Here is a 72089-nt window from a genome sequence, read left to right on the forward strand (position 1 = left end):
TTTTTGTGTTCTTATTTTAACGATGTTTTTGGAGTCATAAAAACAATAATTAAAAACAAAACCCAAAAATTAAAAAACAGGGAGCGATTCGATTTTTCGTTACTTTTTTGTTTTGGTTTTTGAATTATGATAGTTTTTTGTTATGTTTTTGTTTTCTCTCATACCAAATGCACTCATGCATGCGTTATTTAAAATTATAATTTGATCAATTATCAACATTTATTGTTGTCCTGTCAAATGTTGCAAAAATTAACTAATAAATTAAAAACGAAATATTTTTTTGGCGCGAGAGATGCCATGTCCCATGTGCTAACAATCTCTCGTTTAACTAATTTTTAATTTTTTTTAATTTTTACTTCAAAATTCTAAAATCAATCATTAAGAGAGAAAGTAATCACTAAATAAATTTATTAATCAATTTTCTTGAAAACCCCGCTATCGTTTATCAAGAATCTTTTTAATTTCATTTTTTGTTGGTTGTTTTTCGGAGTGAGATATAGTTTTTACCTCCCCCCTTCTCTCTCTCTCTCTCTCTCTCTCTCTCTCTAAATTATATTTTAAAAAATATTAAAATTTATTATTTTCTTTTTAAAACCAAATCTCCCTCAGTAATTTCTTTAATTTTCTATTTTTTAGCGATTATCAAGACCCCTAAGATGTGATATACCGGACATTATTTCTCATTCTCACGTAACACTCGACATGTTTTTGTTTGTTTTCTGTGTTTTTTTTTTCTTTACCGAATAAACGATTCCAAATAAATTAAACAACAAACAACATAGTCGGCGAGGTAGAAAAATCGATATTACCCTTTTATAAACAACAGTAAATTCGGGTTTGTATTACTGTACACATAGATTCGAAAAAGTTGTCAAAAAACAAATATATAATAAATAAATGATATCAAAGGCAAGATAAATTACTTTTCTACCAAACTGGATATAATTTTCGTGTTTTTATTCAATTTAACATGTTTATTCAGCTCAAAAAGCATACAGTGTTTACCGATGTATTCGAAAATTCAAAATGGCGGCCAACTCTCTCTTTAACACGGTAAGTTCGGGAAAAGGTGTTATAAATAATAAACTAGACAAAATACTATTAAAAAACCACCGAATATATGTCAAGTTATGTCACGGTAACATATATTGAGCAAATTTCTAACAGTATTTTGTCTACTTTATTATTTATTACACCTTTTTCCGAACTTACCGTGTTAAAGAGAGAGTCGGCCGCCATTTTAAATTTTCTAATACATCGGTAAACACTATGCTTTTCGAGCTGAATAAACATGTTAAATTGAATAAAAACACGAAAATTATATCCAGTTTGGTAGAAAAGTAACTTATCTTGCCTTTGATAACATTTATTTGTTATATATTTGTTTTTTGTACAACTTTTTCGAATCTATGTGTACAGTAATACAAACCCGTAAATTCTTTTTATATTAATATAAAAAAGCGGTCTCGTTTATGAACATAATAACCTCTTTAAAATAAGTGAAACCACTAAGAACTTAACCAGTAAGTAACGGACACTTAGAAAATCGATTTTATTTAAAAAAAAAAAAAAAACCCTAAAAAACATTAAACAAGTAAAAATATTTTTTTTTTTTTAATATTATGGGGGTTATAGTCTATTTTAAAAAACAATATCTCCTTCAAGAACGATCATAAAATGTGTTTTCAATCGACATTTATTCAATAAGGGACCAGTTTTCCCACCTAGCGAAAGGGGACGAGTTTTCCGGAGACGAGTTTTCCCGAGATGAGTTTTCCCGAGACGAGTTTTCCTAAATTCGATATTCACTTTAGGCAAGTACAATATAGTTCGTTTTCAATATCTTCATGTTTAATGCGTTTGGTAAACTGCACAAGTAACGGGTTAACATTAGGTTTTAATCTTTCAAACACTAAAAAAAAAAAAATAATAATAATCCGGAATCTAAAATAAATAAGTAAATAAAAATACGATAAGACGGCTTTAAAACTATGTTCAGTTCCGCCATTTGCACGTGCAACAAATGAGAGAATTAATAAAGATGACGCTTGTAATCTGTTCTCTCTCGTGTAAATAATAAAATGTTAAATAAAATAATACTAATTTTTATCCGTGATATTCACCAAATAGATCGGCTCTATTTCGAAATATTTTTTTTTACTCTTCAATTTTGTTTTCTGCGAACTTGCTCCTCCGTTCGTCATCTTGAATGTTAAGTTGAGCTTGTAAAGTCAATCACATTTGAAAAATCGTTTCCTTTATAAAAGCAGATAAAGTTAATCGAAAGCAGATTATAAAACAAAAACGTAAGTATTACTACATGGCGCACGTCGTATGTGTATTTTTTATTTACATATAAATAATAAAATGTTAAATAAAATAATATTAATTTTATCCGTGATATTCACCAAATAGATCGGCTCTATTTCGAAATGATTTCTTTTTTTTATTTTTCCTCTTCAATTTTGTTTTCTGCGAACTTGCTCTTCCGTTCGTCATCTTGAATGTTATCTTGAGCTTGTAAAGTCAATCACATTTGAAAAATCGTTTCCTTTATAAAAGCAGATAAAGTTAATCGAAAGCAGATTATAAAACAAAAACATAAGTATTACTACATGAATTTAGTATACATTTTTGCGCATTTGCAGAATACGTTAAACTACGAATAATCCTCATGAAAATGTTGATTTATTGTTGAAAAGTTTTCTCTGTCGATTGTTTTTGTTTTCAGTAAAAAAACAACCTGTTTATCGTTTACCAAACAAAAAAATAATTTTATAAATTTTAAATATTTTTAATTAATGTTTTTTTGTTTGTTGTTGTGTTTGGTTTTTTTTTTTTACCAAAGGAAAAAAAAAAACTATAAATGTTAAATATTTTTCATTGTTTAATGAATTTTGTTTTCATCTTTTTAAAAATTTTCTCGGTGAATTATTATCACTATTATCATAATAATATTAAAAATAAAAAAACAACGATCAATAACGTAAAGTCAAAAAAAAAAAATCCTTACAATGAAAACTTTTATAGTTTTTCGCATGCGCTGAAAACGAATATATACTTCAAAAGTGGTGCAGAGAATTAGATTTCATGATATGAAGAAATTACTTTTTTCAAACGTGGGGATCACTTTTTTTTATATAAATTTAATGTTAAATGAGCGGTATTAGTGCACTTATTGATCCATGCTGAAATAATAATGTTAGTTTTAGAAAGCCATTCTTAACATGGGGAGAGGAGGGTGTTTTGTACCTATTCTGTACTTTAACCTACAATTTCATAAAAAGATATAAAAAAATCAATATGCACTAACACCAAATCAGCACACATTTTCAGGCCACATGGTGATAATTGTTTTTTTTGGGGGGGGGGAGGGGACTGCCTGAAAGCCATTTTGATAAATTATTACTTTCGACCTTAACAATCACCTTTAACATGACGATTTGTATAGGTTTTTTGTATGCTGAAAACGAATATTCCATAAACTTTATTACAAACAAGTCGTTTTTCTGAATATTACGCAATGTAAAGAATTGGCCACCACTGATGACATAAGAGATTACCCTGTTTAATAATCAGAAAACTACTTTGCGGCAAAAATATGCATATGCTTGCATATACAGAAATGGTCACCACTGATAACATAAGGAATGACACGTATCTGTATGCAGATTTTTCTCTTTTTCTCTGTTCTTTAATGTCTTCAGGCTTTATTGAAAGATTAAATTAGAAAAAAGAATTTTTAGCTTCACTCACTAGGTGGCCATAAAGCGGGTGCTCATTTTACATTAAATTAATAATGAAAAGTGATACCCCACTTTTTAAAAGGGTACATTTTTCATATCATGAAAACTATTTCTTTGCACCACTGTTAAAACATATGTTCGTTTTCAGTACCCCCGAAAAATTATAAAATCGTAATCATGAAAGATTTGCACCACTGGTAAAGCACCCCCAAAAACTTTCCCGCAAAAAATTAGAAAACTTTCCCCCAAAAATTATAAAAGTGATAATCGTAAAGAGTTTTTTGGGAGTGTTTGGAAGATTCTAGACCTTGACCAGAACAGCTTCTTTGTAGTTTACAATGAAAAAAAAATGAATTTTAAATGATTTTCACTGGTTTAAAGTAAAAAAACAAAATGCTCGATGCATTAGGTGTATCAGAATTTTTGTAGGAATTTTTGACACCCCTAACACGAAACTGCGAATAAAATATAAAAAAAACTCGTAATTTCTCTTCTAAAAGTGGGTTCTTTATTTTCTTTATGCATCGAAAATAAACTATTAAAGTTGTATGAAAAATAATAGAAATATTTTTTTCAAACAGTAATGAAATTAATTGAATGTTACGAGCTCAGTATTTTTCAATTTTTAAACTTTAAAAATCTATCAAAATTTTTCTATTGATTCTATTTTTACGCTATTTTCAGGATCAATGTGAAATTGTATGCTCTTTCTAATAAACTGAATATAATATATCGAATATTTTAAAGTAAATATGAACAATTATTTTATTCCGACAGACAATAGTTTGTTGTATATTTTCATATTATTTTATTCTTTTTCCCCTGTGTTTCTGCTCAATATATACATATATATATATATATATATATATATATATATTGAGCCAAAACACAAGGGTAAAAAGAATCACATCTTGCTTACCTTATTGTTTTCTTTTTTCCTTTTCCTCAACTGAACATGACCTTTCTTTATCATGTATGCACAGTTCGTTCAAGCTTATTTATTCTTTGTTAGATTAACAAGTAAAAAACGGTACCAAATGAAGCTATTGTGCAGTGGATTTTTCGTCAGCCAGAAAAAACTGTACATTTCATTTTGTATAAAAATATCTTTTATTTTCTGCTGCTTTACTGCATAGCTAAAGACAAATAGTGTGGACCAGACGGTTGGTAGATGAGCCACGCTTGTGATATTTTGATAGATGTCTGATTGTAGACGTCTCTTGTCATTTGCCTTTTTCTCTGGGCTATATATGTTACCATCATTTTGTCAGGTTTGCTTACCTTTAGCAGCTGCGCATTTCAAAAAGTTGATCCTTAGCCAGTGACAATACCAATTCTGACAAGCTGACCCCATCGTTCAGTGCATTTGCTACCAGCTGTCCTGCGTGTGTGCACCTTTATATGTGACACAAAGAAATTTAACTATTGTTGATTTTACTTTCCAAGTCATGTGATGCCATATCAACAAACATCATTAAAAGACTCTCATAACACAACAATAATATATAATATCTTTAAATATGTAACCAGTATCGAAACTTCAATTCTCACAATGTATATTATGTAAAGAAAATAACAATATGTTTCCTACAACACTGAACAAAATCAATATGTACTAAGAACAATACATATCAAAAATCGCTCCTGAATGTTGCTGTCATGTTATGTGGATAACAGTTTGTACACCATACATGAAGGACTTGTCAGAAAAAATTGAAAGAATTTGTAATCTAATCATGACAAAGAGATTCCATGTAAATGTGGAAAATTATACAAATGTGAGCCATGTCATTCAATAACAGTAAAATTAAAAAAACATTGAAAAGAAGTAATATGTGGAAAGATTGAAAAATCAGTTATTGCAGAATATATATGGATGGAAAAGGGAAACCATCTATTTTGATAGGATTAAGTACAAATTATAGATGGAAGAGAGCAGTGAAGAGCAAGCTGACTTAAGAAAAACAGTGCATGCATACAACAATTGCCAAAACAATTGATTCCAGTAAAGTAACTAGCCCTGATAGTATTCTAATTATAGTACTCAAAAAACCTCAACCTGAAATAGCGCCCATACTTACAAAACTGTTTAAACATTGTCTTAAGGAGAATAGTTTCCCATCTCCCTGGAAAATTTCATTAGTATGCCCTGTATTTAAGAATTCAGGTGATCGCTCATCCCCCTCTCAGTACAGGCCAATAAGTCTCCTGTGCGTCATGAGTAAGTTGCTGGAATCTGTGTTAAATACAAAAGTAATCAACCATCTCAACAAAAATAACCTTCTTAGTGACACTCAATATGGTTTCCGTTCTGCTATATCTACAGCAGATGTGCTTACAGTTATATCTTATAGGATTAGCAAATCTCTCGACAGAGGCAACCTTTCTAGGGCAATTGCTCTTGACATATCTAAGGCCTTTGGTAGGGTATGGCATAAAGGTTTACTTCGTAAGATCTCTAGCTATAGTATAGCTGGAAATGTCTTCTCAATTGTTAAATCTTTTCTTTCTGATAGGTTCATAAGAGTAGTAGTTGAGGGGCAAAAATCAGAAGCTCACAGTGTTAATGCCGGAGTCCCTCAGGGGTCCATCCTGGGCCCAACTCTTTTCCTGATCTACATTAATGATCTTCCAAATCACATCCTTACATAATTTGTAGACATTTATGCTGACGACACTACCATTTATGGAAGCACATCTAAGACAGTAAACGACCAAGTTCTCTCTGATTCTCTCTCCTCTGATCTTGAGCACGTAGTACAATGGGGAAAGGAGTGGATGGTTACTTTTAATGCATCTAAAACCAAGCTTCTCTCTTTACATCATCAACATTCTAATTCACATTTGTCATCAATTGAAATGAATGGCTCTCGTCTTCAAGAGGCCTTAAGTTTTGACAAGCTTCTGGGCTTGACCATTACTCCTGATCTTAAATGGAACACGTACATCAAATCTTTTGCCAAGGCCACTGGAAAAATGGTGGGATCTTTCTATCGATCCAGTAGATATCTCACTGCTGATGCTATTCTCTATCTATTTAAGAGCCAGATACGTCCAATGATGGAATACTTTTGCCACATCTGGGCAGGAGCTGCTAGAAAGGACTTGTCCTGCCTTGATAGAGTTCAAAATAGACTTCGTAGCCTCGTAGGAGATGTCCTTTTCTCTTCCTTGCAACCTCTATCTCACAGAAGAGATGTTGCGAGTTTGTCTCTGATGTATCGTTATTTTCATGGAAAGTGTCTGACTGAGTTTCAATCTATGGTCCCCCCACGCCAAACTTTCACAAGAAACACTCGTCTAGCTGAAAACACTATCAATAATTCCTCCCACTCTTTATCTGTGCCTAAACCTAAACGTAGATACCATGAACAAAGCTTCTTTCTTATAACTGCACGCCTGTGGAATTGTCTTCCGTTTTCCTGCTTTCCGGCTGACTACAATATGGTTGTGTTCAAGTCTAACATAAATAAGTTCTTGATGAGCCGTTCCATATAAGTTATCAAATTTACCAAATTTTGATTACTAATGATTACTATATTGTCCAATTTCTACTGTACACTCTTTAACCCTTATCCTTGAGTGGCCTCTTGGCCTTGATAATGTGGTGATACCTATGTAAAAAGAAACAAAAAACCAACAAACTCTTTCAAATTATACCTATACTTAAAAAACTAATCATATCCCTGAAAAGAAGTAGTCTAATCACGTATCCAGACAGGACGCGCCTACAAAACTTATGACTTCATACTAAAAGTAAAGAACCTCATAAATGTATACAATGTCACAAACCTTATAGAGTGAAACACCTTTTACTTGACTACTATGATCTCACACAAATTCATCAACACTACTACAAGGCCACAAACTTTTAAGAACTCTTCAAAAAAGAAACACTAAAACTATTCTAAATTTTCTAAAAAGACCAAACTTTACCATAAAATATAAATGTCACCAAATAACAAAATATTCCAAAACATTACCCGAATATACCCAGCAAAATCGACGCCAAGAGTATAAAATAATTTAAAACCTTATATACAGCCATAAATGACCCAAAGAAAGTCGATATTAAGAGGTAATATAAAGACGTTGTGAAAATAACACCCAAGATGAAGAATCCAAATAATATGAATAATCAATCATCATCTCTAAAATAAACAAATTAGATGAAAATTATATAAAAATCAACAATAAATTAAATTTTACCAAATGAAATATATTTTTCAAATTCATTGTATATTTTCAGAATTTGCAACAAAAGACATCCATTAATGCATCAGGTGGACCATTCGTCTTTGATGATTTCAATAAGTGTATAATGATAAAATATCGTCATACAAATTTCTAAAGTCAAAATATCTTAGCATATCTCGTCATACTATTGATTGCATATAATTTTTGTGTAATTATATGCGAGAAAACATGGAAGACAAACCTCATTCTTGTGAAGTATGTGGTTCTTCTTTTGCACGGAAGTCACATTTGTTGAATCATATGAAAACACACATGGGAGAGAAACCACATTTTTGTGAAGTGTGTGGTTTTTCTTGTGCACAAAAGTCAAATTTGTTGCGTCATATGAAAACACATACGGGAGACAAACCACATTCTTGTGAAATATGTGGTTCTTATTTTGCACAAAAGTCACATTTGTTGAGTCATATGAACACACATACAGGAGACAAACCACATTCTTGTCACGTATGTTGTTCTTCTTTTGCACGGAAGTCAAATTTGTTGAGTCACATGAAAACACATATGGGAGACAAACCACATTCTTGTGAAATATGTGGTTCTTCTTTTACACGGATGTCAAATTTGTTGCGCCATATGAACACACATATAGGTGAAAAACCATGTTCTTGTGAAGTATGTGGTTGTTCTTTTGCACAGAAGTCAACTTTGTTGAATCACATGACAACACATACGGGAGACAAACCACATTCTTGTGAAATATGTGGTTCTTCTTTTGCACAGAAATCACATTTGTTGTGTCATATAAACACACATACGGGAGAAAAACCACATCCTTGTGAAGTGTGTGGTTCTTCTTTTGCACAAAAGTCAACTTTGTGGAATCATATGAAAACACATACGCAAGACAAACCACATTCTTGTGAAGTTTGTGGTTCTGCTTTTGCACGGAAGTCTCATTTGTTGCGTCATATGAAAACACATTCAGGAGTATCAATACAATAGCCTTGACGTAAAAACTCGGAAAATGCTGGCCCTTCATGAAGTCATTTACAAACATAAGTGCATGGACAGGCTGTACTTATCACAGAGAAGGTGGTTTAGCCCTCACTGAAATAAACCACTCATACCAAGCTTCAGTGCAAAGCATAGGCCAATATATCAAATGTTCTTCTGACCCCAAAATAAAAATGGTGAATGAACATCACACCAAATGTTTGCCCCAGCAGACGTCAACTACAAAGCTCGGTGAAAATTTCAGTGGTAACACACTGGACAATACAATAGAAGAATATGACAACCCAGCAACCCTAATCGCCCGAAAGAAGAGAAAGGAGTATACAAAAAAGGGAACTGAAGACAAGACTAGAAGGATGGCAACAACATAAGAGACAGAACTGAACCATAGCTATATTGAGAATGAGGCCTCACTACAATGGCTTAAAAGTGACAAGTATACTAAAAGGGAACTGAAGACACGACTAGAAGGATGGCAACAACATAAGAGAGCAGGCAGGTTCATGGAAGAACTGAACCAGACCTTCATTGACAAGGAGGCCTCACTACACTGGCTTAAAAGTGACAAGTTTCAGTTTGATGAAGAACGATTAGCTGCACAAGACCAAGGCTTACAAATGGATTTAAGAAAATGGCTGATCTACAAAAAACGCCCAATGCAGATTCTGTCACTCATCTGTTGAAAGCCAAAGCCACCTAATGTCTGGATTCTTCTAGCGGATGGTCATTACACTGCTCGCCACAACAAAGTATGTAGATACTTACATCGGAAGATCTGTGGAGAGATGCAACTAGATAGATCGTTTAACATCTGGGAACATGAACCACCACTGATAACATCAAATGGAAAAATGACAGTGTTCTACGACAAAGACATACAGGCAGGCAGATACATAAAAGACAAGGCCATCAAGCCAGATATAGTAATATGGTACAAGCCCGAAAGGACTGCACTCATTATGGACGTCACAGTTGCAAACGATTTTGGCTTTAATAGAGCAGAACGAGAAAAGATAACAAAATATCAGGACCTAAAAAATGATCTAAAAACAACATGGTCTCTGAAAGAAATAAACATTATACCAGTTGTGACAGGAGCAACTGGCCTAATAAAAAAGAACCTTCAAAATACTTAGAAGCAATCCCTGGAAAACCAAGCTGTAAGTAAATACAGATAGCAGCCATAAAGGGAATAGTGTATATTCTTAAAAGAGCCCTCGGATATAAATGTAAACTATAATAGAATCAAGTGTTAGCCCCAAGAAAGAGCCCCTTGATCTCTTCAAACTAACAAAAGTAAAATAAAAAAAAAGACAAACCACATTCTTGTAAATTATGTGCTTATTCATTTGTACAGAAGTCATATTTGTTGAGACATATGCAAACAAATAAAGGAGAAAATCCACCTTCTTGTTAAGTATGTGATTCTTGTTTTACCCGGAAGTCAACTTTACTGGATCATTATAGCACCACACACAGGAGAACTTGAATGCCTGCTAGACACTGTCCTCGAGTCTCTAAGGTCTCTCTGCACAGGAGTTTGTCGGAACAATCTGGCATGAGGATACTTTTTCCATAGAAGTAAACCCTGACCAAATATTCAAAATCACATAGTATTCGCTACCCAAAATAAGATCTCCTCACTACAGCTAACCCATGTTAGCTTTTACGAGGAATGGTGCACCTTCTCCAAGTGATGTTACCTCAAGTAATAGCACGAAGCTTGATATTCCACCAGACTAGATAAATTCTTGTCCTAGAATCCAGTAAGACCAAATGACCACAATGAAAGATATACTACAATGTATAAAAATGGTTAATTTGGGAAAAGAAAATTATGTTCTCAATTTCTTTACCAAATCAGCGTTTAAGAGATAAAGACCTTTAATGGAACATTCGACTATCTATGTATCTCATATAGAGTTCAAGGTTGTAGGCCTCTTGATTTCTGAGAACTTCGACTGAAGTAAAATAAAACAAAAAAAGAGACAAACCGCATTCTTGTGAAGTATTTTGTTCTTTTGCAGCGAAAAACACATACAGGAGACATGTGGTTTCTCTCCCATAATCTGCTGACACATACATGAGAGAACTTGAATGCCTACAAAACACTATCCCCGAGTGTCTATGGTCTCTGTTCAGGGGTTTGTCAGAACGACCTGGCATGAGGATTCTTTCTCCATAGAAGTAAACCCTGACCAAATATTCAAAATCACATATTATTTGCTGCCCAAATAAGATCCCCGCTATGGCTTACCCACATTAGCTTTTACAAGAATGGTGCACCTTCTCCAAGTCATGTTACCTCAAGTAATATCACAAAGTTAGATACTGCACCAGACTAGATAAATTCTTGTCCTGGAATCCAGTAAGACCAAAAAACCAAAATAAAAAAATACTACAACGTATGAAAATGGTTAATTGGGGAGAGGAAAACTATGTTCTCAATTACTTTAATAACTTAAATGGAATATTCGAATATCTATGTATCTCATAGACTTCAAGTGTTAGTCCAGGTTGTGGGCCCCTAGACTTCTGAGAACTTCGACTGAAGTAGAATAAAACAAAAAAGAGACAAACCACATTCTTGCGCAGTATGTGGTTATTCTTTTGCACAAAAGTCAACTTTGTGTTGTCATCTGATAATGCACACAGGACATTGTTGTGAAGTATGTGGTTCTTTTGCATGGAAGTCACATTTGTTGAGTAATATGAAAACACATACATGTGAAGTGTGTGTTCCTAATGATGGCGGTCTGAACAGAGCTGAAAGAAAGAAACGGACCAAATACGAAGGTCTCATGTATGATATGAAATGAAAAGAAACTGGAATCTTAAGGGGATATCAATCATACCAGTTATCATAGGTGCCACAGGACTTATGAAGAAGAACCTGAAGTCCTACCTAACTAATATTCCTGGAGAACCAAGTGCAAAAGAGATTCAGACAATTGCACTTAAGGGAACAGCGAGGATACTAAAAAGAGCTCTCGGTTGGTTTCAATAAAAAAGCAGGGCAATGTTGGCAGCTGGTTTGGCTGCCCCATACCCAGCATTACAATCTTCAAAGGAAGAAAAAAAAAGAGAAGCCATATTGTGAAATATGTGATTCTTTTGCACAGAAGTCAACTGTGTTGCGTAATTTGCTAACAGGAAACAATGTACGATGACCTTTCAGTATCAATACCTCAAAATGGTATACCAGCATCAAGAAACAAGAATTACAGGAAATTGGGAAAATTTACCAAACCACAGTGTAGTGAGTCTTTTCTGGATTTATTTACCCAGGAATATAAAAATTAGGAAGGCTTTATAGACTGGCTGAAAAGAGGATAGCTCCAACAATATCAGGACAGAATTATAGTGATTGCTCCCTTTCAAAGCTTGGTGACCAATTACAATTGCAGTTTGTGCCACAGTTGTCAGGTTCTGCTAGAGGATTGCTGTTATATAATGGAATATGATGAAATGTGTAAATATATTACGATTTGTCAAATGGTAAATATTGAATGCTGTTACAAGTCTTTGGAACACAACTACGCCTACTACTATGGCTCCAATAACAACAGATACGTTACTAGGCTAAACAGAGTGAGAGGAACAAATTAAATACAAAGGTCTTACATACGATATAAAAAAAAGGTAAATACCTGGCATCTGGTGGGATGCGCCATCACCAGTTTAAAAAACTAATTAAAAAAGAGAAAGCCACATTCCTGTGAAGTATGTTGTTCTTTGTATAGAAGGAACATTTGTTGTGTCATATGCAAAAACATACGAAAGACAAAAGGACTTTAAATTGGTAGGATGCACCATCACTAACTTCAACAAAATAATTAAATTAATAAAAGAACCAGATTCTGTAAATTATGCGGTTCTTTGCTTAGAAGGAACATTTGTTCCATCATATGCAAAAACATATGGAAGATAAAAGAACATCTATAAAACATTCAAATATCTATGTATTTAATATAGAGTTACAGTGTGAACCCCAGATAGAGAGCCCCTTGATTTCTGAGAAATTTGATTGAGGAAAATTGAAACAAAAGAAACGAAAATATATAAAATATACTCACTAAACACAATTCCTAAAATACAAAACCTTATCAATTATGCGATAACAGAGATAACAACTGTCTATAAATGTGCCCAGGGATATAATTTTATATTGTAGTAAAAACACTTCCAACTCCCAAACTTGACACTTAAAACTTGAAGTTTTAAAAATTTAATACATAAACAGAAGAAATTTAATCACTCTAAGAAACTGCTTGGTAATAATTTTGTGGTTGAATGTTATTCATCGTATATAGCTAATATATAATTAACACTTCTGCAGTGACAACATACAACAATTTAATTCTATTCAAAAATCTGCATTTGTCCATATGACTCAGAATGGCAAATTCATGTAATAATTGGAACCTTCAATTTCGAGGTCAATTCATGTTCAGAATTAAATTGTCTGAAAAATATCAAATTAATCTGTAAACAGCCTTCTTAGTAATATATGGTTCTTCTTTTGCAGTGAAGTCAAATTTGTTGCATCATATGAAAACACATACGGGAGACAAACCACATTCTTGTGATGTATGTGGTTCTTCTTTTGTGCAGAAGTCACATTTGTTGAATCATATGACAACACATACGGGAGACAAACCACATTCTTGTGATGTATGTGGTTCTTCTTTTGCACATAATTCAAATTTGTTGCATCATATGAAAACACATACATGAGACAAACAACATTCTTGTAAAGTATGTGGTTCTTTCGCATTGAAGTCAACTTTGTGGAGACATATGACAACACACACGGGTGACAAACCACATTATTAGGAAGTGTTTTTCTTTTGCATGGAATCACATTTGTAGTCATAGGAAAACACATGCGAGAGATAAAGAACTTTAATGGAACATTCGAATATCTATGTATCTCATATAGAGTTCAAGTGTTAGTCCCAGGTTGTGGGCCCCCTGATTTCTGAGAACTTAGACTGAAGTAAAATTAAAAAAAGGAGACAAATCACATTCTTGTGAGATATGTGGTTTTATTTTTGAATGGAAGTCAAATTTGTTGAGTCATATGAAAACACACATGGAGAAACCACATTCTTGTGAAGTATGTGATTCTTCTTTTGTACAGAAGGCAACTTTGTTGAGTCATATTAACACGCATACAGGATACAAATATGGGAGAGAAACCACATTCTTGTGAATTATGTGGTTCTTTTGCACAGAAGTCAACTTTGTTGGGTAATCTGCTGACACATATGGGAACATATGTCTGATGACCTTCCAATATCAATACGTAAAAATGATATACCAGCATCACGAAACAAGAATTACAGAAAATTGGATAAATGAGCCAAACCACGGGAGGTTTTTCTGGATTTATTCACTCAGGAAAATATAAATTAGGAAGGCTTTATAGCTTTAGCTCAAAATATTTCAGGACAGAATTATAGTGATTGCTCACGATCAGAGCTTGATGACCAATTAAAAGTGCAGTTTGTATCACTCAGATGTAGTTAGTGTGAACCATTTTTACATGGAGCTGTCAGGTTCTGCTAGAGGATTGCTACTGTATACTGGAATACAATGGAATGTGTAAATATATGACGTCTCAATAAAACATTTTATATCACGTATCCATGTCTTAATATTTACTTCAGGTTTTACCATTTTATCATTTTTGTTTCCATAAAAATGTTTATTGTGCAATATTTGTTTAAATACGAGGGACGTTCAATAAATCGTGGCCCTGACTCACTTCTGTTTGATTATCTAGTAGAAATGTTGCATATGCAATGATTTATATCTCTTAGGTTTTTGCTAGTCTTTCTATATATAGCACTTGGTATTCCAAAATTGTTACTAATCTGGTACTGCCAAGCTTAACGTTGCTCAACTTGGGTGAAATAACGAAAACTCTTGTGCAACGTGATTATGACATGTATATGTCGAGTGCTCTATGATGCATTTTGAGATATGCTAAGATTATGAGTCAACCGTTTTCAAAAAAGTTCATACACATTTTTTTTATAGATGCATTTTTCTCACTTGCATTTTCGCCTTCAATCGATCCAGTTCTTTATTTCATAGTCGATTTAATTATTGTCGTGATCTCATGGTTTTTGACCTCTAGCTATTACTTTAACTAAACTTAACGCACAAAAATTTCACATGTAGTAAAACACAATGAAGATTATCTGGTTTTCAAATGTTTTATTTAAAGAGAAATTGTTGCTGGGAGAAAAAACTAATGTCAAATTAACTAATTACTTTTATCAGTTCTTCAAAGTTAGTCTTAATGGAAATTGAGAGACGTAGACGACCAGACATCGAGGTTAAATTGTTTTGTTTACATTTTCAGACGCATTTTGCCTGTCCTGCTTCCAAATTAAGACTTCCTTCTTTGCCATATCATGTGACGCATTTCTCATGCATTTATCTAGGTAATAAAACTTTCAATAAATTACCTGTAGCATTTCTGTTTGCCGACAAGTAAGTCTCAGATGTACTACACTCTTGGGTTGGAAGCCATGTTTTGTTTCAGAACAGTTTCTGATAATTAGTTGTTCTATACAAGTCTTAGAGATGACTGGTTCTCAGTAAACAGTTGTTTTGTACAAGTTCCTGACTTTATAATTTTGCTGCCAAAGAACAAATGATTCTTCCCGTGTTGATACAAAGAAAACATATGCAAGGCTGCTTAAGAAGGATTAATTTTTATGGAGCAATTCCGACTTCTGATTGGTTGGTAGCAGAACGTGAATTAATTTGATTCGTCAGTTCCTAGCAGCAACGTTTATAAATGTAATCTCCCAAATATGAGGGACCCTACCCCATTATCAATTAAAAAAATATTGCACCCCCTATTTTTTATATAATAGGGAAGTCATTTTGGTTCATTTTTAATTCTGTGCAAAAATAAATATATATTTTAATATTTAACTATACATAATAAAAATAGAATTCATTTGGATCTTAAAATCTAAGCATGTAAAAAGAAACCATTTTTTATTTTTTCAAATGTCAATATATATATATATATATATATATATATATATATATGTCGAAACGAAAAACTTGTGATAATTTTGTTACTGTGTAGCATATGTCGGGTCTCGTAGCAGTCATTTGTACGAGCCTTTTTCAAGTCTCACACAAAAACACACATTCACATTTCAAGCTATGTCATATACATATGCGCACACAAACATATGCGCCCACATCTGCACACGTACATTTATTCACGTTCGCATACATACACTCACATTCACATGTATATACACACACGCTAACGTATACACATGTACTCACATACGCGCACACATGGACGAAGTCACTTCCGCTTTCTAGGGAAATATACACATGCGCAAAGGACAACCGGAAACGAGTATAAAAGAGAGAGTAACAACCGGCCCTTCGTTTCCGGCCCAGCTTCCGTGCTGGTCGGTCGGTCTATTATTTCAGATTCTCTGTGTATATATTTATTAATATCATTTTCGACCGGTTTAGAGCGTTTCTTGCACTCTCCGATTTCAAATGTTAATAGTATTTTCTCAATGTATCTCAATTGACTGATCGTAATAAGTTTTTTCTTATGAGTAAATTCTATCCCCCCAAACCATGATATTTTGCCAATATCAGTGATTTTGAATTTTTATATAATCTGTTCTTAACATCGATCAACATTATGTCACAATTTGATGTGATTAAAATGTCATCGACCCATAAAACCAAAATCAGTATTTATCGTCTATGTTTTTGGTATATAAACACGGGTCAGCGGGTGATTGTTTAAATTTTTGTTAAAACATAATCGTGAAATACTGTATTCCAACACTGAGCGCTTTGCTTTAGACCACACAGTGATTTGTTAAGCCTCCACACGCAATTTTTATTTTTCATTATGAATCCCTCTGTATCGCCATACTGTGGAAATTATCTTCCACCATCTTTCTTTCCTTTTTTCTTTCCTTCTTTCTCCTGTTTCGGTTCTTCCTTCCTTTCTTCTTAACCCTTTTCCTGCCCCCTTCCCTAGCTCCCCCTTTTTTATGTCACCTGACAGCCTTATGCCCGTTGATTGGATGAGACGTTTTCGTGCTAAATTGAAGCTCGTGTGTAATACTTTTGAGTTAATTCGTCAGTTGTGGAGAAGGCGTCGTCGAGACAACAACTATCGAAAATATTCCCTTACGGTCTCGGATAAAAGGGGACACCTGGAAATTTACTAAGGCGTTGAATAACTCTGTCTTGACGAGACATTAAAGTCGTTGAAAAAAAAGAACCAAGAGAAGAAAATTCGCCGCTGAAAGTTTTCTAAGACACTTGAAAACTGAATATAATTATCGAGAAAGGACAATTGAACTTTTGAGAAGAAAATTCGCCGCTGAAAGTTTTCCAAGACACTTGAAAACTGAATATAATTATCGAGATAAAGATAATTGAAGTTTTGAAAAGAAAATTCGCCGCTGGGAAGTTTTGAAGATACATACTTGAAAACTCAAAAATATTCTGCCTCTATGGACTTTTAACCCTTGCTAAAAGGACTACGGAAACAAATTTCCAGGAAAGGGACTGACAAAAAGAACTTTTTAAACAACACAAACTCAGAAAATAAAAGCCCCAAAAAACGAACTTTCTAAATGTTCTATTCGAGAGACGGCGCCCAGAAGCTTCCAGTAAGTGCTCCCCTCCTTTTTTTCTTTCTTTCTTCCCCCTTCTCTATCTCTCTTTCCTTCGCTTTCCCTTTACTCTCTCCCCTTTCGGTTACTACTACAAGATTGCTTGTAAGCCAGATGGACATTTTTGGCAGCCCATAGAGGTCACGAACCTTTCCTTTTGATATCATATTTAATAAATTCTATATCTCCTATTTTTCTCTTTTTGTTTGTTTTTTTCCTTAGGTTTAAAAGTTTAGTAGTAACGACGAATTGATTAAGAAGAATTACCTTCCACGGGAAGAAGTGGTTAATAAAATTTCTTCAATACTGCACACAATAAGTAATATAAAAATTGTGATCCGAAATAAGTAGATAATGCCTGGGATAATAGATTTACAAATAAAACGTATAATTGTCTTTGACCTTCACCACTCGCTTATTATAATTATTGCTAATACAAGGAGAAACCTTTTCTGTGGACGTGGCTTCCCAGACAATTATATCAGGCTAGTGTGCTCTTCCATGTGGACGTTGACTCTTTAAATCCTTTTTTCTGAATCACGCGTCTCATTAACCCATTCGTGTGAAAGAAAGACGTGTCCCTGGATATCTAGCAGAATAAACACATTTAATAGAAATGAAAAGACAAATTCCATTAAAATATAACTGCTACACATGAATTTGTTAATTTTTAATTTTAGTTAATTTTTTTTTTTTTTTGGTTAGAAATGTTTCTTCTTTTAATACAATTGTTTAGATTTTCTAATTATTATTTTATAATCATATTCAATTTATATTTCGATCTGCGCATATAAGAATTGCCAATTTCACACAATTACGTTGTCATATCCTTGGTGGTACTGGTGACACTCTCTTGAACCTGACAGCAACTAAGATGGTAAGACCCAAATACGCCCACTCTCCAAAATAAGGATGCAATACCCGGAAGTAATGACCATACATCATTATGTAAAGCAAGATGATAACGACCACTGTACAAAAAAGATCAAGAATGAAAGTTTTCGGATGGCACAATAATGGTTTAGACGCTTGACAACGTTTCCATATGTTTATATACGTTCAAAACACAAGCATGCAAAACATGTCAAATAAAGCAATAACTCGGTGGGAATACAAAATAATAAAACAATTCTGTTGAAAAAACGAAGATCGGATTTTTTACACATGTCAACTATACCAGCACTATTAGACACAACTTCAATTTCTAAAAACAAATCCAGCTTTATAAAAAAAATGTCGCCGTAATCTGGTAACCTGCAAAGTCATAATATGTTCCAATTATGCACATAGCCTGGTTGGGACTCTTAGCAGTTCTTCAAAACAAGTAGCTATTAAGGTTAAAGGCAATAAACTCAGACACACTGTAAGATCAAGTAATGTTTGTGATGATAGCTTCCTTACATGAACAAATAATATAATCCGAGAATAAGCTAAATACGTGAGTTGTTGAGGAGTAGCAATAACTAAAATGAGGGGAAAAAGAGCTTACCTCGGGTACGTCTGTTGTGTCACCGGTTGGGGGGAAAAGAGAATTCCAAGATGGCGTCCAGGGGTTTTTATTAGCGTTTACCCCATGCAACTCTCGGAAAATCACGTTTCTTTCTCATGTGATTATGCAAATGGATAATTCCAGGCCACTATAAAAGCAGGAGGCTAGAGACGAGTCGGGAGTGTCCTGCAAATTGTGTGTGTGGGTGTTTCTGGCGATTGGAGTGTGTCTTCTTTTACCACGGTTATCACGGACAGGAATTCCCTCTCTTCTGGAGATGGGCGATATTGACTATTTTGAAGTTGTACTGTTGCTGACAGAACATTAATTTTTTTTTTTGCCTACTACATTTTTGTTTCAAGCTATTTCGGCGCGAATATGGCGAAGGTGCGGATAAGCAGTGATATTATCAAGCCGTTCTCTGGCGAGGGAGACGTTGTAGCGTGGCTGAAAAAAGTGAGACTTGTCGCACAACTTCAGCAGGTGGATGACGTAGCGAGTCTGCTACCTTTATACCTGGAAGGCGATGCGGTGGCCCTCTACATGGAAATGGAGGAGGACGATCAAAAGAAAATAGACAAGATTGAGGCTCGATTAAAGGAGGCATTTACTGATGACGCGTTTGCAGCATATAGAAAAATAACTATGGTTAGATGGGCTGGTGAACGTGTGGATGTGTACGCCAACAAAATCAGGCAGTTGGTTGGATTGGCCGGATTCACAGGAGAAAGCTTAGAGAGACTCACAAAATTAATTTTTGTCACTGGATTCCCTGACACCATCTCAATTGCTCTTCAACAGGTGCCGAACATCAAAGCCCTGACCATGGGGGAGCTAATGTCAAGAGCAAGAATTTTGACAACGACTGGCGAACAAAATCAGGATGTGGTTGCGGCCACACGCTCACCCAACAACAGGACCCAGAATAATCCTGTTAACGTGACCTGTTTCAAATGCAATGTTAAAGGCCACCATGCAAGGGACTGTCGAAAACGTGGAACACGGTGTTACCGTTGCAGTGAGAGTGGACACTGGGCTCGGAACTGCTCGGGAAACGAGCAAGGGGAGGACGCATAAGCGCCAGTCTCCTTCCCAACCAAGATGTGAACACGACGCTCCCGGTGATAAGCATCCATGTTGACGGGACGCGATGTTTGGTGCTTATTGATACAGGATGTTCCAGGACAATTTTACATGCAGACCGGTGCCGGTCTTGGAGAAAAACAAACGTAAATGTCAACACAATTGGTGGAATGTCCCATGCGTGCTGCGGTGTTGGAACGGTCTCTGTATCCACTGATGAAGGTGTGTCTGCCAGAGTCGATGTGTTGGTTGTGCATGGCAAGCCACTGGGATTTGACTTGCTTCTAGGGATCGACGCCATAAAAGCTCTAGGAGGTGTCGTTGTCAAGCCTACAGGATCAGTGCGGCTGGGCGCCAGGAAAAGTATTAAATGCGCAGCCATTTCTATCGATGAACCAGATTTCACTGCTACCTTTGACCATCAAAACCGAACGTGGACTGCATCGTGGAAATGGTCTGTGGACCACCCCCCTGAAAGGCTGCATAATCGAGTGTCAGAGTACCCAGTGCCAGCAGAAATTCGTGAAGAATACACGCAGGAGCTCCACACCTGGATAGATAATGGTTGGCTCGTGCCATACCCAGAGGATAAATTGGGACCCCCCAAAGGTCTAATTCCCCTGATGGCTGTGATACAGCAGAATAAAGCCAAAGTGCGCCCGGTGATGGACTACCGGGAGCTAAATCATTACGTAGACGCATTTACGGCCAACGCAGATGTTTGTGCGGCTAAGCTGCGTAAGTGGAGACAAAAAGGTGCTAACGTGTCTCTACTGGACCTCAGAAGAGCATACCTACAAGTCCGGGTCCATGAGACACTGTGGCCATACCAGACTGTGGAAATCGATGGGAAAAAATACTGTCTGACCCGTCTGGGGTTTGGTTTGAATGTGGCTCCCTTGATAATGAGAGCAATTGTCAGCGAAGTACTATCTCAGGAAGAAGTTATAAGCCGTGCAGCATCTGCTTACATTGATGACATTTTTGTCAATGAAGACGTGGTGCCCACGACCCGTGTGAGAGAACACCTCGCGCAGTTCGGGTTGGAGTGCAAGAACCCGGAGCAGTTGAAGGACGGTGCACGGGTGCTGGGATTGGCAGTCAGGATGGAACGCAATGAACTGCGGTGGAAGCGAGGAAATGCAATTCCGGAGGCTCCCAGTATTGTTACGCGACGAACAATCTTTTCCCTGTGTGGTCGACTTGTCGGGCACTTTCCGGTGTGCGGTTGGCTTCGTGTGGCTTGCGGAATACTCAGAAGGAGAGTAAGTTCGGTAACGAAAAGCTGGGAAGATGAAGCAAGGGACGCCGTACTACATCATATGATGTTCGAAACCTTAAAATCTGTGCAGCAGATCGATCCGGCACAGGGAAACTGGTGTGTGGACGGCAAAGAGCTGAATGTATGGGTCGATGCTAGCTCCCGAGCAATTGGGGCAGCCTTGGAGATGTGTGAAACTGTGTTGGAAGATGCATGTTGGCTGCGACCTGAAGATGACTCTCAACATATCAACTTGGCTGAACTGGATGCCGTATTGAAAGGCATCAATTTGGCTCTCCAGTGGCAGAGCAAGGTGCTACACATAAAGACAGATTCTGTTTGCGTATACCATTGGGTCTCGGACACGCTAACTGGAAAGGCGCGAGTACGCACCAAAGCAGCAAGCGAGATGCTTATTAGGAGGCGATTAAGCACTCTTAAGGAGCTCGTGAAAGAGTACGGGCTGACAGTGGATGTGACGCTGGCTCCATCAGCACGAAACATTGCTGACCGACTGACACGAGTGCCACAGCGGTGGTTTGAGGCAATGAAAAAGAAAAACGGTCTTGACCCAGTGAAAGGCGCGGTCCACACAGACGAGCTGGATGAGAGTCAAATCATGGCTATTCACAAAGATAGTGGACATCCGGGGGTGCGACGCACTACCTACTTTGTCAGGAGAAGATGTCCAACCACGACAAAAGCAACTGTCAGAACGGTCATACAGAAATGCGAGGAATGTCAGTCCATTGACCCAGCGCCAGTCAGGTGGGAAAAGGGAAAGCTGGAAGTTAACGAGAATTGGCAGAGAATTGGAATGGATATCACGCATTATAGCACCTTTCATTTTTTAACTTTAACAGACTGTGGTCCATCGCGTTTCTCCATTTGGAGGAAATTGGCAAGGCAGGACTCGGCAAGCATGATTCATCAGTTGGAGGCAGTGTTCCTCGAGCGTGGCGCGCCGCATGAACTCCTTTTAGACAATGACACAGCTTTCTGCAGCAATATGTTCCAAGCATTTGCACGTAAATGGGGAGTTCACTTGCGATTTCGTTGTGCATACGCTCCACCCGGGAATGGCATAGCGGAGCGATGTCACCGTACAGTGAAACAAATAGCGGCTAGAATGTGTTGTCCCATACAGGAGGCTGTCTACTGGTATAACATCACACCAAGAGACGACACATCTCCCTCCACTGCGCCTGCCAACAGGATTTATCAATACGAAGTTCGAGTAAAAGAGACCAATCTCGCAACTGCGTCCCCAGGTCCCAAGAACAGCTTTTACCAGGTTGGAGATCGCGTATGGGTCAAAAGACTGCAAAATCGATGTACCACGAGGTTCGGCAAGGGTGAGGTGACCAAGGTGATCAGCCCTCAGTCGATTTTGGTGGACGGTGTGCCTCGTCATGTGAAGGATTTGCGCCCTCGCCATTATGTTGTTACATCGGAGGAAGAGGGAGACTCAGACAGTATGATGTCTTCTGAAAAGACAGAGAGTATGATGCAGGACGACGGAGAGGATTTTGAGCCATATAATGTACATACTGAAGAAGCGGAGGAAGGACCACCCGTCTTGCCTCTACGAAGGAGTACCCGACAGAGACGAATACTGCCCCCTGCCCTGATTGTGAAACACCGCCTATGGAGCAGACTGGTGGCAATAATGGCGATGAGGAGGATGGCAGGGAGGAAGTGCTGCCTCCGGTTCTTCGGAGAAGTACCAGACAAAGACGACTGCCCCCCTGCCCCGTTTGTGATCATGAGATCAGGGGGGAGTGTAGCAGAAGTAGCAATAACTAAAATGAGGGGAAAAAGAGCTTACCTCGGGTACGTCTGTTGTGTCACCGGTTGGGGGGAAAAGAGAATTCCAAGATGGCGTCCAGGGGTTTTTATTAGCGTTTACCCCATGCAACTCTCGGAAAATCACGTTTCTTTCTCATGTGATTATGCAAATGGATAATTCCAGGCCACTATAAAAGCAGGAGGCTAGAGACGAGTCGGGAGTGTCCTGCAAATTGTGTGTGTGGGTGTTTCTGGCGATTGGTGTGTGTCTTCTTTTACCACGGTTATCACGGACAGGAATTCCCTCTCTTCTGGAGGTGGGCGATATTGACTATTTTGAAGTTGTACTGTTGCTGACAGAACATTTATTTATTATTTTTTTTTTTTGCCTACTACATTTTTGTTTCATATGCATATCATAGCAGAAAGATTACGCACAGTTTATAGTAGGATTAAAAATAGGGGAGCGATAATCTGGCTGCAAAAGAAAAAAAAAGATAAAAATCACACAATAAGTTTATCAACATATAGAATACATAAAGGGAAACATGAAAAAGTCAAAGTAAAAAGAGAAATAAATCCACATTTAAAAGTAAAAAATGTTAATGAGCTAAATATACATTTTTCTAAATTCGCCATTGGTTTTATTTAGTATGTTGGTCCCGCACTTATATACCCAACAATAAATAATATATAATAACACTCTGGCGAGTCGTGGCTAACATTTGTGGGAGTACTGATTCAGAAAAAAAAATCCGGTACTTATGTATTTTTTGGAACCTTGCTAGGATAATAACATTATTATTTTGAAAACCATTCTTTACAATGGAAGGGGGTTCTTTCGTAACTATTCTGGGCTTCCATCTAGCAATTTAATAAAAATAGATATCGTGAAACTTAAATTTATTCTGTAAAAAAACTATTTAGAAGTTTCAAAAGATTCAGGCTTGGCTTTGTGCCCTTTACTCATTGCCCCCTCCTTCATCGAGATGAAACCGTTGAACTACTTCCTTTGGTCATATGCCCCATGCTTTAAGTGCTTAGGGTCCTTGCTGATTAATCCGAAAGATTACAATTTCATTTTAACCGCATCTGCAGACAGTATGTCTTCATTAACGTAGATGTCATCAATGTAAGCTGAAGTAGCTTTCACTGTGGTCTCATCTTGCATCAAACCAGTTTTAATGATATTAATGTCATTATTAAGGTGCTACGTTTAGGCCAAAACCTAAGCGTGTCAAACAGTAACGTTTTCCCTTGAGTATCACTGTATGAAATGGCCACAGTGACTCATGGACCCGTATCTGTAGGTTGGCTCTCTTCAAATCCAGCAATGTTGTATTATTCCCTTTCTGACGCCACTCTCCTAGTTTAGCAGCGCACACATCTGCATTCCCGGAAAATGCATCAACATGCTGATTCTATTCTCGATGATCCATTATCAGTCGAATTGTGTGCTCAGTCGGTTGCTCAATAGTCATAAGTGGAATTAATCCTTTTGGTGGTCCTATACGTTATTTTGGGTATGGTATTAACTAACTGTTATCAATCCACGTCTGAAGTTCTTCTTCAGATGCAGCCCGATTCTTAGTTGTAACGGCATACTCTGGAATGGTATTGCATAACCGATCTGGTGATTCGATATTGGTAAATTTCCACATCGCAGTCCAGGCCCTTTCTTTGTTATCAAACATAGCAGAGAACTCCTTTTCCTCAATAGACAAAGCTGCACAGATTTCTTCCCCTCTACCAAGCGATATACGTCCGCCTGCTCTAATCATGACACATCCTAGAGCTCTTGTTGCGTCAATTCCAAGTAATAAGTTGAATCCAATAATAAATAATAATGGATAAACATTCATCGTACAACTTTGACTCTGGCACTTTTAGCAAAATGGTTAGGGCCCCCACATTTATAGCAGACAGGGCTTTCATGCATAGCGTTAGCTGGGAAGAAATCTATATTGTCTCCATAGGTTTAGATGTTGCATGATTAGTGCCGGCTGCTGCTGCAATTGGTTCTGGTTCCTTAAGGATGTTTCGCGTTTCGGCCAATAACTCGTCCGTTGTTAATCTGTCAATATGTGACGACGCTTGCAAAAGTCTACTGACATCCTTAGATCAGCCCAGCAAAAATGGCACAGCTTAACATTTTGTCGTTGACACCACTAAACAATGCTGATTACTTCCGTAAATCAGCTAAGTAAACGCCCACCGTTTCATTGGGATATAGACGCCGGGTAGTGAACTGTTGCCATGCAACAAAAGGATCTGTACCAAATGCTGTAAATAAGCTCTAGGAGTGTCAGAAGTCGCCATTAAAAAGGAGTGATTAATTAGACTCGCTACCTTTCGGATAATGTAATTTAAACTCTAATTTGTTTTCAATAAAAGGAGCAAAGACCAAAATTTTAAAATAATAAAAGGTTTAATCGAAAAATATACATTTTCTTTTAAAAATCGGTTTACTTGAAAAAGATTTCACGAAATTCAACGAATTTTAACTAAATCGAAATATAATAAATATATATAAATTCAAAAAATTACTTACATATATAAAATACTAATCAATGGTTTCTTCTATTTTTAATTTCTAAGAATTTGTCCATATTTATATTTTATATTCCATGTACTTCTTAAATAAAACAATTTTAAAGCAACCATTGGAAAAAAATCGCCATTCTGTAAGCTATTACTCGGTGTTAGCGAAGCGGTGTTTCCTTGCTTTCTTGCAGTTCTCAAATACGGATTGCTAACAGGGGATAATTAATTATTTCAAAAACGTAAAAACAACACATATGCGTGAGGCGTCGTGCCTTGTGCGTGAGATATGGGTCACCATACTTGCAAAATGATCATATTTAACTTATCAGTTTTTTGCCGGTTAAACACAATACACTCGACCAATTTTCCATTTTTTTAATTCTTAAAGAAATACATGAGTTTTTGATTAAATATATTATATTTCTTCTTTATGCAGTGATTTTTTTTTAATCCAAAAAAACATTGTTGTAGGTGTTCAATTTTTTCAGGACAATATTTTAAAAATGTGAGGTTTCCCTTTTAAAAATATCAACGTGGTTTAAAAAAACAACAACTTGACTTTACAGATAAATTTACACAAAACTATTCACTTTTGTTTTAAATAAGATCATTTTATTTATTTATTTTTTATCTCCAATTTGTGATATATAAATCCGAGGGGAGAAAATTAATTGTTTTCATTTTTATAGATATTTAAAAAGGGGTGGTGAATTAAAAAAAAAAAACGTTTGTCTAGAATATTATATTCGTTTATTGGAAAGAGCATGAAATTTCACATTGACCCAGAAAATATCGTAAAAATTGAACCAATAGAAAAAAATTGATAGGTTTTTAAATTTAAATTGCAAAATATTTAACTCGTAAAATTCAATTGATTTTATTACATAAAAAAATGACTGGCTGAACGCACGCATGCACTTTGTAAACACTGTTTTTTTTAAATAAAAAATAATATTACTATTATTTTTTAAACAACTTTTTTAGTTTATTTTGGAAGTATATTCCATAAAGAAAATAAACAAACCACTTTAAAAAGAAAAATTACGAGTTTTTTATATTTTATTCGCAGTTTTGTGTTAGGGGTTTCAAAAATTCCCCCAAATTCTGATACACCTACTAGTGGTCAATTTTATAAGGGTAATACTCACCAGAGTAGCAAGCATCCGCGTATTTGTGCATTGTGTAGATGTGCGTGTGAGCGGTGCCATGACGGAGGAGGGGTGGAGTTGCCGCAGGGAAGTGTTGGGTGGGAAAAGAAAAAAAAAGATGGCACATGGTGTTTTATAAACTGTGGTCTCGCGAGATCACGAGAAAACAGAGGGCACACATGCAAATGAGACAGGGTGAAAACTGCATAAAAATCAAGCTTGAGTGAAAGGAAAGAAGTGTCGTTTACAGTCACAAGGTTCTTGTTTTACTATTGCGAGCGTTGGTGACGATTGAAGTTGAATTCGATATAAGCTATTCCGGCTATTGCTGTGAAAAATGACCGACTCAAAGTTTCATCTGAAACTGATTCCAGAAGTTGATGGGTCCACATCTGTCGTTGACTGGGTTGAGAGGGTCGAGTTGACTTGCAATCTCTGACCTGCGAGGTAAAGAGAGTGCACACTGATTCCTCTGAGGTCGGCTGGGGGCGCTCTGAATGTATTTCAGCAACTTAATGCCACCGTGAAGGCTGATGTGACGACTATAAAAATGCACTGTACAAGGCATTTGCAATGGATCCTTGCATGGCTTATGAAAGATTCGCCTCCAGGAAGCTCATGCCGGGAGAAAATGTGGATGAGTTCTTTGCAGAATTTAAGAAACTTGCCGCAATGGAGTGTTGGAGAGGACATTGGCATGTGCATTTGTGGCCAGCCTTCCCACCTTAAGCAATTGTTGAGAGCCTCTACCAGTGTGTCCGCAATGCCTATAAAGCACTTGATGGAATGTGCCCGGGCTATCATCAGAGACGAGGAGGACCTGGGGGAACCAGTTGTGATGGCGACAAAGGCAGCCCAGAAGGAGGCCGGGGAGATTCCCAGTCCGAGCCCCACGACTAATGGAAGATGTTATCGCTGTGGTCGGCGAGGTTATTTTGCAAGAAGCTGCATTGACAAAGGGTGGGGGCGACTGCGCTGTTGCCAACTCTGCAGGAAATGCGTCAGAGGGCAGGATGTCAGCGCTGCTCTTCTCCCCAGACAAGATCTAAGTGACCTGCAACCTACTATAACTGTGTACGTGAATCGAGTGCCCTGCTCAGCTCTTCTCGACTCTGGCTGCTCACATACTACCATGAGCGCCAGATTGTGTCAGACCTGGACTAAAAGGAACATTAACGTCACCACAATAGGCGTGCAGGCAGAACTGTGAAGGTCCACATGCAAGCCTGAGCTGCGTTATGGAAGTGGACCAAGGAAGGGTATCAACTGAATTAAAGAATGGCGTCGCAGAATACCCTATACCTGACGAGTACGAGCAAGAGCTTGAGGCGTGGATCAGAGATGGCTGATCCCCTACCCCAAGAAGCTTGGTCCACCAAAGTGTCTGATACTTTTAATGGCGGTTATCCAGCACACCGTCAAAAGTAAGACCACTGCCGATGCTGACCTGTGCGCCAGCAAACTGAGGGAATGGTGCCAGAAGGGCTCCAATGTGTCGATATTAGACCTGCAGAAGGCATACTTGCAGGTGCGAGTAGATGAGACGCTGTGGCCGTTCCAGACAGTGTGGTTTCGGGGTCAGAGGTACTGCCTAACATGACTTGGCTTTGCTCTGAATGTGGCACTGCAGATCATGAAGACCATCGTAAATGTGGTGTTGTCTCAAGAAAAGACCGTTAAGGACGCAACATCAATGAGGACATAAAATCTGTATCGTGTGTCAAGAAAAATTGGCTCAGTTTAGTCTGCAGTGCAAGAATCCTGAACCTCTGAGGGATGGAGCACATGTATTTGGATTAGACATCTGTGCGGAAGACTGCACCCTACGATGAAGGCGTGGCAGCGGGATTCCAGGCATCCCTGACGTTGTTATGAGGTGGACTGCTTCATCATGGTGTGGGAAACTTGTAACTGGCTCCGTGTAGCTGTGGGTGTCATCAAACATAGAGCGAATTTGGTAACCACAGGTTGGGACGATTTGTTTGACCGATGCTCTTCTAACTCTGATGGTATGTGAGAACCTGGAGAGAGTCAGCAAGGAGGACCCTATCCGTGGAAAATTTTGTGTTGATGCAGTCCACATAAATGTGTGGGTCGACGCTAGTTCATTGGCATTGGGAGTCGCATTAGAGTAAGAAGGGAATGTGTTTAAAGACATATGTTGACTGCGACCCGTGAGTGATGCTCAGCACATCAACTTAGCAGAGCTGGACGCTGTTGTAAAGGGAATAAATCTCGCACTGCAATGGCAATCGAAGAAACTGCACCTGTACACGGATTCTCTCTGCATCTACCACTGGGTGTCTGACACGCTTTCAGGATGCGCAAGAATCCGCACTAAGGCAGCCAGTGAGATGTTGATCCAGCGACGGCTAGACATGCTGAAGAGTCTGGTCTGAGTATGGATTAACAGTGGGTGTAATGCTGGTAACATCACATTGTAATCATGCCGACCAACTAACCTGTGTGCCTCACAGAAACCGTGAACATAGGTGTGGAGCACACTGCTTGATCTCGCACAGTTTGAATTGGTGCGATTAGCCTATGTCAAATACAGAAGATTCATGCATAGAGCAGACATCCAGGTGTCAAGAGAACAGTGTATTTTGCGAGGCATGTGGACCCAGCAGTGACAAAGGCAGATGTCAGGCAGATTGTTAGGCACTTTGAGGCGTGTCAGTCTATTGATCCTGTACCAAAACAATGGCGAAACGGATGATTGGACGTCAAGAAGGTGTGGCAGCAGGTAGCAATGGACATTACTCATAATAGTGGCAAACCTTTTCTAACTCTTATCAATTGTGGAGCCACACCTTTTGCAGTATGGCGACACATGATTAGACAGGACTCGGCAAGTCTTGTTCACATCTTGTCATCCATCTTTTTTGAGCAGGGTGCGCCGGAAAAGACCTTGATGGATTACAATGCTGCTTTTTGCAGCCAACAAGTTTGGTAGCTGTTAGATGTTTGGGGCGTCCGACTATGGCTACGATGCGCTCATGTGCCATCAGGGAATGGCATTGCTGAGAGGAGCCATCGTAGCATTAAGAGAATTGCTATCAGAAAGCAATGTACCATTATGGAAGCCATGTATTGGTATAACGTCATGCCAAAGGAGGGAAAATTACCTACAACAGCGCCGGCCAATGCCATATACACATATCGTGTTAGACTAAAGGGGGTCCAGGTTGAGTGAGGCCACCTGGAAACTGGTGCACCAAAAATTCAAGCAAGGACGAATCTCTGGGGTGATCAGCCAGCAGTTGGTCCTAGTTGACGGAACCCCTCGCTTTGTGTATGAACTTTGACCGGCTTCTAAGGTGCATCATACGACTACAGAGGAGAGCAATGAATCCTCAAGTGATGAACAATAAATCCTCAAGTGATGAGCTACTGATGAACAAAATCAACAGACCAGAGAGTGATGATTATAGTTCATCTGACGCGTCGGAAACAGAATGAGAACCAGACCCAAAACCAGAACCAGACATGAAACCAGAATCTGAATCAGAACCTGGACCTAAATCTGAATCTGAACCAGAATCAGAACTAGAGCCTATGAATGTTCCCCTTCGCAGAAGTAAGCAGACTAGGAGACCAACCCTGCAGTGCATTCTGTGTGATCATCAGATCAGGTGGAAGTGTAATACTCACCAGAGTAGCAAGCGTCCGCGTATTTGTGCATTGTGTAGATGTGTGTGTGAGCGGTGCCATGATGGAGGAGGGGTGGACTTTCTGCAAGGAAGTGTTGGATGGAAAAAGAGAAAAAAAGATGGCGTCTGGTGTTTTATAAACTGTGGTCTCGCAAGATTGCAAGATCACAGAGGGCACACATGCAAATGAGACAAGGTGAAAAATTGAATAAAAAGCTTCAGTGAGAGGAAGGGACAGCGTCGTTTACAGTCACGAGGTTATTGTGTTACTATTGTGAGCGTTGGTGACGATTGAAGTTGAATTCGATACAGTAAGCGAAAGCGCGCGCACATTTTTGCTGGTTGCTTGGTCACAATTACCAAATAAACATTCCCTTAAAAAATTATAATTCATGTCTGAAAAACTATTTGGTTCTTGAAATTTTAACGTTGTTTTCGTTTTCAGCAACCAGAAAAACCTTAGTAGTAGTAATTTTAATTTGGAGGCTGGAACGTTTACTTAAATAGAAGACCCCGCCCCCCCCCAAAAAAAAACTAATACAAAGAAAACAAAAATAAAAGGAAAACAAAACATTTCGATAAAGAAAGACAAAAAAAAATTAAATAAAATTAAATCTGTTTCGTTTCATTTCAGTAATTTCATTTCGATAATAAAAAAACTGAGTAAAATGGGGGGGGGGACGAAACGTTTCGATTCATATTTACATTTCCGGTTCGATGTTTTACTGTCTTAATTAGAATTCGTGGAAAATTATTTCCTTGCGCCGAATTACACCCATGGAAAGTAAATAGTCAAGATTATCGATTGACTTTAATCTTCAATCTTTCAAACACGATTAAAAAAAAATCGGAAATCGATTAAAAAATATTATATGCTTTCAAAACTATGTTCACCAATCTGTTTCCGCCATTAAATTGCACGTGCAACGAATTAGAAATTTAACACGATAAAAAAAATAGGAAATCTATAAAAAAATATGATAAACTATTGTTCACCAATATCTTTATTTTTTATATATTTGGTAAACTGCACAAGCATCAGATTAACTTTTGGCTTAAATGTTTAAAACACAATAATAAAAAAAAAAGCAGGAATCTAAAATAAATAAATAAATAAATAAAAATACGAAAATGCAGCTTTAAAAACTATCAGTTTCCACCATTAAATTGCACGGGAAACGAATTAGAGAATTAATAAAGATGAAACTTGTAATTTGTTCTCTCTCATGTAAATATTAAAATGTTTAATAAAATAATACTAATCGCAAATCGATTAAAAAATATTCAAAACTATGTTCACCTATCTGTTTTCGCCATTAAATTGCACGTGCAACGAATTAGAAATTTGACACGATAAAAAAAATACGAAATCTATATATAAAAAAAAATGATAAACTATTGTTCACCAATATCTTTATTTTTAATATATTTGGTAAACTGCACAAGCATCAGATTAACTTTTGGCTTAAATGTTTCAAACACAATGATTAAAAAAAATCAGGAATCTAGAATAAATAAATAAATAAAAATACGAAAAAACGGCTTTAAAAACAATCGGCAACGAATTAGAGAATTAATAAAGATGATACGTAGTCTGTTCTCTCTCATGTAAATATTAAAATGTTAAATAAAATAATACTAATTTTATCCGTGATATTCACCAAATAAGTCGGCTCTATTTCGAAATGATTTCTTTTTTTATTTTTCCACTTCAATTTTGTTTTCTGCGAACTTGCTCTTCCGTTCGTCATCTTGAATGTTAAGTTGAGCTTGTAAAGTCAACTCAAACACATTTTAAAAATCGTTTCCTTTATAAAAGCAGATAAAGTTAATCGAAAGCAGATTATAAAACAAAAACGTAAGTATTACTACATGGCGCACGTATGTGTATTTTTTATTTTCATCTTTTTTTCATCGGATTATTATCGAATGGTCACTAATCTATCAGATTTTGTTTTCAATACTGACTTAAACATAAAAAAAGGTCAATACGTAATTCTTTATGCTATCAGTGGTGGCCAATTCTGTATGCGTTTTCACGTACAGAATTAATAACATTTTTCTTGATTTTTGTTCTTTAATGTCTTTTTGTGTATTGAAACATGAAATAAGAAAAAAAAATGTCCGCCTTACTAGGTGGCCATAAAGTGGGTGTTTATTTTACATTAAATTTATAATGAAAATTTACCCTCCACTTTTTGAGAAAGTAATTTTTTTTATATCATGAAAACTATTTCTCTTTGACACTTTTAAAGTATATATTCGTTTTCAGAACTCCTGAAAACCTTAAAAAGTCGTCATTGTAAAGATTTTTTGGAGGATTGGAAAAGTTTTTCGACGTGAACCAAAACAACTTGTTTATTGTTTACTAAAGAAAAAGAAATAAATTTTTCTTTTTTCAATTTTTTAAATGTTTTTCACTAATTCAATTTAAAGTAAAAAAAAAAAATGCACGTATGGGAGCAGTACGCTCCCACCGTGTATATTTTTTTATTGTCATCTTTTTTTATTTTTTATTTTATTTTTTTTTTAACAAAGTCTAATGCTCAGTAATCTACCAGATTATATATAAAAAAGAATTCAATATTCACCATTTTTAAGGTGTACTCTGTTTCTAATACAACACTCTAGTAAATCGAACCCCCATTTTGGAAACATCGATTTTTTAGCCAAATTTCACAAATTAAGCTTCTTTTTTTTTTTTAGCCTTCTTGACATTCAATTATTGTTTTCTCCTTTTTTGAAATTAAGTGTTTGTATTCTCGTCCAGTGGTTTCAATATGAAAGATCGATGTATTAGAAACTGTGTACACACGTAAGTATACCAAAGAGTTTTCCTGTTAATTTATTTGGAAATGCAGTTATCAAATTTTCTGTTCGCTTGTTTAAAGAATGCTGATAATTAAAGAAACTTATTATGTTGTATTTTTAAGTTCTTTCAAAAATACATTTAACAAACCTTACAAATAGCTTTGATTAAATTAAAAAATAATTATGATTCTTAAACAAATTACAATATTACGGTTCTGGATGTTTTTAGATGATGAGGAATGCTTCTTTGTATTATTTAGATTATTAAGACTACTGTTCTCATTGTGAGTGTTATTTATTGTGCAAATATTGTAAAATAACACTTGTCAGAACCTTGATTTTGTTTTTCATCGCAATAATGGAATTGAAATGTATTTTGTGTAAATTATGCTCTATTTGTGTATCAATATATATATATATATATATATATATATATATATATATATATATATATAATCTTTGTTCTCTTATTGCAGTCTTACTACAAATTGAAACATCTTAACACTACTTAAGCGAAAAAAAAAAAAACTTCCACGGAAATCCGTAATATGGGAGGGGAGACTATCTTCAAATTCTATTCTAAGCTGGGAATGGGCTCAGGAGTTACTAAGTAGATATAAATAAGTCTTACCTTTTTTTTTTAATGGAGAGTAGATAATGCAATGGATGTGTTATCGGTAGCTCCAGTAATTCTCGCTTCTCCTTTTTTGTTCCTCAGTCCTCATTTCTAATGGGTGATGTTTCTGACAAAGGGTGAAGAAAAAACTGCTTCCCAGGTCTGTAGTACTTCGTGAACAGTAGTCTGAGCTGTCGGAATTTTCTGTCTCTATGTCTATCCTTGTGGCCATGTCATTAGCAAGGGTGCTGGAGGTAAACGTTTTCATCTGGGCTGACATCAACCGCCAGATAGTCAGGGACCCGAACCTTTGAATAATCACTAAGGAGGCTGTCCAATCAGCAGGTGCAAAGTACTAGGGCTTCTGTATTGCCATTTGGTGAATGGGTTCTGGACCAAGCAGTAGTCTCTGGTGGGGCCTCTTGATGCTATACTAGTGGGTAATTATTACAGCTTTACCTTATCATGTGCTACAAAAAAGATCTTACTTTCCCCTCTCTGTTCTGCTCTAACCAAGTATGCTGACCTGTTCCACAAATCCCAAAATCATCAACATGAAATATCTCAAAAAAGAAAACATGAATAAACCTAGAACCCCATCCTCCAAGGTAGACCTCTACTATCATGTCTCCTTCTCCAACATCAGAGGTTGAAACCCAATTACAGGAGACGAAACCCGACATATTCTTTCTAAGCAAAACTGGAATAGGGCCGATCACCTGCCTAGATGAGTTCATAATTAAAGGATACTCCAACTTAACATCTAAATCTGACCCCAAGATCGCCACGGGCATGGAATATGTGCCTACATTAAAGATGGCTTCCCGTGTGGCAGGGATATCTCCAGAGAAGACCCTAATCTACCTTATATGTGCTTCCGGGTTGCACTTGCTTACACTACCGCATTTATATTTGCCCTCTATCGCCCCCACAACAACGGATTACTGTCTTTAAGAGTATATCAGAGAAAATTGACCACATCTTGTCTGCTCAACCCTCAGCTAACATCCACATTTGCGGTGACTTCAATGTCCATAATGTGGAATGGCTGACCCACTCAAATAAGACTGATGATGAGGGGAGGTTCTGTTATGATTTTGCCTATGACCTCACTATGATTGTTCCGGAGCCCACCCGTGTGCCTGATACTACCGGTCAGTACGCAAGCCTTCTAGACCTTTTTCTATCCACTCCCCCTGAGCTATGTTCATGCTCCGTTCTATCTCCTCTGGGATCCTCCGACCACTGCGTTGTATCAGTTAAGATAAAAAAGGAAATATAAGAAATCTACAGATGTAGATCACATCAAAGGCCGTAAACGATGATGTTCTCTCTGATTCTCTCTCCTCTGATCTTGAGCATGTGGTACAGTGGAGGAAGAGGTGGCTGGTTACCTTTAATGCATCTAAAACCAAGCTCCTATCTTTACATCATAAACGCTCTGATCCCCCATCTGGCATCAGTTAAAATGGATGGCTCTTGTCTAGGGGAGGCCCCATGTTTTGATAAGCTTCTGGGTATGATCTTTACTCCTGATCTAAAATGGAACACATACATCAAGTCTGTGGCCAAGGTCGTGGGGAAAATAGTGGGATCCTTCTACCGCTCCAGAAGATATCTCACTAATGATGCAATTCTCTATCTATATAAAAGCCAAGTACGTCCAAGGATGGAGTACTGTTGCCACATCTGGGCAGGGGCTGCAAAAAACAGCCTATCCTGACTTGACAGAGTACAAAATAGACTTCGTGGCTTGGTGGGGGATGCCCTTTACTCTTCCCTGCAACCTCTTTCCCACAAAAGAGATGTAGTGTACCTATCTTTGTTTTATCATTATTTCCATGGCAAGTGCTCGTCTGAGCTCCATTCTCTGGTCCCCCCTCGCCAATCTTTTTTCAAAAAACACCCGACTAGCTGAAACCACCGTCAATAATTTTCCCTACTCCTTATCTGTGCCTAAATCAAAACGTAGATTCCATGAACAAAGCTTCTTTCTTAGAACTGCACGCCTGTGGAACTCTCTGCCGCTTGCCTGTTTCCCTCCTGACTTCAACCTGGATGTCTTCAAGTCCAACACAAACAAATTCCTGATGAACCGCCCCCTTAAGTAATGACATATTATCTATTCTCCAATACTATTGCTACACTATCCCATTGATTACTGTACACACAATAACCTCTATCTCCGAGTGGCCCTTGGGCCTTGATAAGTGGTGAACTCCATGCAAAAAAAAAAAAACTTACCGGATTGTGATAGTACACTTTAATTAAACAATTTTGTATTTTATGAAACATTAAATGTGATAAATGAAAACGGTCAGAGTTATTATTAATGGGGCTTTCATAACTGGATATAATGAATTTGTGTAGGGAAATCATAACTTTCTTGGCTAGCATGTGTGTGTGCTTCAAAGTGTTAGTTGTGTAACAAAAAAGAAAGGTTAAAATATCAGTTGGTTTTATTGTTGACGTGTTACTATGTATGTTGTGTTTGTTGTGTAACGGACTATTGTCGTCAGATCTTTAATATCTATTGTAGATGCCCATGATTCTTCTAGGTGTTGGTGTGTGCTTGCGTGTCAACATATAAACATAACATGATGACGTTACACCTTTTTCTGCTGCTTCTGGTAGTTTAGTCAACCGTCCCTGGGAAGATGGAATCTGTTTAAAGGAATACTTCAACACAGAACCCAAGATGATGTAGGATTTTATATCTTTGGATTGAGGGTTCTTCTATGCTTCCATTTTGAGATTTCTCCTTCATGGTGGTGACCCATTTAAGCCTATCTGTCTTTCTCGGCATCTCTAATCCAACTTCAGCTATGCTTCTACAAACTGGAACACATAACGTGCCATGTTTGGTCATTGTTCGCATCTTCCAGTGCAAACCCACTGTATCACAAAGTTTTATATGTTGTCAAATATGACTTCAGATTTCTGTTGCCCACACATCGCTAGATAGATAGATAATATAGATAGATAGATAGATAGATAATATAGATAGATAGATACAAAGATAATTAGATAAACAGATAGACAGATCAACAGATAATTTTATGCTTCTGCCTTGCTATTCTCTAACAGACGGCCACTTGTGCAACACAGACTCACTATTTCTATACAAATGAAATGGGTGAATAAAAACGTTTGTGCTATGTGCGTAGTCATGTGCAAGTAAACTTGAAAGAGTGTTGAATTTTGGAGTTGGAAGTTTAACAATAGAAGGTCGAGTTTTGGAGTGTGATGTTTTGACAAGTTTCAAGTTTTAGAGTTGGAAGTTTTTGAGAGCAGTGTATCGAATTTACCCGAAAAATTGTTAGTTTAACAATAATTTGCTAATTTATATTTATCTGCTGAAAGGATTGTAGTATAAAAAGACAAACATTAAAAAAAACAATTTTATTAATGTTATTCCTTAATAAAATGTAGAAAATAAGAAAAGGATTGTAGAATGGATCCATGTTTCCATCAATCAAGCATTTAAATGTGATAGATGAAAAGTTTAGAGTTATTATTAATGAGGCTTTCATAAGTGAATGTTCTGAATTTGTGTAGGGAAAATTGTAGCTGACTTGGCTAGCATGTGTGTGTGTTTCAAAGTGTTGTTTGTGTAACAAAAAATAAAGGAAAAGAAAATCTAAAATGGCAAAACTATTGGTTTTATTGTTGATGGTCAATTGTGCAATGCAGACTGTCGCCATTTCTATGCCAATGAAACAGGGAAATTAGTAGAATCACCATTCAGTGTGTTGTCAGTACCAATAAGCACAGTTTATGATCCAAAAATTAAAAATCTCGAACTGTGAAGTGTCGGTGCTGCTGCTATAGAAATAATGGTTTCCACCTAGCCTTGAGGTGCTGCTTTTGTGTTATGGCTCAGTAATAAAGCAACAGTCACTGGGATCTTGGTTTCGAATCTCGCTGATCATTTATAGAGATGAGAGTATTTAATGTGGCTCTTACACTCGAACAATGTTATTACATTTCAAAAACTCAGACCTTCACATTGTTGTTTAAAAAACTGAGTTAATTTTAGTTTTTCTTCTTGCTATTTAGTACTACTGCTGTTTTATTTTTCTTTCGGTTATGACTGAAGGTAGCCTTGTATAAACTTTTATTTTTCTTTCGGCTATGAGTAAAAACACCTGTTCCTCTATCTTTTAGATCGCTAGCCATATATTTGTTATGAAATTTGGATACGCTTCAAATGTTATCTATGATAATTATCTGGGAGGATGTAAGCAAGTAAACTTTTAATGCCCTTCCTCATTTTGAAGTCAGAGAGGATAAGCTAGTGATTGTCACAAGTAGAGTAGAGGTGCTGATTTGTTCTATTTGGATATAAGGCACGTTACTTTCAACGGTTGCCAAAAGGACATGATTTCTCAGATTAACATGAGAAAAAGCTGATCATTTCACAAAGAGGAGACGTGCTTGTTAGTTCTATGTGGATATTTGATTGTCACATCATGAGGTCAGAGAAGATAAACTCCTAGTCATTCTTTTTGGATATGTTTGGGCAACTTACTTTCATCGGTTGCTAAAAGGACATCATTTCAAAGTAGCATGAAAAAGCTGATCATTTCCTGACATATAAACTCTTAGTGAATGTCGCAAGGAGGAGACGTACTTGTTAGTTTTATTTGGATATAGTGCATCTTACTTTCATCGGTCGCTAAAAAAAACATAATTTCTCAGAGTAACATATTTGCTGACATATGTGAAAGATTTTAACTGCAAAATCATCAAAATGGTTTCTCTCCAAAAAATTCCCCTCAAATTATATGAGAAATTCCTTCTCTTCATCCCCTCTAGTTCTCTTTGAATATTAGCCACCTTATTTCAACCCCTCCCTCTTTCCACACCCAACTTTATGCCTACATAGGTAAAAGAACATAAGAAAGAACAGAAAATTAAGATATGCAATCAAAAATGCAAACTGAACTGATATAATCACTGTTAAAATGGACCAATATTCTATAGGATATGCTATTGATATACTATGCCAATTTAATAGCCCTTAGATTAGCTTGTATGAATGAAGAAGGCTTGATTGTCGGTTATTGCAGGTTTTGAGTGTCAGTATATTCAGAAACATACTTTTCTTATGTTGACATTAAAGGTGCCAGGTCGAGGAACTTGAAGTATATTAAGCATATTATTTACAGTTTTCTCTGGTGTCTGCCACCTTATTTACAATTCATTTACAATTATATTCAAAAAAGAGTAAAGCAATAAATCTTCTGCTATATTGAAACATATGTTGCTATCAAGTGAAATGTATGTTGCTATCAAGTGAAACATATGTTGCTATCAAGTGAAACGTATGTTGCTATCAAGTGAAATGTATGTTGCTATCAAGTGAAACGTATGTTGCTATCAAGTGAAACGTATGTTGCTATCAAGTGAAATGTATATTGCGTCGTTGATTTTTCGTTAGCCAGAAAAAGAACTTGTCTTTTTATAAAAATATAAAAACTTCTACTTTCTGTTTCTTTACTGCCTATATGTGTGCACCACGCTATAGATGGAGAATATAGACCGGGATGTAGGAAGATGAAATTAGGCTTGTGCTATGGTGATCGCTGCCTGACTGTAGGTCTCTCTCGTCTTTTGCCTTTATCTCTGGGCTATATATATGACTTGCTTTTTGTAGGTGTGTTCACTTTTGATTGATGCCAAGTGGTGTTTAAATGAAAGTCCTCATCTTCTGTTGGTTGGTGGACGACGCGAAAACAGATGTCCTTTACATCAGAGCCTGAAACGAGTGAGGCAAGGTGAGTATGGCATGGGAAATAGAGTGAGTGATAGCTACCTATCTATCTCCTCCTCCCACAGGGAGTTTCTGACGGCCGTCCTGGAACTTGTGCTGCTTCAATCACTCTTCCTTATCATAACAACAAATTAAGATAAGATTCCTTTGATCTATTTACAAGTGGTAATTGCCGTTATTCTTGATGACGCCGATTCCGCAGTCTGCAGAGCGGCATCATCTCAGCTCTACCAGGCTGATTGTGAGGATTTAGTCGGGCCAGTGCTCTGGGTGGCTTCTTCACAAGCGCAGGCGGCCAAGGTACTTCGTGTTGGGTTGTGTCATTCGTGGATGTGCTCGATGGGCATTCAGTCACAGGCGAAGTAGGCACAGTTTCTTCCTCTGTGGAAGCATCACGTGCGGGCACCTCTGGGGGGTCTATGATGCCGACTGGTGGAAAGACAAGGGTACTGGCACAGGCGCTCTCGGCAAGTCAAGCCGGGTAGGTGCTGTTACTTCCAAGCTCTGTGGTGATGTTTGCTGTCCTCCCTGGAGATCCAACAGGTCTCTCCTCAGTGGTATGGTGGTCTCAACAGGGTTTCTGTTACTTCGGTTTCCATAGGGGATGAACTTCTTAAGGTGTTGTCGATTTCTTATGGTTAGGCGCCCGGACCCATGGACTTTAATGACGTACTGGTGGAATTGTCTGACCTCCACAACCACTCCAGTTCGCTCCCAACGTTTGGGGTGGTTGCCGACCAGGTTCTGGATGTAGACATTGTCTCCTACTTTGAGATGCGTGAGGGCTCTCGTGTGCATCGCCCACTTCTTATGTTCTGTAGAGTGTCTCTTGGCAAGAGCCTGTTCTCTGTGGGCGAGGGTCTCCTTCCATACCGGGTTGGGGCAATATCGTCCCATTGGGATGGGGATGGAGTCTCTGATATGCCTCTCAAAAACCACAAGTGCTGGAGAAGATCTAGTGTCAGGGTCAATGGAGTTTCTGTATACCAGCATGGCTCTTTGAAATTTGTCAACGTCAATCGAGCCACCAGGCGAGGTGTTGTCCATTATCATGCGTTTTGTGGTTTTAACCGCAACTTCTGCTCTACAATTAGCATGGGGGTTGGCAACTGACGTCAACCGGTGGCGAACTCCCCATGATTGAAGGAATTCTTGCGTTTTGCCAGCTGTAAATTGTGGGCCGCCATCAGTTGTGAGCTCCTCTGGCACCCCAAACGTGGCGAAAACCTCACGCAGTCGCTTAATGAGGCCTGCTGCCCCATTCTCTGACCGGAACACCATTGGCCAATTCAAGTACCAGTCTACTATGACGATGTACTCGGTGTTGTTGTAAGTGAAGTAGTCACAACACAGCTGCTGGAATGGGTACTCGAGTGGCGTTATATCCGGTGGGGGCTGCATGACGTTAGACTGTGCAATGCACTGACAATGCATACATTTATCTCTGGTTCGCTGAATGTCCAGTGTTATATTCGGCCAATATACACTGTCGGCTGCTCTGGCATTCATGGTGTTGACGCCCTGGTGTGCCGCATGGAGGGCCTCAATGATATCTGGACGCAATGACGCAGAAACAACGATTCTGTTCCCAGACAAGACCGCCCCATCCATATAATAGAAGCTGCTGGCGATGCGGTAGTAAGGGCAGAGTGGCACTGGGAGGTGACGAGAGTTGCAGGAAAGCCTTCCCGGATGATGTCCTGTAGGCTGCGTAGGGTCTCATCCGATGCTGTGGCCTCCTGCACCATCCCCTGTTTGTGACGGCATAGAGTGCTGTAGATACAGATGCCAGGACAGAACTGTCCTCTGCGATGTCGAAGTTATCATCGTCGGGTGGCATGGGGGCTGCCTGTTGGGGTTGTTGGTGCATCGCGGGGTACCTTGATGCGGCATCGGCGCCTGCGTTGTGCTTGCCGGCCACATAGATAATTTTGAATTTGTAGGCTAGGGTCTTTTCCTTCAGGTTGAGCAGACGACGGTTCTCAATCTCCGAAAGTGGCCGGTCATTCAGTATTCCTACAAGGGGTTTGTGGTCGGTGGCTACAGTTAGATCAGGGCAACCTTGGACGTAGTACCTGGTCTAGTAGAGGGCGTACGTCACTGCCAGGCATTCTCCTTCGATAGGGGAGTAATGGGTCTCTGCCCCATGTGTAAACCGACTCCCGACCAAGCACAGCTTCCACCCCGCTTTGCAGCAGACTGGAGTTCTTGTGATGCAGTTGCAGTACTTCTGCAACAGGCAGAATCCAATACCAGCAGTGGACCAGTCCGTGACAAGACACATTGGCCGTGACGGCTGGAAGAGTCTCACACCATCCTTCATCTCCTTGATTATTACCTGCTTTGATTCCTGGAAGATTGCAGATAGCTCCTCAGTCCATATGAAAGGTGTTTTTGGCTTGAGGAGGTGGGGGAATGGCTGCATGTTCTTAGCCATGGCAAAGGCATAGGCTCCTTGGTTTACTAAACCAAACCATGCTCTGGCGCCGGTTATATCTTTCGGTTCAGGAAACTGTTTGATCGAGTCCAAGAACTTAGTTGATGTCTGTACATTCATTGGGGTGATGGAAAGCCCAGCGAAGTCAACAGTGTCTTGGCAGAACTGGAACTTCTTAGGGTTTAGTGTTATCCCGTTCCGTGCACAAAGATCAAGCCAGTCGCATGCCTACAGGAATGATTCCTGGATGGAGTCAGCCCACATGCATGTATCATCGATACACTTGACCTTGTTCTTGAAGTTGACTATAAGCGAGTCAAACCTTTGGGTGTAAGCATCGCCACTGGCCAAAAATCCCTGGGGGGCTACCTTGTACCTGTAGCGGCCCCATGGCGTAATGAATGTGGTGATGTGCCGATCCTCCTTCTTGATTGGCACAGAGTGATACCCGTTCCAGGCATCTGTGATCGTTTTCTTGTGTTCTGTGGGACACGTACAGCCAGATGGAACGGGCTTTGCACATGGTGGGTCTGCCTTACCGAATGGCAGTTCTGAGGCTGTAAATCCACCGTTCTTCTTGGAGTGCCATCAGACTTGGCTGTCACAACCATGCGTGAACACCAAGTGACTGGGGTGTTGGGACTCACTTTTTCCAAGACGCCGATCTGCACATCACGTTCCAAGTCCTTGAAGACTTGGTCCTGGAAGTGTATAGGTATTAGCCCCGGCTTGTGAATGGCGACTGGTTTTGCGTCCTTATCCACGTGAAGTTCCAAAGGCTCACAGTTCATCATGGGTAGGGGCTGGTGTTTGCAGGTGTTGAACGCCGATGAGGAGTAGTAATCCAATAACCAGTCCTTGAGCACGGGGACATTTTCCTCCATCGCGGCTATGCCTGGAGGCATTGTTGTGGGTTTGGGTGGCAGAGTCCCAACTCGCTGCAGGCAGTTGCATGAATGGTTGGCTTCGTTTTCCAGTGATGATAGTGAGTCTGCAGGCCAGGCTACTGGAACTGCGGGAAAGTCTTTGGGGATGACCCCTAAACATACTAGGGGCTCTCTGCACAGGAAAGCCTTCCCCACTTTATCCGACATGTAGATGAGTTGTTTAGTACCCCATGCTGAACCTACTGTATACAATCTATATAACGTCAGGATAATATTCTAGAGTGATTCGACTTTCCAGAAATATGCTGTGTGTTTCCAGCCACTAATGGAAAAATCCTGACTGCCATGTAAATGTGAAAAAGTTTACAAATGTGAGCCATGTCATTCACTAACAGTAAGGTTAGAAAAACATTGAAAAGCTGTAACATGTGGAGAGATTAAAAAATCAGTTATGGTAGAATATATATGAATGGTAAAGGAAACCATCTACCTTTATGGGATGAAGTTACAATTATGGATGGAGAAGAAAAGCGGAGAGTAAGATGCCTTAAAGAAAGAGTTCATATTTTGATTGATGATCAAGCACTATAGTATTTAACACGATATGGAAAGCATTAATTATAAATAATATATATATATATATATATATGCAGCTAGTAATGAGTATATAGTGATTACATCTAGAAAATAATTTCATACAATTCGTACATATAATTATTTCCACGATAAATCATGGCTCACAAGAGCTATAAAACCACGAAACCGGATGCCCAAGACTGAAGTTTCACCTTCATTTGGGCTCATCAGTTAGACACATCTGACCTCAGGATTCAGAACCCGATACAAAAGAAGGTTCATTCCACTGTCGGATTTCATTGCACTTTGCTTGATCTATGATAGTTAATAAGACGATGAGGGCGAAACTTGAGTCTTGTATGTGGCGCATTTGCTCAGTTGGTAGAGTGCTTGTTTCACATGTAAGAGGCTCTCGTTTCGAATCCTGACTTTGGATGTGTCTAACTAATGGACTTCTGGTTTGTTGGCTTTCATTGCTCTTGATAAGCCCAAATGATGGCGAAACTCGAGTCTTGGACTTCCACTTTGTTGACTTTCATGGTTTTTGTGAGCTGCGATATTGTCTAGCTGGGGAAATAATTATATATTAGTGGTAAGACGATTAATCGAATCGTTAATCGTAAGAATTATGCATTTTGGGAGGAACCTGAATCGGAGCCTTAGATTTACTATTCTTTCATTACGATTCTCTTATATTTTGAAGTTGAACTATTTGTTTGAAGTGAGATTAATGCTGTCAAAACTTTATGATAAAAATGTCATAGAACTTTTCATAACATATTTAATATGATGTACAAGAATTTTATTAATTACTTTAAAGGTAATCTTTATTTATCTTAATGAGTTTTTTTATTCCATCACATACATAGGCGCTGTCTGTCTGTTTCGAAACTTTGAGGCCCATAATTAGTTATCTGTTTGCGCTGTTGTGAAACTTTAGGGGCAGCAAGTAACATTATTAACATTTGTGAGTGAATACTTAACCCTTACAGAAAAAAGTTTTTACAGTTCTCTCATTGTGAGTAAATCATGTTAAAATCAGTGGTTATTGCAACTGGTGACTAAGAAAGGTAGGAGGCTTATGTTTTTTGGTTTTTTACCAACACGCTTCCATTAGTAAATGAATGAAAAATCTCATTAGCGAATGAAAAATGTCTTGTCAACCTTTATATTTTTAAAAATTCGAATTATTTAAACAATGAAAGGTTTAATAGAACAATATATATTTCTAAAACTAAAATGAAACTGATCCCATAGTATCAGTTCACAAAACTTTGACAGTCGGTTGGCTTTTTTGAAGTATCCAAAAACAAAAATGTTAGAACTACATATTATGCTGACTGAATGTTCTGCTTAAAGTCTTTGGAAAACTACAAAGGAAACAATCATTTAGCGATCTGTTAAATAAATGTGAATCTAATATTTTTCTTGTAATGGCGCAGTTAAACATCTTTTGGAAATTCTTTGTACAAAAAAATGTGAAAAATTTATTAAAAAAGTTTAACTTTCAAAAAAAATCCTTTGAACCCTACATTTGCAAACTAACTAGTCATGTTAGATAGGTGCTCTTATTTAGAGACTGATGATATTTATATTATATTATATATTTGTTGTTGCGTGTTCATATTGGAGAGAGATGTATCACATATATATAAAAAGAGGCAGGGTACATTTCGATGAGGGTGAGATATAGAGATACATTTATACTTTTTTATAGCATATATTTTCTTAACCCATATATTTTAGAGAGGAGGATCGGTTCTTTTAACCAAGGGGAGACCAGTCATTACTTATGATTGCTGAGGGAGATACATTTCTTAAGGATGGTTTTATACACAAAGTTCATATAAATGAGTCACAATACCTTTGTTTGTTGAGAATGACACAACACAAGACGGCAGTTACAAAATGATTATGTTTCTTTATTCTTCGATTGGTGAATGATTTCACATCAAGGAATTAAAAGTCTTACATGATTTCAACTTGTAACTTTTCGCCATCAAAGGTGGATTCCTTCTGACCAATGTCAGCTCTGTCTGACCCTCCTGTCGACTCTGTCCGACCCTCTCTCCTCTCTGTCCTTACTCTGTCTCCTTCACTTACTCAAACTCTAACTATAATGAGAACTCATCTCTTAGCCATGACGTCATTGCATGGCCAACAATGTGTCCTGACTCTCACGTGCCTGTTCACACATATCTCCAACAAGAATTCTCTAACCTATTTTTCAATATGTTTAACATTTTCTATTGTTCGTTTTCAAATTCCTTTTACAAAAACATTTTAATTTCATTTTCATAAACAGAATTGAATCATCAAATTCCTTTTTCACAAGAATATTTCTAAATAACGAATTCCTATTCAACAAACATATCTGCTATTTATTTTAAACTCTCCCAAATCTTAATTCCAAACCTAGCTTTCCGGGTTCGAATTCTCGGACTATCCTATCTCATTTTTACTTACTTACAAGAACAGGGGACCGGTTCTCATAACAGTCACTTAGAGCCGTTCAACTAAAGGATTGTAATGGCTTAGTCGACATTCACTGATGACTAGTATCACAGTCGGAATGTGAGCATAGGTAAATGTTTCCCAACCCCTAACAAAAATAAAGATAAAAAGGTTGTCAGAAACAGCTTTGATTGTTATTAATTTCATGGTAAATGTTTAATTCATGGTTAAAATATTGATTTTGAATTTTATCTTCAATGAAAGAAATTTTATTAATTTCAGGGTGAATGTTTAATTAAGGGTTGAATTATTGGTTGTGACTTTTATCTTCAATGAAATTGATTATTAATTTCATGGTAAATGTTTAACTCATGGTTAAATATTGGTTTTGACTTTTATCTTCAATGAAATTGATTATTAATTTCATGGTGCATGTTATCTTCAATGATAGAAATTTTTATGAAAAAAATCAAATCGGACTCGAAATTCCCTTAATAGTATTTTCACATTTTCGCTGTACCAAATTTTTTCACAATGCAAACACGGGAATCAGAATCGTACTTGGTATTGGAATTGTTAATCAACATTTTCTTTGAATCAGAAAAAATTTAGGAATCGTCTCACCACCATTATATATATATATATATATATATATATATATATATATATATATGCAGTACTGAATAGTGATAACATTTAGAAACAAAACAGTTCCTAAATTTCGTACATGGTGCAATTGGTAGAGTATTAGTAAAATTAAGTTGTAAGTTAACCCTAACCCTAACCCACTCCTGAACGTTGCAGTTTCAATCTGCAGTGAGATTTAAAATAGAATTTCAAATTACATAGAAATTTTACCCATTTATAATTAATAACAATTTTACCCATTTATAATTAATAACAATTTTACCCATTTTATTGTTATTAATTATAAATGGGTAAAATTGTTATTAATTATAAATGGGTAAAATTGTTATTAATTGTTAAAATTAAGTTGTAAGTTAACCCTAACCCTAACCCACTCCTGAACGTTGCAGTTTCAATCTGCAGTGAGATTTAAAATAGAATTTCAAATTACATAGAAATTTTACCCATTTATAATTAATAACAATTTTACCCATTTATAATTAATAACAATTTTACCCATTTATAATTAATAACAATTTTACCCATTTATGAATGAAATTTTGCCACATTCAGTTTATGTTTCCGAATTTATTTTATATTTCCAGAATTTTCAACAAGGAAAAGAAATTCATTCATGGATGAGAAGGACATTTCTTCAGTGGTTATATAAAAATTGTTTAAAATAATTGTAAACTTTTTCATATAATTTTCCAAAGTTCAAATTTATAAGCTTTTCATCATAGACATTGTGGAATCAGATACAAGCAAATATGAGAGATAAACCACATTCTTGTAAAGTATGTGGTTCTTCTTTTGCATGGAAGTCAAATTTGTGGAATCATATGAAAACACATACGGGGGACAAACCGCATTATTGTGAAGTATGTGGTTCTTCATTTGCACAGAAGTTGACTTTGTTGAATCATATGAAAACACATACGGGAGAGAAACCACATTCTTGTGAAGTATGTGGTTCTGCTTTTGCACAGAAGTTTACTTTGTTGAATCACATGAAAACACATACAGGAGAGAAACCTCATTCTTGTGAACTATGTGGTTCTTCATTTGCAAGGAAGTCAGATTTGTTAAATCATATCACAACACATACGGGAGAGAAACCACATTCTTGTGCAATATGTGCTTCTTCTTTTGCACAGAAGTCAAATTTGTGGAAGCATATGAAAACGCATATAGAAGAAAAACCTCATTCTTGTGAAGTATGTGGTTCTACATTTGCACGGAAGTCATATTTGTTGAATCATATGAAAACGCATACGGGAGAGAAACCACATTCTTGTGAAGTATGTGGTTCTTCCTTTGCAAGGAAGTCACATTTGTTGAGTCATATGACAACACATACGGGAGAGAAACTACATTCTTGTGAAGTATGTGGTTCTTCTTTTACACAGAAGTCAAATTTGTTGAGGCATATGAAAAGACATACGGGAGAGAAACTACATTCTTGTGAAGTATGTGGTTCTTTTTTTGCACAGAAGTCAAATTTGTTGAGGCATATGAAAACACATATTGGAGTGAAACGACATTCTTGTGCAGTGTGTGGTTATTCTTTTGCACGGAAGTCACATTTGTTGCATCATTTGAAAACACATACAGGAGTGCATAAAAGTACATTTTATTGAATCATATGAAAACATATATGGGAGAAAAACTACATTGATGTGAAGTATCCACAACTCAATACTATTTAAAGTTGCACACATATATGTAGTACGCCTTCTTCTTTACCTCTGTTCACTTTATGTCTGTTTTTATTTGCCTAGAAATGCGATAGTCTGTGTGGCTCTAGCGACCATCTATGATAAAACCAGTTGGGTAACTATTTGTCTTTATTCTGTTTTTGTTACAATACCAAACTTTTTAAGCATTCACACATGTTAGTGAAGTAATTGTTGATTTTTCCAACAAAGAAAAATAAGAAAAACTAAAAAGGCCATATCTTTGTAATGTATGTGGCTTTTCTCTAAAAACGAAAATAGAACGTAATTATTTATGTTAATAATTTTCTTTAAAAACACAAACATTTTATTCTCAAGTTAATCCGTAAGACGAAAACAACATTATTTTACGTTTTACAACTTCTCAATAAAACGTCTATTTTATATCGAATATTCATGTCTGAATATTTACTAAAGCCTTTATCCTTCTTTCATTGTTGTTTTAATAAAAATGTTTATTGTCCAATTTTTTTAAATATGAGAGATGTTCAATAAGTAATGACTCTGACCCACTTCCGTACGTCTGATCTAGTAGAAATGTTGCATATGCAATGATTTATATCTCAATGGGTCATGTGGCAAACTAATTGTTCCTGATTTTCAACTGTTTGAAATTAGGTAAATGTGAAACGGAGCCTGTCAGGTGTCATTCAGTGATCAGTTGTCTTTTTTGAAATCACGCACACCACAGGAAACTTTTAATGAAACGATGTCACATAATATTATTCTTGTAAAACATTGTCATTATTAATTCCAATATGTCATGAAGTCTGTAGCAGCAAGACCTCGACTTGGTTGCCCTTTGTCCGTCATTGATGGGGCCATGCTGAGGCTACCTTATTTGAAGATCCATGCTTGACTATTTGCCAAATTGCCTAAAAGAAAATTGTTTTTGATAATTGTCTTTTCATGAAGGAAACTTGTCATGAAATCTGTCATTGAGGAGACAAGTGTAAGCCATGGTGAGGCTACTTTTTTTTTTAAATATCTATGCTTGACTATTTGCCAAATCACCAAAAACGTCATGATTAGTACAGGGTCTGTAAAAACTATCTGATGGATTCTAAGGTCGCTAACAACTTTCAAAATCAAAAACGTGTCAAGATGTGTTAAACTGGCTTCATCCGAAAAAGAAAGTTTCATGGTATTATGAAATTCACAAGCAGCCAAACCAGAGGAAATGATGACATTAGATATTCGCAACTTTTGCAGGGAAATATCGACATGCCTTTACATATAGTGCCTGCTATTCCCAATTAGTTATTAATCTGTAGTAACATCATGCTCACATTCTTTTATGACCAGAATGGAAATGAGAGATTTCCTTGCAAAGTTTACCAAAATTACAGAAGCTTATCTTTCAATTTTTAGAAATTTAAATAAAATTACCAAAATCAAGAGGCGGGACTAGATCAGCAAATAGCTTTCTGCAAAATATCACTCTGATCCACACATGATTCAGCTAGATTTTTGAATGTCCACATCTACAACAAAATCTGTCTCCAGAGATGCATTAAACGATGCGAGAAATGTGTAACTGTGATATTCTTGTTTTGAAAGCAAACAAATAACTTTTTCGTTGTTCGACTTGTATGAGAAATTAGGCTTTGGCATCACCGTTTACTGCTTCAGCATCAAAATATCAAGAAAACTTCAACAATTATGAACTGATTAGTCATATACAACCTCGACGTTGATAGTAAGTTGTGTAATAAGTTATATTTTGTGGGATTGTTTTCTATTTATGTGAACGAATCTTTCTACTTAAAATAAGTCATCGATTATTATCAGATGAAAATAGTTTTATGGGGTGTACTTTTACTGCGCTGTTTAAAACACTTTCGTGTTTAAATCAACAAAACTGGTCGTGTAAACGTACGCATCCAAGTCACCATCGATATGGTGTTAAATCGTTTCTTTAGTCCTTTTGTTTGTTATTGTTTTGTGGCGAAAACGTGAAATAAAGTTAGCAAAATGTTATACATTTTCATTAATTCAAATTTGGATTGAATAGTTTTATTTTCGATTTTTAATTTTTTTTTCATGTACAAACGTCATTTGGAATTAAATATATTTCTTTTTTCCAATGACCACTACTAGATTAGTTGAGGAAGAAAACATTGTGACGTGCATATTTATTATAAAGAAAACAAGGCCGATAACCATTAGTCGCGTGCTCTTGTGTAATGAATGAATGCGTGAATGTAGGATTGACATGAAATTCTTAAAGATAAACAAAAAGGACCGAAAAATGGGCTGAAATGACTTAAATAAATAAAAAGTAAATGACTTAAAATGACTTTAATGAACTTAAGGATGAACTGAATGACCTTAATAATGACATGAATGCTTAAAAAATAACTGGAATCCTTCAAAAACAACTTGAATGATCTGGAGAATGATTTGAATGGCTTTGAGACTGACTGTTTGTAAATTGGGTGATCATTTTACATTAAATTCATACAGAAAAGTGATCCCCCCACATTATATCACAAAAATTATTTGATTTAGGGAATTTGAAACGTTATATTAGCTATGTGGCCAAGGAAAAGTTAAAAACATAAGTACAGCATGTAGTAAGAACAGATATTACACTTTGACCTTAGCCAAAAGGCCAAGAAAAGCTTAAAAAGCTAAGAACAGCATCTATTAATAACAGACATTTGATATTAACCAAAAAGGTCAAGCACAAAAGTGTTATGGACTGAGTTACTTATAGAGTCGCTTGCATGCGACTAAAAATTAATGAATATTACGATCACGAGTGCTAATTAAAACGTGAACACATTTTTTTAATGAAAATTACAAAATTACATAAATTTACAATTTTCTAAGGATTTAATAATTTTCAATCATTAAGACTTATTTGTTTAAAGTCATGGAATGATTGAATTATTAAAATAAATTTGTAATGATTGAATTATTAAAGAGTTGTAAAAAATGTGGAATGACTGAATTAGTCAAGATTTGTGGAAAATGTGGAATGATTAAATTATTCAAGGTTTCTGAAAAATGTGTAATTATTGCATTATTCAAGGGTTGTAAAAATGTGCAATGATTGAATTAGTCAAGATTTGTGAAAAAATGTGGAATGATTGAATTCAAAGATTGTAAAAATGTGCAATGATTGAATTATTCAATGTTTTTAAAAAATGTGTAATGATTGAATTATTCAAGATTTGTAGAGAATTGTGGAATGATTGACTTATTCAAGATTTGTGAAAAAATGTGTAACGATTGAATTTTTCAAGATTTAAAAAAATGTGGAATGATTGAATTATTCAAAGTTTCTAAAAAATGTGCTATGATTTAATTATTCAAGGTTTGAAAAAATTTGGAATGATTGAATTATTCAAACTTTGTAAAAATGTGCAATGATTGAATTATTCAAGGTTTGTAAAATAATGTGAAATGATTAAATTATTCAGGGTGTGTACAAATGTGGAATGATTGAATTATTAAAGATTTATGAAAAATATGGAATGATTGAATTATTCAAATTTGTGAAAAATAGAGGAATGATTTAATTATTTAAGGTTTATAAAAATGTACAATGATTGAATCATTCAGGGTTTGTAAAAAATGTTGAATGATTGAATTATTAAAGGTTTGTAAAAAAATGTGTAATGATTGAATTATTCAAATTTGTAGAAAAATGTGGAATGATTTTATTTTTAAAGGTTTGTAAAAAAATGTGGAATGAGTTACTTAGTCAAGAGTTGTGGATATTGTGGGATTATTGCATTATTCAAGGTTTGTAAAAAATGTGAAATTATTGAATGATTCAAATTTGTAAAAAAAATGTGTAATGATTGAATTATTCAAATTAGTAAAAAAATATTTGTAATTTAATTATTCAAATTTGTAAAAAAATGTGGAATGATTAAATTATTCAAATTTGTAAAAAAATGTGGAATGATTGACTCATGCATCGTTTGTAAAAAATGTGTAATGATTGACTCATGCATCGTTTGTAAAAAATGTGTAATGATTGAATTATTCAAGGTTTGTAAAAATGTGTAATGATTGAATTATTCAAGGTTTGTAAAAAATTGTGGAATGATCGAATTATTCAAGGTTTGTAAAAAATATGTAATCATTGAATTATTCAAATTTGTAAAAAAAATGTGGAATGATTAAATTATTCAAATTTGTAAAAAAAATGTGGAATGATAAAATTATCCAAATTTGTAAAAAAAAATGTGGAATGATTAAATTATTCAAATTTGTAAAAAAAATGTGGAATGATTGACTGATGCATCATTTATAAAAATGTTGAATAATTGTATTATTCAAGGTTTATAAAAATGTGTAATGATTGAATTATTCAAGGTTTGTAAAAAATTGTGGAATGATGGAATTATTCAAGGTTTGTAAAAAATATGTAATCATTGAATTATTCAAATGTGTAAAAAAAATTAGAATGATGAATTATTCAAGTTTGTAAAAAAATGTATGATTTAATTATTCAAGATTTGTGAAAAAATGTGTTATGATTGGATTATTCAAGATTTGTAGAGAATTGTGGAATGATTGACTTATTCAAGATTTGTGAAAAAATGTGTAACGATTGAATTTTTCAAGATTTAAAAAAATGTGGAATGATTGAATTATTCAAAGTTTGTGAAAAATGTGGAATGATTGAATTATTCAATGGTTGTAAAAAATTTGAAATGATTGAATTATTCAAGGTTTGAAAAATGTTAAATGATTGAATTATTCAAAGTTTGTGAAAAATGTGTAATGATTGAATTATTCAATGTTTTTAAAAAATGTGTAATGATTGAATTATTCAAGGTTTGAAAAAATGTTAAATGATTTAATTATTCAAAGTTTGTGAAAAATGTGTAATGATTGAATTATTCAATGTTTTTAAAAAATGTGTAATGATTGAATTATTCAAGGTTTGAAAAAATGTTAAATGATTTAATTATTCAAAGTTTGTGAAAAATGTGTAATGATTGAATTAGTCCAGATTTTTGGAAAATGTGGAATGATTTAATTCTTTAAGGTTTGTCAAAAAATGTGGATTGATTGAATTTGTCAAAATTTGTGGAAACTGTGGAATCATATAATTATTCAAGGTTTAAAAACGTGGAATGATTGAATAATTTAATGTCTGTGAACAAATGTGGAATGATTGAATAATTTAATGTCTGTGAACAAATGTGGAATGATTGGATTAAGGTTTGTAAAAAATGTGCAATGGTTGAGTTATTCAAGATTTATAAAAAAAATGTGGAACGATTGAATTATTCAAGGGTTGTAAAAAATGTGGAATGATGAATTATTCAAGTTTGTAAAAAATGAGTAATGATGAATTATTCAAATTTGTAAAAAATGTGAAATTATTGAATTATTCAAGGTTTTTAAAGTATGTAATGATGAAATTCTTCAAGATTTGTGAAAAAATGTGGAATGATTGAATTATTCAAGATTTGTGAAAAAATGTGGAATGAATTATGCAAGGTTTTTAAAAATGTCTAATGATTTAATTATTTAATGACTTTGAACAAATGTGTAATGATTGAATTATTCAATGTTTTTAAAAAATGTGTAATGATTGAATTATTCAAGGTTTGAAAAAATGTTAAATGATTTAATTATTCAAAGTTTGTGAAAAATGTGTAATGATTGAATTATTCAAAATTTGTAAAAAATGTGTAATGATTGAATTATTCAAGGTTTGAAAAAATGTTAAATGATTTAATTATTCAAAGTTTGTGAAACATGTGTAATGATTGAATTAGTCCAGATTTTTGGAAAATGTGGAATGATTTAATTCTTTAAGGTTTGTCAAAAAATGTGGATTGATTGAATTTGTCAAAATTTGTGGAAACTGTGGAATCATATAATTATTCAAGGTTTAAAAACGTGGAATGATTGAATAATTTAATGTCTGTGAACAAATGTGGAATGATTGAATAATTTAATGTCTGTGAACAAATGTGGAATGATTGGATTAAGGTTTGTAAAAAATGTGCAATGGTTGAGTTATTCAAGATTTATAAAAAAAATGTGGAACGATTGAATTATTCAAGGGTTGTAAAAAATGTGGAATGATGAATTATTCAAGTTTGTAAAAAATGTGTAATGATGAATTATTCAAATTTGTAAAAAATGTGAAATTATTGAATTATTCAAGGTTTTTAAAGTATGTAATGATGAAATTCTTCAAGATTTGTGAAAAAATGTGGAATGATTGAATTATTCAAGATTTGTGAAAAAATGTGGAATGAATTATGCAAGGTTTTTAAAAATGTCTAATGATTTAATTATTTAATGACTTTGAACAAATGTGTAATTATTGAATTATTCAAGGTTTTTAAAGTATGTAATGATGAAATTCTTCAAGATTTGTGAAAAAATGTGGAATGATTGAATTAATCGAAGTTTTTACAAAAATGTGCAATGATTGAATTATTCAAGATTTGTGAAAAAATGTGGAATGAATTATGCAAGGTTTTTAAAAATGTCTAATGATTTAATTATTTAATGACTTTGAAAAAATGTGTAATTATTGAATTATTCAAGGTTTGTAAAAAAATGTGGAATGATTGAATTGTTCTAGGCCTGGAAAAAATGTGAATGATTAAATTATTCAAGTTTTGTGAAAAAATGTGGAATGATTGAATTATTCAAGGTTTGTAAAAAATGTGCAATGATTAAATTATTCAAGTTGTGTAAAAAATGTGGAATGATTGAATTATAGGTTAGTAAAAAATGTGGAATTATTGATTCACAATGTACTACACAAAAGGACGATGTTTACCGAGTCTATGTGAAAAGAAAAGAAGGCAGGAGAGGGCTTGTTTGTAGAGAAGACTGTGCGAGACACAAAAAAGTATGTCGAAAAATGCATAATGCAAAACACAGAAAGGACAAAAATTGCAGCGAGAAACACTGAGAAAATCGACAAAACAGAAAACAGAGATAAAGGATGAGACGGAAAAAGAAAAATGGGGGAAAAACAACTTCATGGAAGATTCATAAAGATGACAAAAGATTAGACTAACGGAAACATTTGGACATGGGTGCGAAAAGGGCACATTAGCCGAGAAACTGAATCCCTAATAACCGCAGCAAAAGATAATTCGATAAGAACCAACCACACCAAAGCAAAGATCGATAAAAAAAAACAAGTAAACAGTAAATGCAGACATTGTGGACAAATAGACGAAACGATAAATCATATAATAAGTGAATGCAACAAACTGGTCCAAAAGGAATCCAAGAACAGACACGACCAAGTGAGAAGTGCAGTACACTGAGAATTATATAAACAACTACATCCCGAACACACTGACAAGTGGTACAAACATAAGCCGGCAACAGTACTTGAAAACAAGAATCACAAAATCTTATGTGACATGGACATACAAACTGATAAACCCATCCAAGCAAAAAGACCTGATGTAATAATTAACAAGAAAGAAAAATCCTGTCAAATCGTAGACTTTGCTGTTCCTGCTGACCAGAAGGTGAATATCAAAGAACAGGAGAAACAGAGCAAATAAACAGAGCTAATCAGAGGGCTGAAATGGATATGCAGGATGAAGAAAATCAAAATAATATCTATAATAGTAGGAGCACTAGGAACAGCCCCAAAAAGTTTGAAAAAAGGAATGGGAAAAATTGGAATCAGAGAAATGAGTGGAAAAATACAACGAACACAATAATGAAAACAGCTAAAATATGAACGAAACCCCTTGAATGTGGAGGCTAACACATACGAACAAAAAGCTCTGTCTACAGAGACAAAACATGAGCGCTACATGGAACCAAGAACATTGGAGCTGCATACCTATAAGTTCTCTAACCCCATTAACAAATCACTGTCTCCCTACCCCCAAAAAGAGTGAAACCAAATAGTCAAGAAGGAAGAAAAGACCGAGGAGTGAGCACTGAGCAGATCTCAACTGTATGTGCGAAGAGAACTGGGACCTTGGAGAGGCTTGTTGCCACTCAAATTCCAGTAAAGACAAATGGTCACTGCCAATGAGAAATCAATGGAAAGCAGCTGTTGCGATAATGGAAATTTATTTGCAAATGGTATTGAAAGATGTGGAGAGTACTGGAAAATCGGGGGAGACTTGTTGTCACTTATCTTCCAGGGAACATCACAGGCTGTATTCAATGAGATCTTTGATAACGAGTGTGTAGCTCCTTGCGAGCCCATTTAATAATAATAATGATAATGATGATAATGATAGTAATGACAATAATAATGATAATGATAAAAATAATAGTAATGATATGATGATAATAATAATAATGATATAATAATAAGCATAATGATAATAGTAACGATAATAATAATAATAATGATATGATAATAATAACGATAATAATAATTATATGATGATGATAATAATAATATGATAATAATAACGATAATAATAATTATATGATGATGATGATGATAATAATAATAATAATAACGATAATAATAGTAATAATGATAATAATAATTCTGATTTCATTTATCCACGTCTCTCTGAAAAGAGATGGGATTAATTTCCAGAGGATTTCCCTCAGTCCCGGCTCCTAACCAGGTGCTTCAAAGATCAAGGGTTTTCTTAAGGATGTTGATTATACCTATAATAGCAGAGGTCTGAAGGCCACCTAAAACATCGGGGATTCGTAGTTTTTCAATTATCCTGAGAAGTCTACAATTTGCCAATTTTTTTTTTGATCCTGTTAATAACGACCAAATCTGGATGATTATGTTCCAATTGCTTGGACGTTATGACACCTTTGTCCGACCATACCTCTACATTGCCATCTTCACTTGTTCTCACTTCCTCAACCACCTCCTCAAACCACTTACCAGCACACTTCACCTATACCTTCTTACAGACCTCCTAATATATCCAGAGTCCCACGTGATCGCGTCTTTTGCGGTACTATTATTGCCAATTAGCTACACCCTGTTGCAAAGAGCGTAATTAACTGTGAGGCCTTGCCATAAATCCGGCATTCTGCTCTCTCCTCTCCTAGAACCACTTTTTTGAACAATCGTGTTCCTAGTTCCTGCTCTTGTGCTGCACAAATGAAAAGCTTCAGATACCCAGCTCTAAGCCATTGCCATGATCTTTCATCAGCCACTTCTGCATTTTCTTCCTAGTCAGTTTCCTTGCCCTTTCTCTGTCCATACGTTTCACTTCTTGGTCTCACATCACTTCATTGGCCGCAACCTTGAGCATCCACTCATCACTTCTAACCACATGCTCCTTCAACGACATCTCCTCAGTTCTAACACAATCTTTTACACTTTTCAATCCTCCCACCATCTTTTTGATACAGCCTCGCTACGCTATTCGAATGTGAAATATACCAAACATTGCTAAAACTTTTATTGTTTTTATATCCATGGCATGCAACTCCTTGTCAGACCATTCTAAACTTCCTGCACTGCACCTCAAAACACTAACTGTTCATTCATTCACCGCTTTCATTAGGTTTCCTCAATACAATTTTGACTTCGCATTTAGTTTCACTCTTCTAAGATACAACTTCTTGACTTTCTCTTCCGTCTCTCTGTTCATGATGCCCACACGCTCCAGCACTCACAAATACTTATACCCTGTATCTTCTATTTCTTTCATAATTTTTCTATTTGGCAGCACTATTCCATTCGAATGAACCTTTACTGCCCTTTTCATCACCAGCACGGCACATTTACTAATCCTAAACTCCATCCCGATGTCTTCTGAGTATGTCCCGACAAGTATGTCTCTACGAGCTCTACCAGTCTCTCCATTTCATTCTCATTTCTACCGAATATCTTCAATCCATAAACAGTAGATAGTCGAGGCGTCTGCCACCAGACCCAAAGTTATACTCGAGCTTCCCTCTCTTCAAGAGGATGAATAGTGTCATTATTATCAATACAAAAAGAAGTGGAGATAAAGAATCTCCTTGGAATATTCCACGTTTAATGTCAACCTGCCCAATCACCTCTCATTGATTCATACTTGTCTCCAAAAGTCGTATCACATTCCCAGTAACCTTCATCGATAATGTTTCACGGATCCATGAATGAGGAACCATGTCGTATGCCTTTCTAAATCGATCCATGCTGCAGTGCACTCAGATTCCTCTTCTCATCCTGCATTACTGCCTTATCAATCATTAGTTGCTCCTTGGTATCGCTCGAGTCTTGCCGGCACCATTTCTGTTCATTACTTACAAAATGCCGATCATTTTTTTTCTGGAAAGATTCCGGTTAACAGCTTCCACATAAATTAATTAATTGACATGTAATTGGTTTGTAATTGCTGGCAGCTGTTCACTTTGTAGGATCCTTCCAAATCAGTGTTGTTCTTCCCTTCGCAAGTTAATCTAGAACATCTTTCGACTTTACAACCATTTGCAGGGCATCAGCTATAGGTGAATAAAGGCATTGAAACTGTTTGAACCAGAATCCTATCACTCCATCTGGACCAGGTGCCTTCGAGCCTGCCATCCTTCATATGCCATCCTCCACATCATCAATGGTTATCTCAACGTTCTCCATCTGCTGCATTCCTGATAGTCTTGCTCTGACTTCTCCCAACCAGCTAACCTTCTCATTATGTCGCCCTTCGACAGACCAAATCCCATTCGAGAACAGATCATCTCCATTTACAGATGTATCAGAATTTTTGACACGAAGCTGCGAATAAAATATAAAAACTCGTAATCTCTCTTTTAAAAGTGAGTTGTTTATTTTCTTTATGGATCATACTTCCAAAATAAACTATTTAACGTTGTTTTAAAAGTAATAGAATTTTTTTTAAAACAGTAATGAAATTAATTGAATGTTACGAGCTCAGTATTTTTCAATTTTTAAAATCTATCAAAATTCTTCTATTGATTCAATTTTTACGATATTTTCAGGGTCAATGTGAAATTTTATGCTCTTTCCAATAAACCGCATATAATATTTTAGACAAATGTTTTTTTTAATTCACGCCCCCTCCATTTTCAAGTGTCTATTAAAAAGTAAATAATTAATTTACTCACCAAAGTTTTATATATCACAAATTGAAGATAAAAGATCAATAAATAATATATTCAAATTTAAAACAAAAAATATTTTTTTTTAGGAATTTACCTGTAAAGTCTGAAGTTTAAAAACTTAAAAAAAGCACTTTTATTAAAAAATGAAACCTTGGTCCTTGCTCCTTTCATTGAAAAAAAAATTAGGGCTTGGATTACATTTTTCGAGGAGTTATAAGCTTGGAAAAACGGCGTGGAATTATTCAATATTTTTCACGAAATTTTTGACACACCTATTTTCAAGTGAGGAACGTCTCTTTCAACATTGTTATTATTATTATTATTATTAATAATAATAATGATGATAATAATGATGATAATGATGATGATATTAATAATAATAATGATAGTAATAATAATTATGATGATGATAGTAATAATAATAATAATAATAATAATAATAATAATAACAATAATGACAATAATAATAATAATAATAATAATAATAATAATAATTCACAAATCCTCCAAATCCTTGCACATATTTCTTGTGGCCTTTAGTTTTTCAGGATCAGGACGTAAAACCTCATTGGCTTTCATCTGTCCTGATGTAGATGTTAGTGTTAGATGTTTCCTTATATGGAAGAAGTAACGTTCGTTCGTTTCATTTGTTTCTATTATAACATAACACAAAAACAAAGAACAACCCTCATTTCTCAATAACGAGATAATATTTTCGCATTGTTTTAATTAAAAAGAAACTTTTAAATATTTTGAAATATTTATTTTACGCTGCACACAAATCAAACAAAACAATAAAATATTGTATTCATCTTCCTTCGCTATTTTCTCCTTCATTCATGACGACCGGGGAAGAAAACTGATGCCCAGACACTTTAAGCTGAACTTTCTCCTATTTTGGGAAGTTAAGAAAAAGAACAACAAGGATGCCTGGCACATATGAAGAAGAACAGGAATTATAAAAAAGAACAGTAGCACAAATCTTTACAAGGCGGTGACCGGTTAAATTGAATAACAGGTCGGAGGTGGCAGTCTGAGCTGATGAGTAAGAACTGTAGCAGCTGACACCCACTACAAACTTCTACTTCTCACGACTTTGATATTTGAAATTCATTTCCTCCTGGCTTGTCCAATCACAAGCCAGCTCTTTATCATGTGACAGAGTATATAAAAGGCGAAATCCCTAACTCCCAATCCTTTTTCTAGCGGCCCTGCCAGACAGCACACATTGCCGGTGGGGGCTTTGATCCGGAAGCCGAACGTGAGTACTACAAGCTAACAATGGCTCTCTTCTAACTGCCATTTATTTCCACGTGCTCTATCCAAACGAAATTCATTGTCATGCTTAAGAATATACAACTCATACTCATGCACGCCAAAACAATAATACACTGAAGTCTTTGCATTTTCTTTCTCTTTTAACCGGCTTCATTTGCAACGATGGCTACTACCTATAAACACGTGTAAACGGAACTGTTCTCTCTTCTTCAACCAGCCGGCATGATATTAATTCTCTCTTTCAACGAACTATTCACGACTACTATAAAATCATGTGCGCGAACAAACACTGAACTCTCTTATACGTTTCTCTCTCCTGCTAATGAGGAATGGCAAATAAAGTTGTTTATTAAAAGTTAAAATGACAAACTTTATCCTTTTGTTGTCTTAATTTTTAACTAAAGAACTCAGCAATGAAGCAATCATCACATAGATACATTCGAATGATTTTGCGATACCAGGTAATTAGTGAATTGAATATAAAAATATTAAACATTATATATATATATATATATATATATATATATATATATATATATAAAACCTTATGAGGAGGAATGTACTAATCAAGAAAATCAAATTCCAAAAGCAAATATAAATATAATTATTTGTTTCTTGATTTATGGCAACCAAAGAAAAAAGCTCAATACATTCGATGAGAGTAGTAGAGCAAAAATGGAAGCGTTTTTTGGGGCTGTCTTCAAATTCTTTGAACTCTCAATTTTGACGCTTGGTTTTTCTTTTTTCAACTATTGAGGCGAACATCAGCTGCTTCATTTAGCTACAAATGTTCACCTCCATTATACTGAACTTTTAATACGGTCTTTATTTTTATTGAAATATTGAACCCTGAATGAACTGTCCCCATGAACAGTTTTCCATATTTACATCTTTTGTGTTTTTAAGTTTTGTGGATACAAATCATAAAACTATAAGTTTCAATCTATGCAGCAATTGCAACCAAACGTGTACCCCTGACAGATCGCTGACTCCCAACGTCTCACTGGGGACTACCGATGGGAACACACGCGTGGATTCACAAAAGAAGAAATATGATAAATCGTGGAAAAAGAACGGAAAAACACAAACGCCAATGTTCACATATAAATTGGCTGTTGGACTTGTGAGTGCGTGTGTCATCTCCCTGTTCTATCGATGTTACATTTGTCTCTATCTCTATTTCACAGTCAATTCTAAATGCCCAACTGTTGTTGTTATCAACTCCCATTCATCATTAAGGCCATCTAGTTGTCAACTGACTGTCGCCTCCACGTTGGTATCTCAGGTCGCCCACCCCATCCCGACTACCAGAATCTGCCCTTCCCTGTTTTATCTGTAAGTTTCTATTGTTATTGTTTGCTACTTCCTATCGTTGATTGTAGGATATTTCCTATTTCTTTGTTTATTCTAAACCATTTCCTATTCCTTTGTCTATTCCCACCTCAGCACTTAGTGGCTCGATCCCACCTCAGGGCCACTTTATAGTATCACACAACCAGAAAATATATAAAAAATTTTTAACTTTTAACGTGACTTTCCGATTATTTTGCTAACAATTTTTTCCTCTGATGAGAAGAAGTATCATTCTTTGAACTCTGCGGATTAAGGAGCACCCAGCTTTGGAGTATTCTATCGAACAATTAAAACTTTTTGTAACATTCTACTTTGCAACTCTGTTCTTTTATATATATATATATATATATATATATATATATATATATATATATATATATATATATATATATATACTGTCGTCAACAAGAAATATGCCGTACTGTAGGTTACGTGATTTAGACACGAGAAAAGTGTGTAAGTAGCTCAGTTGGAAATACACCTCATACAAGGTATTTTCTGATAATAATAGATCAATTATTCTTATTAGAAAGATTCGTTCACATAAATATAAAACTATCCCGCAAAATATAACTGCTACACAACTTACTATCTAAATCAAGACGTTATCTTTGCAAATATATATATATATATATATATATATATATATATATATATATATATATATATATAGCTAATCAGTTTATAATTGTTGAATTTTTATTGATATCCTGATGCTGCAACAGTAAATGATAATCGGATGTTGTTCAACACTTGTTTTATCGTATGATTTGGAAGGAGAAACTGTCGCTGAAAAATGTTCACAAAAATGTAAATTGGTTTTATGACAGGCGTTCAATACATAATGCCCTAATGTCTAATTTCTCATATCAGGAGGAGAACAACGAAAATTTCCAGTTATTAGTTTGTTTACATAATATTCTTTTCATTAATTTTACTATGACAACAGAATATTCTTTTCATTAATTTGACTCTTTAGTATGAATCTGTTAATATCTAATATGTTTTTATATAGACTGATGTGGTTCTTGGTTGATTAGCTGAGTCTGTGCCAGATATATACTCGAGTGTCAAAATGTGACCAGATAGTGTACTGGGCCACGCCAGATAGCCTTGCTGTTGGGTAGAGAAGCGGTAAGTTTTCTGAGTGGTCCTTTTGACACGAGTCCAGGAGATTTCAGATTGTTGGATGTAACAGTGATGATGATGGTGGTGATGATGATGATGATGATGATGACGATGGTGGTGGTGGTGGAATAAAGGAATCTGTGTTCTTAAGATATAATCAAAACGACCCCCCTACAAACGGGATTGTTGAAAAAATTCACATTTACGTTTTCTGTGAGGGACCACCAGAGAATTAAGTGAAGTGGGTAGCTGTCAAGTGGTCAGTTAATTTGTAATTGGCCGTGAAGCCATTTAGGAAGATTTAGACAACAAATATTGTTATGGCGCCTTATACAGGTGACCTTTGGGAAGAACATTCCACGACTGATGATAAGAGAAAAATGAAAGAGAAAATGTTTATTACAAGATAAACAATGGTTCTCATAAAATCCAACCTTAAAACAAATTCTTGGGTGCTCCCCAAATTGGTTGTCAAGTATTCATCTGAAATATTACAATTGTGAGAGACGAAGCAATCTGAGGATGACAGCTGCGAGTGAAGCCACGTGGATTTTTATTGCTTTTACTGATATTTTAGTAATTCAGAATTCGGTTAGGACAGAGATCGGGGGCAATAAATGATACCCCGATGACGCATTCAAATGAGGATAAAAAAGAGGCTTGTTAAGACCGAAAACTCCTTTTCTCTTCAATAATTTCAAGTGTCGGTTTATTTCTTTTTCTTCTATACCAGGTCGTTCAGAATTTGATGATCGACTGGTAAGCTAGTTGTTCACCAGTTGGAGGAGGGGTGTTGCCGAAGTTCTGGGTGTAATGAAAATACTTAGGTCCCCTCTTTTGCCAACAACTCCTGCAAATTGTTTTACTTAAGCGATTTGGCAGTTGCCCCATGAATGACAGGTGGGAAGCAACCAGATCTACGTGCTGCTGTGACAGATTTTATAAAATATTGAAATTAACAAATCCAAAGTTTTACAAGAATAATGATATGACATTTTTTCTTGACATGTTTTTGTTTCTGGAAAGTTGTAAGCAACCTAGGAATCTATCAGATAATTTTTACAGACTCTGCACTAATCATGACCGATTTGGTGAATAGTCAAGTATGAATAGTATAGCATTTTGTGGTTTTGCATTTAAGATCATCAGATATTGTTTCACTTTTTTGTTTCATTTTACTTCAGTCAAAGTTCTCAGAAATCAAGGGGCCCACAACCTGGGGCTAACACTTGAAGTCTATATTAAGTTCTTTATTTCTCAAACACTGAGCTAATAAAGAAGTTCAGAACATAATTTTCCTCTCCCCAATTAACGATTTTTATACATTGTAGTATATCTTTTATTTTGGTCTCCTGGTCTTACTGAATTCCAGGACAAGAATTTATCTAGTTTGGTGGAGTATCAAGCTTCGTGCTGTTACTTGAGGTAACATCACTTGGAGAAGGTGCACCATTCCTCGTAAAAGCTAATATGGGTTAGCCATAGTGAGGAGATCTTATTTTGGGCAGCGAATACTATGTGATTTTGAATATTTGGTCAGGGTTTACTTCTATGGAAAAAGTATCCTCATGCCAGATTGTTCTAACAAACCCCTGTACAGAGAGACCTTAGACACTCAAGGATAGTGTCTAGTAGGATTTCAAGTATGTGTTCTCATATGACTCAGCAAAGTTGATTTCTTTGCAAAAGAAGAACCACATACTTCAGAATAAAGTTCTCCAAAATCCAGGGGCCCACTACTTGGGGCAAACACTTGAACGTTATATGAGATACATAGATATTCGAATGTTCCCTTAAAGTTCCTCATCTCTAATCTCTGCTGTATGTCTTTTCATATGATTCAGCAAATTTGATTTCCGTGCAAAATAAGATCCACATACTTCACAAGAACGTGGTTTGTTTCCTGTATGTGTTTTCATATGACGCGACAAATTTGACTTTTCTGCAAAAGAAGAACCACATATTTCACAAGAATATGGTTTCTCTCCCGTATGTGTTTTCATATGACTCAACAAATGTGACTTCCATGCAAAAAAAGACCCACATATTTCACAGGAAAGTGGTTTCTGTCCCGTATGTTTTTTCATATGACGCAGTAAGTGACAATTCCATACAAAAGAAGAACCACATATTTCACATGTATGTGATTTTTCTCCTGTGTGCGTTTTCCTATGAGTCAACAAATTTGGCTTCCAAGCAAAAGAAGAACCACAAAATTCACAAGAATATGGTTTCTCTCCTGTATGTGTTTTCATATGATTGGACAAAGTTGACTTTCGTGCAAAGGCAGAACCACATACTTCACATGAATGTGGTTTATCTCCTGTGTGTGTTAGCATATGACGCAACAAATTTGACTTCTCTGCAAAAGAATAACCACATACTTCACAAAAATGTGGTTTGTCTCCCGTATGTGTTTTTATATGTCTGAACAAACTTGATCTTATTGCAAAAGAAGAACCACATATTTCACATGAATGTGGTTTCTCTCCTTTATGTTTTTTCATATGATGCAACAAATTTGACTTCCATGCGAAAGAAGAACCACATATTTCACAAGAATATGGTTTCTCTCCCGTATGTGTTTTGATATGACTCAGCAAATGTGACTTCCATGCAAAAGAAGAACCACATATTTCACAGGAATGTGGTTTGTCTCCCATGTTTGCTTGCATCTAATTTCACAAAAAGTATATGCAATAGCGTGTATTATGATAGACACACTGATAATTTTTAACTTTGGAAAATTTTATATGAAAAAAATTGATGATTATTTTGAACCTTTTTAAATCATAAATGAAGGGAGGTCCTTTTTATCCATTAATGAGTTTCTTCTTATTTTCGTAAAATCTGGAAATAAAATAAATTTGAAAAAATACATTACATTTGGTAAAATTGCATTATGTTGATTTTTATTAAAAATATTAAACATTGATTATTAATGAAATTTAAAATAAAATGAGTATAATTCTTTAAATAATTATTAGTTAATAAATTAAATTATATTTACAATGTCACTGAGGATTGAAACCTCACCTTCCAGGAGTATGTAACTTACAATTGGATTTTTCCAAGTATTCTAACAACAGTACCAGAGATCGTAGAAGACAATCCTAGTATTAATGTAAGGAACTATCACTATTTTTTACATTATATATGTTTATTTTGTGTTATAACTGTGTTTTGTTAATTTGAAAAATATATCGATATATAATAAACATGTAAAAATATATATAAGAAACAAAGGAACTGTTGACTCTTTATATCGATTTTGATTGTTGTATTTGTTTTTTTGTTGTTGTTTTTTTTAATTACATTTTCACCCCAAACAAGGCACATTGCCACTTTGGTGTAGGGGCTACTATCAGGGGTAACAACTACTGGGGTACTATGTTAAGATTTGGGCAGCAAGATATCGGTTCACGTTACACTTGAACTTCTGCATGTCAGTAGAGTTGGGGAAGCAGGGACCTGGAATGGAATTCCAGAGTTTAGCAGTTCTGGGGAAGAAACTACTGGAGTAGAAAGATCTTTTACATCTAGGGATTTCTACTGTATGGGGGTGGGATTCAGCCGCCTGTCGGGTTTGTGGAGGGTGTCTACGTCGTGGGGGCACAAGTGTCTGCAGTTCACCATTAAAATACTTGTAGAAAAGGCAGAGTGATGCAACATTTCGTCGATGGGACAGAGGCTGAAGCTTATATGCCAGTTCAGGGCCTATAAGATTGGTGACTCTCTTTTGAACCTTGTCTGGGAGTGAGAGACTAGTAGCAGATGTACCAGTCCAAATGTGACAGCAATATTCCATGCATGGGAGAATGGTGGCCTTATAGAGGTACAGGATACTTTCGGGTGTTAGTAGTTTTCTAGCACGGTAGAGAGAGCCTACCTTTTTCACAGCGGCCCTGGCAGCGCTTTTAATGTAATTGTTCCAACTCATGTTTCCTGTGAATGTTAGGCCAAGCAGTTTGAAAGATGTACTCAGATAGAGTCATTGGCCATTGCTATTGGTAGCAAAGAAGGTTTCTTGTAATTATTGAAAGAAACCAGTTTAGTCTTGGCAGCATTGAATGTGCCCATTCATTTTTGTCCCCATTCCACTACAGATTGGAGATCATCCTCTAGTGTTTTTGCCATTTCTTTAGATATGTGTTCATTTGTTTTCCTATCATGCCTGTTATAGAGTGTGGTGTCATCAGCATATATATCGTTCTCAGAGGTAATTTTGTCGGGGAGGTCATTAATGAATATTAGGAACAATAGAGGTCCAAGGATAGACCCCTGAGGGACTCCCACATTTATATCATATTGTTCAGATGTACAACTGTCGAGGAGAACCTGGATATTTCTCTTATCTAAGAAGGATTTAATTGTTAAGTATTCTACCAATGATACCGTATGATCTAATTTTCCTGAGGAGACCATCATGCCATACCCTGTCAAAAGCCTTAGATATATCTAGCTACCGCTTTGCCCTCCCCCACCTTTTCCAGTGAATGGTATATATGTTCTGAGATTACAGTGAGGATGTCTGCTGTGGAACGGGCTTGTCTAAATCCATATTGTTTGTCAGTCAGAAGTATAGCATCTGTAAGGTGATGGACTAGAGCATGGTTAATTAAACAGTTTTTCAACAGCCTGTAAAGCAAGATTAATTAAGGCATTTGTTGTAGAGTTTGGAGAGAACTGGGGCTACGTGGCTGAGCACTTTTTTAATAGCACAGCTAGGATGAGATCGGATCCACATGCTTTTGAAGTGTCAAGGTTTTTTATGATAGCATGCACCTGGGCAGAGGTGATTTGTAGATCATCTAGCGTGGCGTCTGTCCACAAAGGAAAGTCAGGCAGGGGGTGGTTGGGAGGGTCCAGTTTGGAGTTTGAGGCAAACCAACTGGCAAGCATATTAGCCTTGTCGGTTGCTAAGCAAAGAACCTTGTGATTGTTGGTTAGTGGGGGAATTGTTGATTGCCCATTATTTACTACACTGTTGTAAATTTTCCAGAAGTAACAGGTTCCTAATTTCTGCGCTTCGATGCGTTTTTTGGTGGTTTCAGTAAATTCTCTCTAAGCTGTCGCTATTTCTTTCTTACAGTTACTTCTGGCTTCTATATACCTCTGTCTGTTTGAACTGGACTTATGTCGGTTAAATCTGCAGTACGCATGCTGCCTTTGTGCTATGGCAGCTGCGCAAGTAGAAGTAAACCATCGGCTGTGTAATATGCGTTTACCATGGTAGCAATGTATGAAAATGATAAGAATTTGCTGTTTCCCTCTAGCACACTCCTCAGCCATTTTGCACGAATATTAAATTGAATAAATCTCTTCTGTATTCCAACATTCTTGTTTAACTAAGTAAGTTTTGAACATGTAAATAAGGTGGCAGATATCAGTTTGGAAACATCACACAGAAATCCGTAAATAACGTGCGCCTAAGCTTAATATAAATCAAGTTCCTCGACATGACACTTTTAAAGTCAACCAAAGCAAAATATATTTCTGAATATACTGACACTCAAAACCTGCACGAGCCGACAACCAAGTCTTGCTCATTCATGCTAGCTAATCTGAGTGCTATTGAGTTGACTAAGAATATCAACAGCATATATAATAGAAGCCCATTTTTAAAGTGATCCTATCACTCTAGGATTGACTACCAATACCCACAGTGAGCGTCAATTTTAGAGTTTTGTAAAAGGAGTCATGTATTTCAATTAAAACCATATTAATCATTTCTTTTGTTTTTAATCACATAATTTTGGTGATGGCTAATTTAATCACATAATTTTGGTGATGGCTAATTTAATCACATAATTTTGGTGATGGCTAATTTAATCACATAATTTTGGTGATGGCTAATTTAATCACATAATTTTGGTGATGGCTAATTTAATCACATAATTTTGGTGATGGCTAAGAGGTGAAATATGGAAGGAACCAACATTTGTCTCCTCTAGCACGTTTCATATACCTTTAGACTCCAACCATGATCTCACCATTAGGACCAATCATGCAGCTTCCATGACGTTCAGTGAGTAACTAGATTCCAAGATGATGAACCATGGTCAGGAGAATTATTCAATTGGTATTTTTGATTGCAGATCCTTAATTTTCTCTTCTTTCTATTCTTTTTTCCTATGCGTAAATTTGGCTGTGAAATCACTAAGATTTCATCCTCCTTGACCTCAAAATGAGGAAGGGGATGAAAAGTTATTTGCTTACATCCTCCCAGATGATCATCATAGGTAACCTTTCAAACATATCCAAATTTCATTAAAAAAATACATAGCTAGGGATCTAAAAGATAGATACACAGGTTCTTTTACTCATAGTCGAAAGAAAAATAAAGTTCATACAAATAACAAGAGGGAGATAACGGTTCCTTACTTAACTTCCATGGACACAAGGCTACCTTCAGTCATAACCGGAAGAAAAATAAAAGTTCATAACAATAGCAAAGGGGGAGTAACAGCAGTAATGATAAATAACAAGAAGAATTAACAATAAAACATACAATCCAACACCAATCAAAATTAATAATGAATTACCCTTATTAAAAAATTAAAATGATCTCAGTTTTTTTTTAAACAACTTTCAAAATCCCTGGATTAAATAACTTTGCAGAAGGGTCATATCAGCTGAAATAAATTATGAAAGAAACAAGAGATATATTATTACAATTTCATTTAAATTCTGCATATATAATTCAACTATTCATAAACATATGTTCTTGTAAAATAAGGCATGTAATATTCGTTGTTAGCAATACACACCTGCAAATATTATATTAAACAAAACAATTGCAGGGGGACAACGTCGATCGCAAGGAAGTAGATTTCTTGGCCTTCCAGCCAGGATCAAGGTTAGTATCTGTTCTGATACTGCACTTCACTTTTTTGGTCTCGATTAATGGATGAGAAATCCTTCATGACTGACACATTTTTAAAAATTTATTACTAACCAGAATGCCCCTTTTGGGGGAGCTAGCTTCCCCCATATCAAAATCTGTCCTTGTGTTTTTGTCCTCGTATGGAGGCAAGTAAACAAAAAACAATTAATCATATCTACAATACTTTATTTTCATATAAAAAAGCAAACAGAAATTCATGTGTTATTTTTTAGTTCGATTTTGCAATTAGAAAAAAAATTGCGAAAAAAGTTGCCAAAATAACATCAGAAATTACCACACAAAATATTTTTTCTAAACCTTTTTTCTAAGCATTTTTTGAGCAATCGAATTTAAAAAAAAATAATAATTTGTTATTTTAGGCATCATATCGGTGCCACTGGACACATGTATCCATAAAAATAAAACTGAGTTTTAAAAGAAAACGAAATAATAAAATTCATTCAATAATTGATATTTTAATGTTTGTTCTCTATTTTCATATAAAGTTAAATGAAATGACAAAAAAAACAATAAATAAACCTCGATAAATTATTTAGTTTGGTGCCTTGCTTCTACAATTTATTGCCAAAATTGGAGACGCCATTTTATTTCACACACCTGCAGCCCAAACCCATGGCAGAAATCATTATATTATAAACTATGGCCGAAGCATGAAATATATGACAAAATATCAAACCGGAGAACGATTGCTTCCGGAAAGGGAAAGAATAAATTTACCTAAAATTAACATTTATTACTTCTGGAAACGTATTGCTTCCGGAAAGAAATAAAAACATTTAAAAAAATTTTTTTTATAAAAATCCCATGTTGCTTTCATTACAAAATTGTTTTATTAAAATTATATTTTCTTACGCAAACTTTTCAATAAATGTTTTTACAATTATATTTAGATTCCCAGTTAAAAAGAAAACTTCCCTGTTAAAAAAATCACTCATTTAAATTAATTTGTTGTTGACCCTTCAAAGTAGCTTTAATTAAAAAAGATGTATAAAATTATTTATTTGTTCGACAAACAAACCCAGAAAACACACAAACAAAAAAATAACCAAACAAAAAACTATTTTATAAAAATCCAATGTTGCTTTAATTACAATCGTTTTATTAAAATTATATGTTTTTACGCAAACTTTTCAATAAATGTTTTTCCAATTGTATTTTGATAAATTTTTATACAATAAATGTTTCGGTTTTCAAATGGCGCTCGCCAAGTTAAAACCATTATGAATATGTCATTTCATTTTCTGTTTTTAATAAAAAAAATTAAAAATGTTCCATGAAAAATTTCCCGTTTTTATTAATTAAATGGAAGCATTTCCAATTAAACAATTATGGATATATGTTCTCTTTCTTTCACTTTATTTACTTTTTTTCATAGTTCTTTCCGGAAGTTAAATTTTTTTTGTTATTTTTTTTCATGCTTCAGCCATAGTTTAATATACTGATTTCTCCCCTAAATTTGGACAGCAGATGCGTGAAATAAAATGGCGTCTCCAATTTCAGCAATAAAGTGTAGAAGCACCTTTAGTTTAAAATACAAATAACGATTTACTAAACGACGTTTTATTTACTGGATATTTTGCCGGCATTCACCGGAAGTTATTATCTTCCCTTGTAAGTTCGATTTAAACAAAATTTTTTTACCATTTTAATTAACACACGCATATTGAGAGTAAATACGGTAAAAATGAAAGAAATAAAACAAACAAAAACAAGAAAAACATTGTTAATGGCGATTCGTATGCGTAAGGAAATGAACAGAACAACACAGTTAGAAGTGGTAATCTGGAAGAAAGAGAGAGCCTGTTTCCTCCGTTTAACTATAGGTGGCGTTACTGTATGTCCATCCAGTTATGGAAGCACAACATGTATATAACGGCACCCTT

The 72089-nt window shown here is 35.7% G+C and overlaps 1 long non-coding RNA gene across 1 annotated transcript; it reads left to right on the forward strand.

The window, feature by feature from the left end:
* The first annotated feature begins 32367 nt into the window (after nt 1–32367).
* LOC145270560 (uncharacterized) lies at nt 32368–51311 on the forward strand. Its single transcript, XR_013865444.1, has 3 exons — nt 32368–32474; nt 39703–39823; nt 47406–51311. It is a non-coding gene; the product is annotated as an uncharacterized LOC145270560 (long non-coding RNA).
* The last annotated feature ends 20778 nt before the right edge of the window (nt 51312–72089 follow it).

Source organism: Euprymna scolopes, chromosome 46, assembly GCF_053919585.1.
Source record: "Euprymna scolopes isolate OS-2025 chromosome 46, ASM5391958v1, whole genome shotgun sequence".
In the NCBI taxonomy this organism is placed as follows: Eukaryota; Metazoa; Mollusca; class Cephalopoda; order Sepiida; family Sepiolidae; genus Euprymna; species Euprymna scolopes.